Raw genomic sequence first — 64,073 nt, 5'->3', positions numbered from 1 at the left:
GGGGCTTGATCCAAAAACCCTGGGATCATGACCTGAGCTGAAGGCAGAGGTTTAACTGAGCCACCCAGGTGCCCCTCATTTGTTTTTTATTTTTTTATTTTTTAATTTTTTTAATTTTTTATTTTAATAAACATTTAATGTATTTTTATCCCCAGGGGTACAAGTCTGTGAATCGCCAGGTTTACACATTTCACAGCACTCATCATAGCACATACCCTCCACAATGTCCATTTCCCCACCACCCTCTCCTGTCCCCCCTGCCCCCAGCAACCCTCAGTCTGTTTTTTGAGATTGAGTCTTTTATGCTTTGTCTCCCTCCCAATCCCATCTTTTCATTTTTTCTTTTCCTACCTCCCCCCAACCCCCCCGCCTTGCATCTCCACTTCCTCATATCAAAGAGATCATATGATAGTTGTCTTTCTCCGATTGACTTATTTCGCTAAGCATGACACCCTCTAGTTCCATCCACATCATCGCAAATGGCAAGATTTCATGTCTTTTGATGGCTGCATAGTATTCCATTGTGTATATATACCACATCTTCTTTATCCATTCATCTGTTGATGGACATCTAGGCTCTTTCCACAGTTTGGCTATTGTGGACATTGCTGCTATAAACATTCGGGTGCATGTGCCCCTTCGGAGCACCACGTTTGTATCTTTAGGATATATACCCAGTAGTGCAATTGCTGGGTCACAGGGTAGCCCTATTTTCAGTTTTTTGAGGAACCTCCACACTGTTTTCCAGAGTGGTTGCACCAGCTTGCATTCCCACCAGCAGTGTAGGAGGGTTCCCCTCTCTCCGCATCCTCGCCAGCATCTGTCATTTCTTGACTTGTCAATTTTAGCCATTCTGACTGGTGTGAGGTGGTATCTCATTGTGGTTTTGATTTGTATTTCCCTGATGCCGAGTGATGTGGAGCATTTTTTCATGTGTCTGTTGGCCATCTGGATGTCTTCTTTGCAGAAATGTCTGTTCATGTCCTCTGCCCATTTCTTGACTGGATTATTTGTTCTTTGGGTATTGAGTTTGATAAGCTCTTTATAGATTTTGGATACTAGCCCTTTATCTGATATGTCGTTTGCAAATATCTTCTCCCATTCTGTCAGTTGTCTTTTGGTTTTGTTAACTGTTTCCTTTGCTGTGCAGAAGCTTTTGATCTTGATGAAATCCCAATCGTTCATTTTTGCCCTTGCTTCTGTTGCCTTTGGCGATGTTCCTAGGAAGAAGTTGCTGCAGTTGAGGTCAAAGAGGTTGCTGCCTGCATTCTCCTCAAGGATTTTGATAGATTCCTTTCTCACATTGAGGTCCTTCATCCATTTTGAGTCTATTTTCATGTGTGGTGTAAGGAAATAGTCCAATTTCATTTTTCTGCATGTGGCTGTCCAATTTTCCCAGCACCATTTGTTGAAGAGGCTGTCTTTTTTCCATTGGATATTCTTTCCTGCTTTGTCAAAGATTAGTTGACCATAGAGTTGAGGGTCTATTTCTGGGCTCTCTATTCTGTTCCATTGATCTATGTGTCTGTTTTTGTGCCAGTACCATACTGTCTTGATGGTGACAGCTTTGTAATAGAGCTTGAAGTCTGGAATTGTGATGCCACCGACTTTGGCTTTCTTTTTCAATATTCCTTTGGCTATTTGAGGTCTTTTATGGTTCCATATGAATTTTAGGATTATTTGTTCTATTTCTTTAAAAAAAATGGATGGGATTTTGATAGGGATTGCATTAAATGTGTAGATTGCTTTAGGTAAAATAGACATTTTTACAATATTTGTTCTTCCAATCCATGAGCATGGAATATTTTTCCATTTCTTTGTGTCTTCCTCAATTTCTTTCATGAGGACTTTATAGTTTTCTAAGTATAGATTCTTTGCCTCTTCGGTTAGATTTATTCCTAGGTATCTTATGGTTTTGGGTGCAATTGTAAATGGGACTGACTTCTTAATTTCTCTTTCTTCTGTCTTGTTGTTAGTGTAAAGAAATCCCACTGATTTCTGTGCATTGACTTTATATCCTGACACTTTACAGAATTCCTGTATAAGTTCTAGAAGTTTTGGAGTGGAGCCTTTTGGGTTTTCCACATATAGTATCATATCATCTGCAAAGAGTGATAGTTTGACTTCTTTGCCAATTTGGATGCCTTAATTTCTTTTTGTTGTCTGATTGCTGAGGCTAGGACTTCTAGTACTATGTTGAACAGCAGTGGTGATAACGGACACCCCTGCTGTGTTCCTGACCTTAGCGGAAAAGCTTTCAGTTTTTCTCCATTGAGAATGATATTTACAGTGGGTTTTTCATAGATGGCTTTGATAATATTGAGGTATGTGCCTTTTATCCCTACGCTTTGAAGAGTTTTAATCAGGAAGGGATACTGCACTTTGTCAAATGCTTTTTCGGCATCTATTGAGAGTATCATATGGTTCTTACTCTTTCTTTTATTAACGTATTGTATCACATTGATGGATTTGCGGATGTTGAACCAACCTTGCAGCCCTGGAATAAATCCCACTTGGTCGTGGTGAATAATCCTTTTAATGTACTGTTGGATCCTATTGGCCAGTATTTTGGTGAGAATTTTCGCATCTGTGTTCATCAGGGATATTGGTCTGTAATTCTCTTTTATGGTGGGATCCTTGTCTGGTTTTGGGATCAAGGTGATGCTGGCCTCATAGAATGAGTTTGGAAGTTTTCCTTCCATTTCTATTTTTTGGAACAGTTTCAGGAGAATAGGAATTAATTCTTCTTTAAATGTTTTGTAGAATTCCCCTGGGAAGCCGTCTGGTCCTGGACTTTTGTTTGTTTAGAGATTTTTGATGACTGTTTCAATCTCCTTACTGGTCATGGGTCTGTTCAGGTTATCTATTTCTTCCTGGTTCAGTTGTGGTAGTTTATATGTCTCTAGAAATGTATCCATTTCTTCCAGATTGTCAAATTTGTTGGCGTAGAGTTGCTCGTAGTATGTTCTTATAATTGTTTGTATTTCTTTGGTGTTGGTTGTGATCTCTCCTCTTTCATTCATGATTTTATTTATTTGGGTCCTTTCTCTTTTCTTTTTGATAAGTCTTGCCAGGGGTTTGTCAATCTTATTAATTCTTTCAAAGAACCAGCTCCTAGTTTTGTTGATTTGTTCTATTGTTTTTTTTTTTAGTTTCTATTTCATTGATTTCTGCTCTGATCTTTATGATTTCTCTTCTCCTGCTGGGTTTAGGCTTTCTTTGTTGTTCTCTCTCCAGCTCCTTTAGGTGTAGGGTTAGGTTGTGTATTTGAGACCTTTCTTGTTTCTTGAGAAAGGCTTGCACCGCTATATATTTTCCTCTCAGGACTGCCTTTGTTGTGTCCCACAGATTTTGAACCGTTGTGTTTTCATTATCATTTGTTTCCATGATTTTTTTCAATTCTTCTTTAATTTCCTGGTTGACCCATTCATTTTTTAGAAGGATGCTGTTTAGTCTCCATGTATTTGCGTTCTTTCCAAATTTCCTCTTGTGATTGAGTTCTAGCTTCAGAGCATTGTGGTCTGAAAATATGCAGGGAATGATCTCAATCTTTTGGTACCAATTGAGACCTGATTTATGACCCAGGATGTGGTCTATTCTGGAGAATGTTCCATGTGCACTAGAGAAGAATGTATATTCTGGGGGCGCCTGGGTGGCTCAGTGGGTTAAAGCCTCTGTCTTCGGCTCGGGTCATGATCTCAGGGTCCTGAGATCGAGCCCCAAATCGGGCTCTCTGCTCAGCGGGGAGCCTGCTTCCCTTCCTCTCTCTCTGCCTGCCTCTCTGCCTACTTGTGATCTCCGTCTGTCCAATAAATAAAATATTAAAAAAAAAAGAATGTATATTCTGTTGCTTTGGGATAGAATGTTCTGAAGATATCTGTGATGGCCATCTGGTCCAGTGTGTCATTTAAGGCCTTTATTTCCTTGTTGATCTTTTGCTTAGATGATCTGTCCATTTCAGTTAGGGGAGTGTTAAAGTCCCCTGCTATTATTGTATTACTGTCGATGTATTTCTTTGATTTTGTTGTTAATTGGTTTATATAGTTGGCTGCTCCCATGTTAGGGGCATAGATATTTAAGATTGTTAGGTCTTCTTGTTGGACAGACCCTTTGAGTATGATATAGTGTCCTTCCTCATCTCTTATTATAGTCTTTGGCTTAAAATCTAATTAATCTGATATAAGGATTGCCACCCAGCTTTCTTCTGATGTCCATTAGCATGGTACATTGTTTTCCACCCCCTCACTTTAAATCTGGAGGTGTCTTCGGGTCTAAAATGAGTTTCTTGTAGGCAGCATATTGATGGATTTTGTTTTTTTATCCATTCTGATACCCTGTGTCTTTTGATTGGGGCATTTAGCCCATTAACATTCAGGGTAACTATTGAGAGATATGAATTTAGTGCCATTGTATTGCCTGTAAGGTGACTGTTACTGTATATTGTCTCTGTTTCTTTCTGATCTACAACTTTTAAGGTCTCTCTTTGCTTAGAGGACCCCTTTCAATATTTCCTGTAGAGCTGGTTTGGTGTTTGCCAATTCTTTCAGTTTTTGTTTGTCCTGGAAGCTCTTTATCTCTCCTTCTATTTTCAATGATAGCCTAGCCGGATATAGTATTCTTGGCTGCATGTTTTTCTCGTTTAGTGCTCTGAATATATCATGCCAGGTCTCTGTGGATAGGTCTGCTGCCAGTCTAATGTTTTTACCCTTGTATGTTACAGACTTCTTTTCCCGGGCTGCTTTCAGGATTTTCTCTTTGTCACTAAGACTTGTAAATTTCACTATCAGGTGACGAGGTGTGGACCTATTTTTATTGATTTTGAGGGGCATTCTTAGCATCTCCTGGATTTTGATGTTTGTTCCCTTTGCCATATTAGGGAACTTCTCTCCAATAATTGTCTCCAATATACCTTCCGCTCCCCTCTCTCTTTCTTCTTCTTCTGGAATCCCAATTATTCTAATGTTGTGTCGTCTTATGGTGTCGCTTATCTCTCGAATTCTCTCCTCATGGTCCAGTATTTGTTTGTCTCTCTTTTGCTCAGCTTCTTTATTCTCTGTCATTTGGTCTTCTATGTCACTAATTCTTTCTTCTGCCTCATTTATCCTAGCAGTGAGAGCTTCCATTTTTGATTGTACCTCATTAATAGCTTTTTTGATTTCAACTTGGTTAGATTTTAGTTCTTTTATTTCTCCAGAAAGGGCTTTTATCTCTCTGGAGAGGGTTTCTCTAATATCTTCTATGCCTTTTTTGAGCCCAGCTAGAACCTTGAGAATTGTCATTCTGAACTCTAGATCTGTCATGTTACCAATGTCCGTATTGATTAGGTCTCCAGCCTTCCGTATGGCCTCTTGTTCTTTTTTTTATGGTGAGTTTTTCTGCCTTGTCATTTTGTCCAGATAAGATTTGCTTTCTCCTGCTGTGGAATTCCACTGTTCTTGGTGAGGGAAGTTGGTTTTGGCTGGGTTTCTTGTTGATCTTCTGGGGGAGGGGCCTGTTGTGATTCTTAAGTGTCTTTGCCGCAGGCGGAATTGCACCGCCCTTGCCAGGGGCCGGGCTAAGGAATCCGCTCGGGTTTGCTTTCGGGAGCTTTTGTTTCCTGAGCGCTTTCCGTAGAGTTCCGGAGGACTGGAATGAAGATGGTGGCCTCCCAATCTCTCAGCCCAGAGGAGCCGAGAGCTTGGGGTTCCGCTCCTCAGTGCACCCTCAGAGTAAAGCGCCCAACCGCCCCACCTCCCTGGCCTGCAGTCGCGCCGGTAGGAAAGCAGTCAATTGCTGGAGCCTGGAGAAAAGCGCCCAGTAGCTTCCATCTCCGTGGCCTCCGGCCGCGCTCTGAGCCCACCCAGCCTGCGACCGGCACAAGGTAACCCCGGGCTTAGAGCTCACTCCTTGGCTTTGTCGCTGTAGCCGGCTTCCCCGCTCTAATACCTGTGAGCTCTGCGGCACTCAGACACCCCCAGTCCTTCTGTGACCCCGCGGGACCTGGGGTTATGCTGACCCCGCCTGGGTTTCCCCCCGGTTTAGCCTCTGGAGCGATGTCTCCCAGTGGAGCCGACTTTTAATTAAAAGTCCCGATTTTGTGCTCCGTTGCTCCGCCGCTTGCCGGGAGCCAGTCCCTCCCCCCGGGGTCTATCTTCCCATCGCTTTGGATTCACTTCTCTGCAGGTCCTACCTTTGAGAAAGTGATCGATTTTCTGTTTCTAGAATTGTTGCTCTTCTCTTCGATTTCCCGTTGGATTTGTAGGTGTTCACAATGGTTAGATAAGCTGTCTAGCTGATCTGCTACCCGATGTCGTCTCAGCCTGCTACTTCTCCGCCATCTTGACTCCCTCATTTGTTTTTTAGAATGCACATTTAAGTGAAATCATAGGGTATTTGTCTTTCTCTGACTTATTTCACTTAGCATAATACCTTCTAGTTCCATCCATGTTGTTGTAAATGGCAAGATCTCATCTTTTGTTATGGTTGCATAATGTTCTATCGTGTGTGTGTGTGTGTTTGTGTGTGTGTGTGTGTGTACATACATGCCATATCTTCTTTATCCATTCATCTATTAGTGGACACTTGGGTCCCTTCCATATCTTGGTCTGTAAATAATGTTGAAATAATCCTAGGGTCTATATAGCTTTTCAAATTAGTGTTGTGTTCTTTGCGTGAATACTTCATAATGGACTTGCTGGATCATATGGTATTTCTATTTTTAATTTCTTGAGGAGCCTCCATACTATTTTCCATGGTAACTACACCAACTTACGTTCTCACCAACAGTGCACAAGGGTTCCTTTTTCTCCTCGTCCTTGCCACCACTTACAGTTTCTTATGTTTTTTATTTTATCCATTCTGACAAATGTGAAGTGATACCTCCTTGTGGTTTTCATTTGGATCTCCCTGATAATCACTGATGTTGGGCAATTTTTTTCATGTGCCTGTTAGCCATCTATATATCTTCTCTAGAAAAATGTCTTTTCAGGTCCTTTGCGCATTTTTAATTGAATTATTTGGGGGGTTTTTTGATGCTGAATTGTATAAGTTCTTGATATTTGGGGGGTTATTAATCCTTTATCAGATATGTAATTTGCAAATATCTTCTCTCATTCAGTAGGTTACCCTTTCATGTTGTTGATAATTTCCTTTGCTGAACTTGCACATGAATATTTACTCACAATAGCCCCAGAATGGAAATAACCTAAATGCCTATTAACAGATGAACGAATGAACCAGATATAGTATATCCATACAGTCTATTACTACTTAGCAATAAAGAGGAACAAGCTACTGATACGTGCGACATGAATGAACCTCATTAGGCTGAATGAAAGAAGTCAGACATAAGGGTACATGGTGTATGATTCCATTTACGTAAAATTCTAGAGAATGCAAACTATTGCAGTGACAAAAAGCATTTCAGTCATTGCTTGTGGATTGTGGAAGGGTACGAGGGATCTTTTGGTGGTGAAGGATATGTTATGTTTTGACTGTGGTATTAGTTTCATGGGTATATGCAAATGCCAACATTCGTCACCTTGTACACTTTAAATGGACGGAACTTCTGTGTAAATCATTTCTCACAGGTGCTGGGAAAATCTTTTGTAAGCTCTTGAGGCTTGAAGAAAATACATAATGGGCAACAGATAAGTTTTATGCAGCTATGATACAAAAAAAGGTTTAAAACAAATCTTAAAACATTCTGGAAAGCCCTTTAATTTCTGGGCAGCAGATATGAATTTGTAGGGAAAATTTTTATCTTCTGGTTTCAGGTAAACCCCATAAAAAGGACTGCCTTGGGGAAGGAGCAGGGTCCTAGGCTGGTTGAGCCTTGCTCAGCTCTCTTTCTCCAGCTTTTTGTGGATTCCTGAGAGAAGCTGGCTTGGTGGCCAGCAGTCTCCTGTACTGCTAAAAGCAATACTTTTTAGCATGTCAGGCATCTTAAGACCAGCTTTCCTTCCCTCTGCCTAAAGTGGCATGTGTCCATGTGGGGAGATTCCATTCTACTTTTTTTGAAACTAGAAAGTTGTAGGCCACATTCTTCTTTAATAGGCCACCTAGAACAACCTATTTTAGCTGCTCTACTAATAGAATCGCAGGATGTGAGATGCGTGAAGAACCTCAGAGATTGTCCTGGCCGACTTCCTGGAGGAGGACATTAGGCCCAGAGAAGGTAAGTGATGGCTACAAGCTAACACAGCTAGAGCAGGGCTAACAGTCACTGTCTTCCAAGTTCTCTTGGCTTTGTATTATGCCGGCTCATGACTCGCTGAGAAAGTGCAGCTCAAGATCTCTGGCAGTCAAAAGTGAGGTCCTAAACCCAAGCACGAAGCTTGCTGCACTGTTTTAAAAAATGAAATCTGTAAAATGGTTGGATTGTGGCTGAAAGAAAGGCGGCGGAATGTTGGTTCTGACCTAATGTGAGGAAATGTAAGGCTCAGACCTCAGTTTGGGAATGAATGAGAGGCATTTATGATTATTGCAGAACTTGGCAGCAATGACAAAAGCCTGTTCCATGGTGGAAATGACCGTGTTAAATTTCCATTCTTATTTGCATTTATAAAAGTAAAGTAAAATTGTTACTTGGGTAGGAACATTGTGACTAGGAAATGTGTCTTGGTCATTATTGCCCTTTTATTCTTCATATATTTTCCCTTGATGGCTATTTAAATAGCAGATATTTTATACAGAGAGAACATTCATCACAACAGTAGATTTTTTTTTTTTGGAAGGTAGTTAGATTTATTTTAATTAATTTTTAGATTCTTTTTAGTTAACATATAAAGTATTATTTGTTTCAGGGGTACAGGTCTGTGATTCATCAGCCTTATATAACACCCAGTGCTCATTACAACACATGCCCTCCCCAGTGCGCTTCACCCAGTCACCCCATCCACCCCACACCCTCCCCTCCAGCAGCCCTGTTTGTTTCCTAAGATTAAGAGACTTTAATGGTTTGTCCCTCTCTGGTTTCATCTTGTTTCATTTTTTCCTCTAAAGATCCTCGAAGCTGAATCAGATTCTTCCACTGAAGCAGTCTGGGTGGGAGGGAGTCGATTAGACCTTTCTGGAAGCTCCACGAGAGTCCGGCACGGCTCTAGTTGGATACTCCAATTTGGCAGGCCCAGGCCTGAGCGTCCCCAGCCTTCTCCTCTCGCATCCTACCCACCAGTGCCTGGGCAGCAGTGGGGAACGGGCGGCTGAGAGTCCCAGTGCAATCCCAGCAGTGCCCTTGCCTTTTGGGTCTCTTGCTGTGCTGGTGACATGTTTTGTTCTTCACACAGATTCCCCAGAGTAGAAGTGGCAGAATGGCTAGGATGGAAACTGCAGGAAGAAGACTTCAGGTCATTAGAGAGAATGCCCCTAAGCAGAAGCTGCGGCACCGGCATTCCCTGCCTCCCTGAGGGGACTGCAGATGACCACACTGTACACTTCCCAGGGGTGTCAATGGCCATGAGGCCTGCCCTGCCCAACTGTATTATTTGCTGGGCCACCCTGTCTTGCTGGGTAATCGTGCTGTGTTGTGACTGCAGCAAAAACCTGGTGTGTCTCAGATGTGGTGGGCAGTGTGGATGAGCCACACCGGGCTCCAACACCTCCCTGAGCACTGCCCCGGCAGAGACTTGATCTTCTTCGCAAACTGTTTCCACCCCTCACATTGCAGATACCTGCATGTCCACACGGGCCTATCACCAGCATGAGTAAACCCTGCTGGATGACAAAATGACTTGTTGAGCAGGTGGATAATGAAAGTAACTGACCTTAAATGTGGACTATGCACATCAGTGTACTAGTGACGCAAGAAATCACTGAAAACACTGTGGGAGAAGAAGGAAACATCTTCTAGAAAACCCAGTAATGACCAGAATAGATCTATTGCGTTTTTCGCATGCATTAGGTAACTATGCAGAATCGAGGTGAGTCCTTGAAGGAATATTCTCTGCCTCACTTCCTCTAATCCTTTGATTTGAAATCATTCCCATCATTGAGGTCAAAGGTATTTGGGGCACCTGAACTGGATAATTTATTTTCTCCTCCATTTTCTCTTTACTTATTAGTTAGAAAGGTAAGCTTTTGCTTACCTAAGAACCAGGGGTAGGACTGCTTCTTCAAGTCACTTTTATTTTTTATTTACTATTTTTTAACCTTTTTTTTTTCCTCAAGTAGTCTCCACACCCAGCATAAGGCCCAACACAGGGCTTGAACTCAGGACCCTGAGATCACAACTTGAGCTGTGATCGAGAGATACTTAACCAACTGAGCCACCAGGGAGCCCCATTTTTTCACTTTTTAAAATTAGCATACCAGCATGCTCTAGTGTAGCTGTACCTTTGTCTTTTTCTTTTACTCTCTCTTTCTGACAGGGGGAGGGGCAGAGGGGGAGAGAGAGAGAGAGTCTCAAGCATGCTCCACACCGGGGCTCAAACTCACAACCCTGAGATCATGACATGAGTCAAAACCAAGAGTCAGAGGCCCAACTGACTGAGCCTCCCAGGCACCCCCAGTGTCTCTTACCTTTAAAGACGTTCACCTTGAATCCTCAGAGCTATTGATTTCTTCTTTTCCACTGAGAAACTGAAAAAATTGTGTACTCATGAATTAGCTCCACTTCCTAACTTTCCGTTTGCCCTTCAGAATTCTCCACTCCAGCTTCAGCCCCACCGGCTCCACCAGAATTGCTCTCTCCACGCTCACCAGTACCCTCCACGTCACCCATGCCAGGAGCATTTCGGAGTCCTCATCTCAGTTGGCACACTCCTCAGGGGACCATCTGAGAATCCTTCTCTTGTACATGAAAGAAAACCCAGCTCAAATTGTAGTAAACGAAGGAGTAAGTTTCTTGTATTGTTTTTTAAATAATTTGCTCCTCTCCACTTCTTTCTTCTCCCAGCATCAATCAGATATTAGATTAGCCGAATTAATCCTCTAATTATATTTTCTATTGTTCGTCTCCTTAGCCGTTTCTTTGACTCAAAGAGTTCCTAGCCTCTATCCTGTAAACTTTGTAATTGGATTTGTAATGTCAGCTGTCATGCTTTTTGTTTCTAAGCGTCATTCGCTGCTCTCAATATTCTTTTTTATTGTGATACATTCTTGTTTTATAGATGCAGTACTTCACTTTCTTTTTTTCCATTAGAAGTAAATTTTTCTCCTAATCTCATCTGTTTTCTAAGAATTACCTTCTTTAGTTTTTTTGTTTTTGTTTTTTGTTTTTCATTGTGTAGAGACTTCATTGTGATTCTAAGCAGCCTGTTCACATCTTATAGTGAAACCCTGGGGACTCTGGGGTGATGGACGATGGATGGAAAGAGGCTGGCTGGATGGTCGCTTTGGGGTGCATTGATTGGGTTGGGAGGCCAGCTTTGTCATTTGGTAACTCTCCACTCTTCCCCACATGTGGATATCAGCGTGGCATAGTCTTTTCTCTATGGCCATTTAGTTTCTCCAGAGAGGGATCTTTCAGAGTCCTCTGAGAGGTGTAGATGCCAGCCCAGGCCCATCTCAGAATCAGGCAGAAGAAAGCAGCCCGGGGCCTCGGGGCTGTGAAGACAGATTCTAACTTAACCCTACAGTGTTCACCATTCCCCTTGGCCTCCTCTTATACCTGCTCGTAGAGTCCGTATCTTCCCTGGCTTGTTTATTCCAGAGAATGAACGCCTTGTGTCTTGGAGTGGGAAAGGGCGGGCCAGGGAGTAGGGGGATCTGTTGTTTCTGTTGTGAGACTTCTCACCACTCTTCTCGGCACCCTTATACCTCATCCCCTCCTTGCAGGGAACACAGTACCTCCAGATGCCAGGCCCCTCAGCACTTGGCACACTTGTCAGTACTCACTGCAGACTCGCAGGTCAGCTCCCTCCACTGTTAAATTATTACTTCCTGTGCATCTTGCAGACACTGACATTTCTTGTCCATAACTTTCCTCCTCTTTTGCTCTTTATTCCTTTACCGCCATGTTGGGGATTTAGGAGGGAGTAGCAATAAAAGCACATTTCAATCCATCATATTTAACTGAAAGTTCTTTGTTGGAGTTCTTTATAGTTTTGGATATTTTGATTCTTTAGGATTGCATTTCTGCAGAATGTCAGAAAATAGAAATCCTGTTTAACACTTGTGCCCAATTCTTTCTATAAAAAAGTAAACATGAAGGTAAGGTATTTTTCATTGTTAATATAAATGTTGCCTATTGCATATTCATTTTGATATGTGAATGAAATTATGTTCTAATTATTAATGAAGGAAATACATATGATCATCACTGCCTTTCAGGTTGTCCAGGAGCAATCTATTCTAATCTCTGATGTTCTTGCTTCTAAATTACTCAAATCTTTGTGGTTCTTTCTGAGAAATTTTGGCATCATCTTTCGGAAGAATAATAATAGCTCACATTTACATATGTGCCAGGCACTCTTCTATTTCATCCATGTAACAACTGTATAAGTAGACATTGTCTCCATTTTACAGATGAACAAATTGAAGCACAGAGAAGTAATTTGTCCAAATTCACACAGCTCTATCAGATGTCTCAAGTCCTTGCTGTTAAACACTATGCCATGCTATGCTGCAACATCTTTTTATTTAATGAACATTTTAAAACTCTTCCCATCTACTTCCTCAAAGGAAACTCACAATATTAAAACACCAAGGAGAGTTTCACACATACACAGACACAAAGACATACAGACACACAGAGCAAATTAAAAGGAGCAGAGAACGGTGTAGACCAGAAGTTTGAGATGAGTTGTTTTTTCCACTGGAGCACTAAATTTGCTCTGATTTCCTGGCAACTAATGAAAAAAAGTGAAATGTTAGATTATATGGTTCTCATTGTTTTGTAGAGCAAGCATGCAAATTATTTTGCAGAGAAAAGTTTTTGGCAACTGAATTCTAAAAGCAATTTCTAGAATTCTAATAAAAGAACTCTACATTAGCGGTTTTATTTTTTAAAGATTTTATTTATTTATTTGAGAGAGAGAGAGAGTACAAGTGGGAGGCAGAGGCAAAGGGACTTGGAGAGGGACAAGCGGACTCCCTGCTGAACAGAGAGCCCCACGTCAGGCTTGATCCCAGGACCCTGAGATCATGACCTGAGCATAAGGCAGAGGCTTAACCCACTGAGCCACCCAGGCGTCCCCCATATTAGCATTTTTTAAAAAACTTTATTGTGAAATTTAACACTCAGAAAAATACATAGATATAAGCCCCACCTAACCACACCCTCGTCAGGAAATAGAAGCTTCACAGCCTCAGAGAACGCAAACATGACCATTAACATCATTTTTATGGCAATCATCACTTGGGTTATCATTATTACTTTTTTTTAGTTTTATTACCTAAATACCCTGAACACTATAGTTTAGTTTTGCCCATTTTTTAACTTAATATGACTGGAATCATGTATTATTCTTTTTGTCTTTTGTGGCTCACCTTTGTCCGTGAGATTTATGCAAACTTATCTGCATAGTTGTATTCGTTTTTCTTGTTCTCCGGCACTTCCCTGTATGCCAGTACCACATTTTAGGAATATACCACAGTTTGTCCGTTCATCTGTAGAGGGACATTTGGGTTATTCTGGTTGTTGGCTCTGACAGAGAATGTTACTCTAAGTATCCATGTGTAGGTCTCCTGACTGAATAGTGCATATTCTAGCCAAGTGTCACAGGGTGAGCACAGATCCAACTTTTGTATATGATGCCTGGCAAGCTTCCAAGATAGTTGTACAACTGGTATACCACCACTAGTACTGTCTGAAAGTTTTTTTCTAAATTCTTGAGAACATGGGAAACTGTCAGTCTTTCAAATGGTAACCATTCTTGAGCCTGCATTGGTATCTTACTTTGGTGTAGTGTTCTCCTTATTGCTATTGAGGTAGACCATCTTTTGTGTGCAGGATCACCATTTGAATCTCTTCTATGAATTAACTGCCCACTCAAGGCTCACGCCCAGTTTTCTACTGCATGCTTTTTCTTGACTTCTCAGTTTTTAAGCAATGATAGCTTTCATAAATTTAATTTTTACCTGTTTGATACTAGTATAGAGAAATTCTGTTGATACTAAAATACTGGATATTATCAAGCAATTCTCACTAAAGCTCTCTTCATTCAATAGATATTTTTGGATTTTCTACATACATAACCGTAATACCTGCCAAACAATGTCATTTTTTCTTTCTTTCCATCCTTCACCTTTTCTTTTTCCTGCCTAACTGCAGTGTTAGTACCTCTGATACAGTGGCGAAAGGAAGTGGTGACAGAGGGAATCCTTGTCTCCACAGTCTCCAGAGGCAGCTCCATTGTCTTGTAGACCTCTTTGTTTGCCACTAGGAGAGAGAAATATTGGAGGAATTTTTATGAACTTTTCACCGTGTCAGGCTGAAAGTGACGCTTGTTACTGCTTCTTTCATTTCATTGGTCAGAATTGGCTACGGAGCTCTTCTAACTGCAAGAGTAGTTGCAAATACAGGGGGAAGCGCTGCATTATCTGATTAGCATGACTCTGAGGGTGGATAAGGTGGGAGCTACTCAAGGAAGGGGGAGAAGTCCTCATGAGGAGATAATACCCCAGTGCAAACCTGAAGTGTGCTGTATTCGTTTCCTAGAACTGCTGTAACAAAGCACCACTGACAAGGGGGCTTCACCAAAAGAAACTTATTGTCTCACAGTCTCTGGATGCTAGAAGTCCAAAATCAAGGTGTCCGCAGGATTGGTTCCTTCTGAGGACATTGAAGCATCTGTCCAGGCCTTTCTCCTCGCCTTGCCGATGGCCATCTTTACTGTATGTCTCTCCACATTATCTTCCCTCTATGCACATTCGTATCTAAATTATCCCACTTATAAAGATACTAGTCATAGTGGATTAGGGCCCACTCTAAGGACCTTACTTTAACTTGACTATTGCTGTAAAGACCCTATCTCCACATTCTGAGGGTTAGGACTTCAACATTAAGAACTCTGAGGACACAGATAAGTTGGTCATACTAAAAAAGAAAGGGAAAACAATTCTAGGAAGGGGACAGTTCACATAGGTCCTAAAATATTATACATGTGGCTAGAGCTCAGTAAGCCATGGGCTGGTAGGAAGAGTCAAATCACATCCAGCTTTGTAGGCAGACCATAAGATGACTTGAGATTTCATTCTAAGTGCAATGGAAAGCAATTGTAGGGTTCTGTACAGGAGAGAGATGTGATCTCACCACTTTGTGGGTGGGGAGTAAGTTGAAAAGAAACAAGAGTGTCATGGAAGGATCAGTTAGGAGGCCAGTGCAGGTGAGAGCTGAAGATTGTCTGCTAAAGAGATAAGGGTAGTAAGGGACAGAGAAAGCAAGGGAAGGATCCAGATACAAAGTGGAGCTAGGCTTCATAGGACTTGTTGGAGAACTGGATGTGGACGGTGAGGGTGAGAAAGGCAGCAAGGAGAACCTGGAGGTTCCTAATTGTAGAACAGGATGATTGTGGAAGACGGGCAAATCTGGGTTTCGATGGGCTGGGTCCAGGGCACCATTTTGGACATGTTATGTTTGAGATATGCATGGGGCATCCAAATGAAGAGACCATCAGACAGTTGAATACATACAGATCTAGAGTTCTGAATAGAGGTACAGGCCAGGAAAAAACCCAACTGGGAATCATCATAACACATCATTTAAAATCCATGGAAGAGTGAGACTAACCAGGAAAAGAGTTATGAAGAAAGTCTAGAAATTTTTAGAAATAGGTACTTATTTCTACATCCATGAAAGCCTAAAAGTATGAAGTCATCATAGCTTGTAGCTAATGTAGTGAAGGCATCGCTGGAGTTGGTGAGGTACTGTGTCTAGGTGTTGCCTTCTGATGATTCAACATAATGTCATACCAGAGCTTAGAGAACATCACAGAAACTTATAGTTGACGTTAGAAAACTTTTCAGCAAGTGCTGGGTCCCAGTAAACTTCTGGTTGCACTTTATGATGATCCTTGGAAGTTCTGACAGAAGGGGCAATAGAGTTAACAGTTTCAAAAACTGGGCAATTGACCTGTATACTTGCCAGGTAGGCCACCCTATTTCTGAAAAGAGGTAGGTCACAAATTGGCCTACATGGAAGACCAAATAATTTTAAGCAGATCTGAACGACTAGAACACTTGCAATTTTACTTCAAAATCCCACAGGTTTTGGTCTTTAAGCATGAAAAAGATGATTCTGGCCTACAACATGTTTAGGATGTTGTTGCCAACTGGACTACTTTCACCATGGAAACATAGTATGGCTTTTTGAGAATGTAATTTTGTATAAGATTATTTAACAATATGCCCAAGATGGCCACAGGTGGTAAGTTTCTTCTTGTTGCCTTACTCTTCTCCCAAGTCACTTAATGGTGCTTATTTATTCTTCTGGCTTCAGTGTACCACATACACAAAATTTAAAAAATTTAGAGTTAAGTTTTATTACTCTAAGTCTTTCCTAAGAAGTTTTAGGAGTAACTATATGATTGATTCCTGCCAGACTCCATCCTTTCCATTAAAAAGGATTACAAAAACATAAGGTTTCTTAGTTTGCCAGTCTTTCATCATTGATTACATACACAAAATGTCTGTTGACGGAAGGTGTTCCAGCACCCTTGGGGATAACTAACTGTTTCTGGTAGTAAACTATTCCAACAGAAATTGGCCAGTGGGCTTAATTGCTGCTAAGGCTTTTCTTCAAAATCCATATTCATAGACTTGCAATGACTTGATTAAAGCATTTATTTATATATTTACTTATTATTTTTTATTAAAGCATTATTTAGTATTACTCTTATATAAAGGGCCTCCAGATCAGGGAGAATTGGCCCATCACTGGGAATGTTGTTGCTCTAGAAGCATCTAAATAGAAATAAGTTGCTGATGGGGTGCCTGGATGGCTCAGTCAGTTGAACGTCTGACTCTTGATTTCAGCTCAGGTCATGATCTCGGGGTCCTGGGATCAAGCCCTGCATCGAGCTCTGTGCTCAGTGGGAAGTCGGCTTGAGGATTCTTTCTCCCTCTGCTCCTCCCCCAACTTGTGCAGCTTGGAGACATCACTGGAAGTGAAACAGGTAACTGTAGGCATATTGTGTGGGTATAGATGTTCCTATGACTCCTCTTGCAAAAACTGCGTAGTAGGGAACAAATTTCCTCCACCAACACTGCCTGTTAGCCCTGTGACTAACCATAATTACAGTCTGTAACTGACTTTATTTGAATTTACATCTTGCTGTCTTGGATACTTTGTTTTTATACTTCTTGAAATTTTTTACTGAGTTTCTCTACCACATCTCAACACAGGAGACTCGGGTCTAGTTATAGCCTAGACTGAGCTCTTTTCAAGACAGTCTAATATTAAAGTTGAGCACTTGGACCTTACAGGGTTAAGAGTGAAGTTGAAGTTGCTGTGGGGAATGATGGAGGGGTTAAGCCAAAGCTGCAAACATAGCAGATGTCCCCGTGGACAATTTAATACCTAAACGCTTTATTTTTTTCTGTGCCTCAAATGATGAGTAACATTTATAGAATCGTGAAGGTCCATCAGATTCTATAAATCCTCTTATATCTTAACTTTCTTATTCCCCTACTTGCAGTGTTCTAAGGATGTTGACACACAGGGAGGGTCGTGTTTGCCCATATGCTTTCCAAATTAACACTCAGTGGATGAAATTTAGATGGTGTTGACAGAAGAGAAGCATTTTAGGCAGATACCTGTGCTGGTGGAAAGGCGTGAGATGAGCATGTAAAATGGAGATACCAGAGCTAAAGGCTTAGGACGGAGACCAGAGTCTGCTCAAAGAAAGCCTTGTGCATCGGTGCATGGTGTCTCTAGCCAGTGTGGAGGCAGGAAGTCTAGCAGCATACTGACTGTACTGGAAGCCTGGCCACTGGAATTAGGGACAGGGATGAACATGAGATCAGAAAGATGCTTAATGGCCTGGCTCTATGGAGCCATTCTCAGCAACAGCCAAGAGTGGATGGAGGGAGCAAAGGAGGGAAAGAAGTAGGAGGGAGCTGTGATTAGAGGATAGAACTCAGGGAGAACGAATGGGTCATCACCCTGTTAGACATTAAGAAGTTGACAGACTGCCAACTTCAGAGAAATAAGAGAGCACACAATTGGTTAGCAAGAGGATCTTGTGAATGGGCATGATTATTAGTGGAGAGAGATCTGGAGAAAATGCTAACAGTAAGGAACAAAGTTTCTGATGAGCAACCAAGTTGTAGGGTCTCTGCAGAAAGGGTACGAATGTAGTAACTTGGCAGAGGGACAGAGTGTTTCGGAAAGAAGATCAAACTTCACTATCAATAGCTGTCAGAATGTGATGGAATGTTGGTATTTCTGCACGAAAGAATTCTAAACCTCTCCCAAACAGCTCCCTGTAGCAAAGAATTCAGGATGAATCCATCCTGGATGAGGTTTTCATCCAGTTTATGGAATTCAGCAAGGTCAGCATGAACGACAGTTGGAAAGGACTGAGGAATTCTATCAGGCCTAGATATCCAAGACATATTTTTTTTTTTTTTTTTACCTTAGTAAAGATGGCTAGTCCAACAGAGATTATCCAGGGAGGCTATCCTAAGCCAACCACACCCGACTCCATAAGGGATGCACCAGGTACTAGGATTCTTCTCAAGTACTGTGTTGAGAGATGTATTAATGGACCTAAGTTTAATTCAGAGAAGATACTGTGCCAGTTTGGCTAGATCTCCTCTTATTAAATCCATTCTCTAAATTCTCGTAGAAAAACTATCCAGTAATCAAAGCCTCTGGCTAGTTTCAGATTTGCAGAGGGAATACACGGAATTAATTTCTCCCTTGGGAGAACTGTCTCACTTCTTAATACAGAATCCTGGAACTGGCAAAGAATCAAATCCCACTGTGTTCAGCCCATCATTTTATAAATTATGGCTTGGGGAAGGAAGGAAGAAAGAAATCATTTAATACCAGGCTGTGAACTCTCTTACGTAAGAACTAGATAGCCCCAGTAATAAAAAGTCAGAAACAAAAATTCTGTTCTCTCAGGGAGCAAAAGTGACTTGAACTGCACAGGGAGAGATGGAACTGGTGGTGCCCTTTCTTGGGGACTGAGCAGCACCTGGGATCTGCCCTTAAACGTGTGCCTCTTGCATGTTGGGAGCTGTATCAAGTCAGCACTGGATAAGGGTATCGCTGCGTTCTGGTTAAGCTAGTCCCATGCTTAAGTGTAGAGCCAATAATCTCAAATTTAAATAGTCACAGATGGCTTGCTAAAATGAAAGGCATTTAAAGACCTTCCAAATTTTCAAAGTCAACATTGCCAAACTATGTGGATAGCTACACAGACAACATGTATAAGGCTTTTATTAGCATAAATTCGGCAACCGTTAAACTACTTCATTATAAATAGCAGTCAGGAAGAGGCCGAAGTACAGGGGTAGAGAGTCTCTGAAGCCTGTTCATCATGTTAGAGCAAATTCACAACTTGCTGTGCTCCTCTTTGAAATGAAGTGACAATACCTACCACGAGTGCTATTTTAAACAAACAAAATGAAGTTAACTCAATAAATATCTTTTATTAAAGAAAAAAAGGAATATTGTTAAGCACCAAAACTGCATGTTGTTACATTGCATGTACAAGAAGAGAAGGTGATTGCAGTACTTGCTGTACAAGTACTTAACCTCTGAAGTCATGAGTGTAAAAAACATGAAAATACAAAGCAATACAATAATTACAACGCAGAAAAGTTGCACTAAAGAGCAAAAGGCAACAGTCAAAACAATTATTGGAGATTTCAGAGTATTGCTATAAATGCCTGCTTAGTTTTTTCTTTGTACTTTTAATACTTTAGAATATTAATGGAGCATATTTAAGTATTGTAAATTTGCAAGAGTTGGCATTTACAATACACTGTGCACACTTCCGTTTAATGTACAGTGGTAAAGCCATCTTTAAAAGCCAAGCACAATGTGCTAGTGTTTTGCTTCTACCATTATAATATTGCACAAAGCTAGTAAATGGTGAATTGGTTTGCCATTGTAGTTTTCATTTAACCAGAAAGGCTAAAAAACATGTCAGTTTCAGTAGCCCTAATGGGCTTTAATCATGCAAAATTATCTGTAGCCTTCGATTTTTCACAAACTATATATTGTGGTTTCACACTTGGCAAGACATACAGTACGAGAAACTCAATGAGACAGTGGGGATTCTGTCCAAGTCAAAGAAGTCAGAAGTCACTGTCTGGGTGGTATTGTCTATCCCTCTGGGTTCATAATTGAAGAAAAAATGCCATCTTGTGATCATGAAGACTTCTTAAAACCAATATAATTAGTACTGGGAAAAGCTAGAATAACTTGTTACACTCTTGGATAGTTAACCATAGAACATGCAAGTTTAAAAAAAAAAAACAACCCAAAACTTCCCTTGTTAAAATTCACCTCTATAACCAACACCCATATCTTTGTGTATACATCTAAAAATCACTTCCCACCGTCTTTCCTCTCCACCCTTAATTCCCCCAAATTGAGCCACCCTTAGTTATAACTGACTTTTAAAAAAACTAACAAAAAACTTTCCCTTAACTCTCAAAACAAATGACTGCTTTGAGTTTCAATATGAAAGAGCCTTGATGAAATATTTATTATATGTCAACCTCCGAGGTATTTTCTGTACATGCACCTTACAGTGGCATAATAAAAGTGGGGAAGGGGAGAACACTTATAAATTTGAATTCAATCAATTAAACCCCTCAAATACCAAGCTGTACATTTATGCTTGTGGGCAAAACAGAACATTTTAGAATGAACATATCTTCCAAATAACCCAATGGGCAAACACACCACATGTGCACGTGCACACGCACATACAGGACCCCTATTTCTTCTCACCCTTAAAAAAAAAAAACACCCTCTGTTTACATACATGATAGCTTAGGCAGCAATATAAACTCATTTTGTAGGACAAACTTTTAAATTAGACTATTTATAGAATAAAAAACACCATTGCTTCAATTTACAAAGCAATTAGGCAGAGATCCCTCTCTATGTGCTTTAACTAAGGAGCACTTTGCAGCAAAGTTCAGAAGTAACTACTGAATTGTTCAGCAGCACTAACTAAACGCAACATGCTTCAACAGTAAGGTGCTTCTACTCTCTTACCTCTTCCATCTGGAATACAACTTGCCGGTCAGTCCTCTAACACTAAGCACAGCTTTTCTCATATGCTAAGCTAGAAACGTGAAATAAAATCTGCTTAAAATGCACATTTAACTTTATATTATCATTTAAATTAGTGCAAGAATTAGGTAAAACTTGTTAAGGTTTCTGCTCTTATTATCAAACGGCTGCAGGTTAACAATGCATCTGCCACAGTTTTTAAATGTTTTTACAGCTGTTCAAAATGTTTTCTTACAAATAACCTGGAAATAATGTCATGCAATCTGAACTCCCTGATAAGGCCTTTAAGGAACCCCTTACTATAGAACTTGACAGATTGGTATTATTATGTGCATACTAATTAAATTACAAAGGTTATTAAAAAAAACAGAAAACAAAAAAACCGACCACCCCAAAACCTTGTATTTAGTGGAATAAAAAACTTTCCTTAGGCTAGGACTAAACTGACTTAGGCATTGACTTAAATTTATACACAAATTCAATGAATGCAATTAAAAAATGGAATCTTAAGGAATGTATAAAATTAACTTTTGTTAATTGTACACTGGTCCCATTCCAAATAGAGGATGCTGCCCGTTCATTTTTGTTCCACTGATAGTTTTAATTCTTAGTGCCTGCTATGGCCTAAGTATGCCTCAGAATTTAACACATTTTATGGCAAAGTGGTCATGCCATATGTTACCAAAAACTGCTGTACAGTTCAGCTTTGTAGAAACAAGGATTTTTGCCCCCTTTTTACAGAGTAAAGCAAAGTGCTGAAAATTCCCTGTGGTTTCACACAATGAGGAAAATCCCACATTCCCACTGCGTTAACTACTACACCTGATCAACATCATTTATAATTGCATCTAAATTTGTTAAAATGAACAACTAGGGAATGATTGTTCTTAGGCCGCTCATAAACTCAAAACCTCTAAGACATACATCAGGTAAGGAAGGTAACTGCTCATCTTTTAAAAATCTTCTTTAGCCAGGTGTTTCGTCACAAAGCTACATCATAGTACCACCCAGATCTGAGATTAGGAATACCTTTCCTCTAAGTACCACACTAGTTATATACACAGCACTGTGACTGTAAGTGGGAGAACAATTTAAAAATGGCATTCAAGTGAGCAGTAACCTTAACCTTAAAATATCCTCAAGTTACCTATTTGTTTCCCTATTTAAAATATATTATTGTCGAGGACTAGATTGGTAAACGGACTTCTAAAGGGATTTGGCAGAAGCAAGCAGCTGTTTGTGGATTCTTTTGACAGAAAGGACACATTGAGATAAAACTCTCAAATATTTTAAACCATATAAATAGTATGTGGGCAAGTTTGGAACTTAAAACATGTGGTCATCCATAAATACCATCCTAATTAAATATATTAAAATTTAATATTAAGGGCAAAGACACTCCTTTTTTAAGGGCAGGGTGGTGGTGGGAATTTATGCTTATAAAATTGCTGGGTTCCAAAACTGCTTTAAAATTAACATGAGGAAAAAAAATTAACTTGAGGATTCAACTGGTAATCTCATCTTGGACAAGTGGAATGTAGGTATTTGAAATTTAAACACTGTGAGAACTCCCAAGGTGGATGATCTGCAGTAACTTGTAATTCTGTGGAAGCAGGAATCTGAATCTTAAGGATGGAAAATAGGTGTGGTAGAGAAAGTTTATTTAGCAGAGGATAAGCAGAGCTGGTTGTTAACGAGGCTTTGCTTTAACCTACTTATCATCTTCAAGAGAGATAATCTTCATGAAGTGCCACAGTGGATGTACGCAGAGTTTCAGATGCACCACTAAAGGATTCACAAGTGTCTGTACCCCCTCCAGAGTACTGGAGACTTACTAGAATATGGTTCTGGAAGACAAATCACAGTACCCATTTATAAGTGAGCCTGTCTTCTGATGGAATCCCAGCTCTAACACTAACTGGGGAGCAAATTCCTAACAGATAAAAGTTCTAGTGCTTTTGCTGTTAAAATGTTAAGTTCTCCTGTATTTTTCTAAATATCAATGAATGAAAAAACTTATTTATAAGCATCCAAAGGCTTAAAATTGATACATGATTTTTTTAAGGTTTGTAAATTTGTTTAAACATTTTTTTTCACCAAATTATATTAATCAAACTAATCATTCTTTTGGTTGAAAAGCACTCTTCAATGTTTTACTGAAGGAAATGAAGAAAATTCCTCATCCACCTCTCCCACTGTGGGATAAAGATTGAGTCTTTATATCATATATATATTTTAATCTTCCAAGATAAGATACAGGAATAACACAAGAAGGAAACTAATGTATTGTGAAAAAAACTGTGCAAAAGTTCCTACTCTCGTCAATAAACAGAAATTTTTCTCCATAATTATTTTAAAGGAAATATATCTTAAAGTGACAAAGGTGTAAGCATTTTTTTCTCTCTTCTGAAAAACCAATTCATATACATTGGAGGGCTTTTACTCTGGGACTGCTTTCTGGGTCTAGGACAGAGAAATGCCTCAGAAGAAATAAAGTTCTTTTTGGTACATCAGTCCTTACTTAACTCCCTTCATATAAAGGCCAAAATCTGTCTGATGCAGAATTACACTCTACAGAATACTGTAGACTGGGTCCAACATATCTACCTTCATTCAAGCCCACAACACTCCTGCTGAGAATTCATAATGGCTCCATTCATATAAATGCGTCCATCAGGACTCCTTATAGCAAAATCAGCACCTAAAACTACATACATATGTTTTAAAAGGTCTACTGACAATAACAAAGGTCCTCTCCCCAAGTTCCACTCAAAACATGTGAAGATAGTGAAATGCCAGCCAAGGAGGCTTTTCTGCCTGTCTACTTTCTGCATATCTGTAGAGTGCACTTCACTGTGGAGCATAAAAAGAAAAACTTAAATGGTGCATGTTAAACAGACGAGATCTGCATCCCTATTACTGAATCCTCATTTCTGATTCTCAATAGGAAAGTCACGTTGAATTACACTCATCAAGCAATCGTTCAAACAAAAGGACTAAAAATAATCTGAATTATCAAGTTACAAAGTATTGCTTTTCATAAACAAAGCTGCACATGAAATTCAAACTATTATAAATTCACAATTATGAAGAGCTATTTAAAAGCATGGAAATTTTTACTTCAAAACCTTACAAAGTGAGTATGTGGTCTTTTAAAAATATGCATGTTTAATGTATCATGTTGTGGTAAACACATTAAGTGTATCTCCATGGTTATGTATCTTTTCAGATGTTGAACATCTTTATGAAAATTCCTTTGGAGATGAGTAATGTGGAAATTTTCAATGCATTTCCATCTGATTCTTTCCAATTCCTGTCCTATAGCTATCATGATAAACTTCTTTTTCAGAGTGTCGCACTATTTATACAAGCTGATATAGAAGAAGCTCTGTGTTTTCAAGCAGAGGACTATTCAGTGCACTTAAAGATGGATTTCAAAGCAGTCCCGATACAGCTCACAGTAGATCTCTGTCAACCCAGTGTTTTTCCAACTCAGAGCGACCCCTAGCTTGACTGGCCACTACAAGGATGAACATGGGTGGACAGGAGGGGAAGGTGCTTAAAAAACCAGGCATCTCTGGAAGGCCTTTTCTTCATTGCATCAGGAGCGCTGCACATCTAAAACTCATGTTACCCACCAAATACTGGACTGACTGGAAAAGCGGTAACTTGCCAATTGTGCTTCCATTTTTTTCATACCACTGAGCCAACACACTTTGCATCTTGTGGAATCCAGTTGGGGAAATCACACATTAAACTTTTGTTTTCCAAAAACAAATCTTTGATCTTCAACTGTAGGTGCTTTTTTTCTTTCTGTTGAGTCACCTGTTCACAAATTAAAAAAATAGTGTATTAAAAAATACTGACTTATTAAAGACAGTGTGGTCTTTTAAAAATATGCCATGTTAAATGTAACATGTTGTTGTAAACACATATGTGTTCCTGCACAACTTTTGCCGTACCTGACACTGATTTTTCTTACATTTGTAAGAGACATGTCATTTGTAAAAGCAATAAAAATGAAAACAAAATAATTAGAATACAACTTTGAACACTTCAAAGGTCATTAGATTCACTTTTTAAAAAAAAAATTTTTTTTTAAAGATTTTATTTATTTGACAGACAGAGACCACAAGTAGACAGAGAGGCAGCAGAGAGAGGAAGGGAAGCAGGCTCCCCGCTGAGCAGAGAGCCCGATGCGGGGCTCGATCCCAGGACCCCGGGATCATGACCTGAGCCGAAGGCAGAGGCTTTAACCTACTGAGCCACCCAGGTGCCCCTAGATTCACTTTTATTCCTTTTACTCTAACACTTTGTCAGAACTATACAATAAAAAGGACCAAATACAGTCTAAAATATCAGCCTCATAAACTTCCAGTATATTAAGCATTAAATGATACTTTAAAAATTCACTAGAAATTGAGTTTTTGTTATAATGACATTTGGAGGACAGGTTTAGTACCGATCTTTAAAGAGATGTTTTCAGTATAGTTGTGCTCGAGATCTATGGCTTACACATAGCACAGAAGCACTTACATGAAAAAGTTCCTTGTTAGATAAAAAGGAACACGCACATAAATCAAGTCCTAGCTTATTTTATTAGAGTTCTGCATTATCTAACACTATAGCTACATGTGGTTGTGGAGCATTTGAAATGTGGCACTATGAGAAAATGAATTTTTAATTTAAATTAAAATCTGAAGCTGTATAAAATATGTCTCCATTAAATATCATTTTACTGTTCTGCTAGGACATTTCAACTTTAACCACTGAATACTTAGCATCCAAACTGAGGTGTGCTACTAGTATCAAGTGTAAAATACAAACTGGATTTTGAAGACTCGTTAAAAAAAAGTAAACTACATCATTAATTTTTTATATTGATAGCATGTTGAAATATACTATTTTTGGATCCATCATATAAAATAAAGAATTACTGAAATCAATTTCATATGTTTCCTTTTACCTTTTCAATGTGACTATGAGAACTGTTTACATTGTATCTGTGGATTGTATTGTAGTTCTATCAGACAGTGTTACAGTTACTTCTTAAAGGAGGAACCTGCAGAAAACTAATTAGAAACTCAATATAAAGCCTATATAATTGTATTTCCTTATATAGAAATTTCCTTCAAGGACACTATTACCTACAGCTATTGCTGAGATGAATTTTATTTTATTTTTTTGAAAGATTTTATTTATTTGAGAGAGAGTGAGAATACGCACAAGCAGAGTAGAGGGGCAGAGGGAAAGGGAGAAGCAGGCTCCCCACCAAGCCCTGGGAGCCTGACTCAGGGCTCAATCCCCAGACCCCAACCTGAGATCATGACCTGGGCCAAAGGCAGAGGCTTCACTAACTGAGCCACCTGGGCGCCCTACTGAGAAGAGTTTTAAAGCAAGCTGTACAAGGCAGAACCGGAGATACTCATTTTTTATTTCAAGAAGTTTTGAGAAATTTTTTTCCCTGAAGAGCCAATTAATGATTTAAAAACTTCAAGAAACGGATTTTTAACAGGAAATACAAATTATAGACTTTTAGCCATCTGTAGACGAGCATCTAAAAGTTTAGTCTTTCTAAACAATTTGCCAAGACTCCATACAAGGCAGTGAAAATAGCTCCTTTATCACTGCCTGCTCAAATTGGTGGGGATTACAACTAGAATATGTTTTGCTTCTGGTATAGGATACATTGTTTTTTCCTAAGTAATTTTGCAGATATCTGAGCTCATGTGTTTTCTGAGAGTATGTCACTGTTTCTCTCAACATTATAATACATAAACCAGCCATAAGTAATAATCAGCCAAAAAAAAATATTTTGGGCAATTTTCAAAATGGTATTCATTGTGGATATATTCTTAACATCGACTCTAAGGGTAAATTAGCAGCCAAAAGCTAAAAATAACCACCCAAGCACTTGAACATATGAAATGCTGCTGCCATATCTACATGCTGGGCAGGATCTGGTGGGAAGGGCAAAAACAAATGGAGATGAGGGGCTGGTCTGAGCAACTGCTGATGGGCCATGTACCCCACCTGGGCTATTGTGGACAGCAGCTGTAATCAAAAGACGAAAACACTCATTTCTTAAAGGCCCAACTGTGCGGTTAACTAATCAGTGCCTATGATGGTAGTTTTAGGCATAGGAGCAGCTCACTGAGAAGCTCCAAGCAAGAGACAAGGGGATAGGCAGCTAACAAGCACTGTGAAGTGGTAGAAAATCTACAAATACCCAGTTAGACACCCTGAATTCCTAGACATAGTCACACATTGAGTAGATGTGTGACTTCTACAAAGCAGTGTACACAGGTCTAAACACAAATGGTCTGAAATTAATGTGGGATCCAAAAACGCTGGGTCCTACACAGTGATACTTAGGGCCTCTATAAATAGAGGATAGAGGGATACTAACAGCCCAATACCCAAGGCAGGATAGTGGTGCTACTACTGAATGCTGGCTGCAGCACACTAAAAAAAGGTAATATACAACCACTTATTGAGGGGAATGCGATTTTTCATGACCTTTTTTGTTAAACCTACTGATCAGTGCAGACACTGATGGGGAGAGGTAGGGATGGGAGCATAGCAGAAGAACAACTACATTTTCCTGATGGAACCATGTCCAGAAGGAGCAGGTAAAATTGCTTTTGGTAGTATTTTATTTGACATATCCCAAACAGTATCTTTCAATATGTTAGTAATATAAAGAAATTAATGACATAATTTACCTTTTTTTGTATTAAGTCTTCAAAATCCAGATGTATGCCTACATGTACATCAGATCTATTCAGTCAGAGTCCATGGGAGTGACAGCCAAGAATCTGCATTTTTAATAAGCTCCCAGGTAGTTCTTATGATCAGGCATATTTCAGAATCACTTCGATAACAAGTTAAGTTTATTATTCCTTCACCTACTTCCTTTCCAGGGCTATGAATCACTGCCCCCATGGTGAATGTTGTAAAGCCCACAGAAACACAGTCAGTCAAGAGAGCATAAGATACTTAAAAGAATATATGTGCATATTTGCATTACAGTTTGCAGAAGTTACATTTCAGTTAGGACTACTGTTAGGTTCTATCTTTACTGACTCTATATTTAGCATAATTTGTGCCACAGAACTATATAATTAGCTTACTAAAATGTGTTCAAGTAAAAACTCTATTACTTTAGGAGAACCCCAAATGTGTTACCAGTACCCACAGGGGTACTCAATAAGACATGCATACATTTATTAGGTATTTACTGTATTAGCTGCAATTTTATCTGCATCATGCAGTAACTATGATAGGTCTTAAAATGATAAATCTTCATTTTATAAGCTTAGAAAGCTAAATAATCAGACAGTGCAATAATTTTTTAAACTGATCTTAGAAAATTCCTTTGTAGGCAGCTAAGAAGACATCAAAATTCAATATACATAAGTTTGTACCTGAAATACTTTGGTCAGAAAAGGCCTTTTATGTGTATGTATTCATTCATTCATTTTAAAGATGTTTTTTATTTATTTGTCAGAGAAAGAGAGAAAGCACAGGCTGGAGAGCGGCAGGCACAGGGAGAAGCAGGCTCCCCGCTGAGCAGGGAGCCTGATGCAGGGCTCAATGCCAGGACCCTGGGATAATGACCTGAGGCGAAGGCAGATGCATAACCAACTGAGTCACCCAGGCATCCTGCCTTCTCTGTTTTTAAAATAAGTAAGACTGTCACTTTACTGGAATAAGACTGTCCTCTTTATTTGGGCTATAGCTATACTGTAGAAATCTTATTTTTTTAAAGATTTTATTTATTTATTTGAGAGAGAGTGTGAATGAACAAGAGAAAACAAGCAAGGTAAAGAACAGAGGGAGAAGCAGGCTTCCCACTGAGCAGAGGACCCACCCCCCCCACCGCCACCCCGCCAAAAATGTCCTGGGATCATGAACTGGGCCAGAGGCAGACACTTAACAGAGTAAGCCACCCAGGCACTCCTATTGTAGAAATTTTTAACGAGGATATAAACACAGCATTTATGTAACAGCATCTTTGAAAAGTATTTTACTGTAAGTTCCTAGAAACTACACAAAACCTAAAGTTCATAAATCTATGGTCCATGCTATAACTGAGCTGTATAATAATAAACCTCATGAATAAAATAGAACAGACCTCACCATTTAATATAAAAGCTGTATTACTGAATGCTACAAAAAGAAAATAAGACCATTTACCTGTTAGTTTTCCCAATCTGTGCAAGGCAAAGCTTCCTCTTCATCCTCTGACTCAGGGGACGCTTCTTTGATTCTTCTAAGAGCTTCATGGATGCTCCGTGTTAGAGGGTCTGTGTCAGGCAGAAGTGTGAAGGATTCTCTCAGCACTTCCTTCTGTACCTTCTTCAATTTTACCCCTTTCCTGATTTGTGCCAAGATATTATTACTATCATCTTCATCAGGAAAAGGAGGCAGAGTTCGCTGTTCAACCTTTTTCAGATGAAAACTACCACGCTTCAAGGAAGCTAGCACCTCATCCATGGGTGAGCTCACTTTACAAATGAAAGAGAATAATTACAGTTAGGATCATAATTACAGTCCAACTAGCAACCTCTAGACTTTAGGACTGTGCTAGCCAAGGACACTGAAAACAACACAGACCATGAAGTGTGAACTGAAGGTTTCCCAGAAACAGATGGGATCCCAATTATGCTTGTTTAAACAAACAAAGCCACAACACCCAGACTCCAATTCCAAGTTATTATCTCTATTATTTCCCATGTAAGAGAAGCAAGCAGATTGGGAGCTGGAAGGTGGTCTTTGGGAATATAATGGGTGAGACTCCCAAAGGATTTCCATAATGCAACAGCTCAATCTAAATTCAGACAGCAATTGAGTTACAAATGTAATTTTAAAGAACTAAGTTTTGATTCACTATGGTGATTTTTAAATTTTTTTCAAGAGATTTTTATATTATTATTATTAAATAAACTCTATCCCCCATGTGGGGCTTGAACTCATGCCCCTAAGGATCAAGAGTTGCATGCTTTACTGACTGAGCCAACCAGGTACCCTGACTACAGTGACTTCTGTTTTTTCCATCAAGCTGTTTTACATATAAAATTCTACTCCAGCTATGGTAAAAATATTTTAATGTATGATCTCTCAGATTAAAGTTTAATATACAAATTATTTTATATAATGTCCTCCCAATGAAAACCATGGACCAGGATTAAAACAGTTTTATTAAGGCATATATGGCATGCAATAAATTATGTATGCTATTCCCCATCCTTCCTTGCTTTTTTATACAAAGAGTATACCAAGGCCCTCAATAAATATGTGACCAAATGTTACATGGTCCTGCCAACGTCATCCTAGTGAGACAGTCCTGCCCAGCTAGCTTACATTTTCTGGTGTGAATACCTTACTCGTTATTTCCTAGGTTTAAAATCAGATTTTCTTTTTAACACAGAAGGAGCCACTTACTATATATTACCAGATAGACCAAGTATCACTTCAAAATACATAGGTTTTAGAACATCCCTAAGAGCTCAAGAAGGTACACATTTCTGTGTCTGTACACATTTGCTGATGCGGACTGGGAGAATTTGTGCCAAGCTGTGACTGTGCAAACCTCTTTACTATCGAATAATGTCCAAAAATAAAATGTTTTAAGCTCTGTAGGGTGCTATGAAATATAAGGTCCTTTGATTATGTCTTAACTTATTCAACACACGAATATGAACATGTCTGTTTAACTTACCTCTTCTCCTCTGTAAACCTTCAGCAGTCTTTTTCAGCTTCTTCCTGGCACTGACCAGCTGGCTGCTGTCAAAGAGATGTGCTGAGGGTGCACTCGCAGACTTCGGGATCCTCTTCTCATTCCCCTCTGTTCTAGGCAGACCTTTCTCCAGTATCTCTAGGGAGCTGTCCTTAGCAACAGGCAGAGGGGGTGGTGGGGGGGGAGGGGGAGGTGGGGGTGGGGGAGGTGGTGTTGGGGGAAGGGGTGGGGGGAGTGGAGCTGTGGTAACAGAACCTGGTTCGAGGTCAATATTATTCAAAACTGGAAGAGATACAGTGGGTGGCAGTTCAGAGGTAACACCACTGAGAGGTAATGAAGTGGCTTCAAGTTGTGCTAATGAAGTATCTTCAAGTTGTGAGAGGCTTTGGGCTTCTGTTTTCTGTGATGACCCAAGCTTCCCTCTTCCTTCCTCCACCTTTTCACTTTTCTCTTCTGGCTGGAGCACTCCTGGCAGAGGGTCACACTGGTCCTCACAGGGCACAGGACTGGCTGTGCTTCTTCTTCTGGCATGAGCCAGTCGCAATCTGGTTGATTTAAGTATGACTTGGCCAGGGTACCTCTAAAAAATCAGAAGTTATTATAACTGGTCAAATTACAGTAAAACAATTTATGAACAAATGGCTATTTTCTCCTTCTGATGCAAGATGTTATTTTGAAGCTTTTGTGATTTTTCAGGGAAAGTGCTTTTAAAAAGTTAAACAGAAGACTAGAATACCAAAGCATAATACCTTTCGACAATTATCACTGAGCTCTATTTGCTTATCAACTCCTTTATCGAGGCCCTATCCCCTCTTACCCACTTAAGAAGCCAACCGTTCAGAATTATTAGAGGATTTAAAGATTTTTAATGACTGAAATTAGTAATTTAAATGGCAAAATAGCAAGATAAAAATACAAAACATAAATTATATTGGTATATAGAAAGCTATGAAACTATTAGCTTCTTAAATGTATTTTCACAAGCTTACAGTTCAAAACATTAATTTTTCATTTTTTTAAATGTTTCCTGGTATTAAGAAAACTCTCAAAACAGTATGTACATTTTTATGATGGAAGAAGAGGGAATACAATTTTAAGTACTAACATACAGAACTCTTATTCTATCTTTTACTGTAGCAAAACCTAGCATTAATGGATTTGGTGAACAACATTTACTTAACACAAGGTTTATCCTTGTCAGCACAAATAGGAAGTTAGACTCCTGAGCACTTACATAACTAGAACCATTCAGCTTCAACACAGCTCCAAGGAAATGTTTGGCCGCTGTGCTACTGGCATCCAGGGTCCTGGGTTAGCCTGGCAAGAGAACTGCCAAACCATTTCTCATGTAAGCTGATCCACTCTCTAATTCTGCCAGGGTCATTTCCATAGATTGTTACCATAGGCTACTGTATGTGCTATTAATAACAAGTTGATGCCTGAAATGGATAGTCAGTTGTGAACTAATTAATTTTATAAAACAACAAAAATCCGGGTTTGCCAAAGGCTGTGATGATCCTTTTATACTACTGAAATGATAGGCCAACACCACGAGGTTATTAATGCTGTACACAAATGGAAGAAAGGTATGGGGTGCTTGGGTGGCACAGTCACTTACATGACTGACTCTTGGTTTCAGTTCAGGTCATGATCTCAGGGTTGTGAAATCGAGCCCTGTGTCAGACTCCACGCTCACTGCCTAAGACTCTCTCTCCTTCTCCTTCTGCCCCTGCCCCCACTCATTCTCCCTCTCAAATGATAAATCTTTAACACCTACACAAATGAATGGGAGAAAGGTAGTCCTGTAATCACACATTAATTTTAAAAAATTATTTTAATATTTTGTTATTTTGTTTATTTGAGAGGAGAGAGGGGGTGGAGAATCTCGAGTACACTCTGCCAAGCGCAGAGATGGACGTGGGGCTTGATCTCTCAATCCTGAAATCATGACCTGAGAGAAAATCAAGAGTCAGACACTTAACCAACCTAGCCACCCAGGTACCCCTATAGTAACTGTCTTTTTTTGGTTTTATTCAAATTCAAGCTTGTTAACAAAGAGTGTATTATCATTTTTAGGGTAGAATTGTGATTCATCAGTTGCATATAATAGTGCTCATAACAACAAGTGTCCTCCTTATTGTCCATCACCCCATTAACCCATCCCCCAATAATTATATTTTCTAAATTATAAAGGAAAAACTAAGTTTTTCTCATAATCTTCCAATAGGAGTGTATATGTAGCTGTTTAAAAAAAATGAAAAACAATAAACTGATCATACTTTTATTACCTGTTTAAAAGTTCGAAGTCTATCCAGTGTTCTCTGTCTCTCCTGGCTAACCCAAGCACTTTTTCTTTCTTCTTCATCATGTAATTTTTCTCTCTTCTGATAAAAAATTAACAGTAATTTCATTATGACGTGTCCTGTTCATTTTTGTTATTAACTGGGGGGAGGGGGGAATACCTCTCAATAAGTAAAATGGGTAACTCAAAGAATGATTCATTAAACAAAGTGTTTCATGGAATGAAACTACCAATTTTTAACAGAAATCATAGTTTTAAAATTCACAGTGATATGCTGACAAAACAATACCATTTCTTTTTTTGCATTTACCCACAATTAAAGATGTTTACTCTGAAAAGTAAAACCAAAATCTTCTCTAGACCAAAAAATGTTCCATTTTGAGTTTCTGGCTTAGACAATTTAAGTATAAAATACTTATAGCTGCTCTATTCTGCAAAATCAAATAGTTACCTTAAAAATAAAAATAAATAAAATCAGCAACCACCTGGCCAATAATTTAGATACCAATATAACCAGCAGTTAGGAAAAAAAAGTATTTCTTGAATTATACATGAATCATTTGGTTTAATATCACACCTTGAAGTTGGGAGTTATCTGCAGAGAAATTTAGAAGTTTCCCTATGTTAATGCTAACTGGTAGTAACTGTGGAAAACAGTTTGTATGTTTGGTATATGGAGACTCCTCAAAAAATTAAAAACAGAATTACCTTATGATCCAGTAATTTCACTACTAGGTGTTTACTTAAAGAATATGGAAACACTAATTGGGAAATATATATGCATCCCTGTGTTTATTGCAGCATTATTTACCATAGCCAAATTATGGAAGCAGCCCAAGTGCCCATCTATGGAGAAATGAATAAAGCCGCTTTGGCATATATAAAACAGAATATTGCTCAGCCATAAAAATAATGAAAACTTGCCATGTGCAACAACATGGATGGACCTAGGGAGTATAATGCTAAGTTAAATAAGCCAGAGAAAGACAAATACCATATGATTTCACTCACATGTGGAAATTAAGAAACAAATGAGCAAAGGAAAAAAGAGAGACAAACCAAGGAACAGATTCATAACTATAGCGAACAAACAGATTGTTGCCAGAGGGGATGTGGGTGGGAGGAATGGGTAAAAGAAGTGATGGGAATCAACAGTACACTTATCATGATATGCACTGAGTAATGTAAAGAATTGTTAAACGATTACATTGTACACCTGAAACAAACAGAATACTGTTGTTAATGATACTGAAATTAAAAAAAAAATTCCTTATTTTGCTGAATCACCTAAAGGTTATCTAATTAAATCTCATTTCACAGAACAAGTATTAAATGAAAAGGCATTTTAAGCTTTGCAAATAGGCTATGACTTTATTTCCTGCTTTGTTTTAAAAACCTGGAAATACCTCCTACAAGATCAGTTAATTCCATGTGAAGAGGACAGTGGTCTCCAGTGTGTCACTAACTTGTCTCTCTTCATTTGTCCTTTTCAAAGTCAATCTTCCATTATTCCCTTACTCTATTACTTCTTTTCCTTTCCACCAGCTTTTCCCTGGACCATTTCTACAGTTACTGCTTCATTTGTCTTGGATGATTACACTGAAATCCAAAGGGTAACTTGAATCTTCAGGCTGAAAGTGAAAGGGTTTCAGGAAACCCTGACCTACAATCATCACCTGGTAAAGTTACTAGACTTCCAAAACCAACAAGAACTCATAATACTTATGAGTATCTGAACAGAAAAATCAAGTCTCATGGAGGATGGGTGGAAGGAGGGGAGACCTCAGGCCTCACACTGCAACATTCAAAGCTACAAGAAAGTGTAACAGTGTCTACACAATTTTAATAGAGAGAAAATATGACAGTATGACCTAGACAAATTGTCTCTTAGGAAATGGACAAGCACCCAAAAAACATGCCAGAACACAGAATATATGGTAACTATGAAACCTTCCTGAAATGGCAACTCAATGAAATCTAACTCTAAGATGAAACAAAATAACCTCAGGAAGAGGAGTTGTGATCATCTATTTTAGCGGTTTTTTCTTCATAATTTTTTTCTGTATTGCTTTAATCTTTCATAAAATCACATGTCTTTTTATAAACACAGTAAGGTTTTTAAAAATGTATAAGAATGGTTGAGAAGCATTTTTGCAAGCCACTAATTTTAAAATTGCTTATAATAAGAATTTTTAAAGTAGCAGTAAAGAAAAGGAGTTTAGAATATGCTTTTTAAAATCAAAATCTAGGGGCGCCTGGATGGCTCAGTGGGTTAGGGCCTCTGACTTTGGCTCAGGTCATGATCCCAGGGTCCTGGGATCAAGCCTTACATAGGGCTCGCTGCTCAGCAGGGAGCCTGCTTCCCCCACCCCCCTGCCTGCCTCTCTAACTACTTGTGATCTCTGTCAAATAAATGAATAAAATCTTAAAAAAAAATCAAAATTTATACACATATCAAGATACTCAATTATTCAGGAAAAAACTCACCTTGCTTATAGATAAGACAAAATCAGAAAATATTAAGACAAGGAAACTTTTTAAGATCAGAAAATAAAGAAGGATAGCATGTTAAAATACCATCTAAGAGAGTAATATGTTAGGGGGAAAGCAGCTGAAGATAAAGAAATTCCATTCTTCCATCAGACACTTGTCAATTACCTGTCAGTCAGGCCCTATATTAAGCCCTAGAAAAGCAGCAGGGATGTGTAAGTGGTGGTGACAAAGAACAGGCATGTTAAATAGACCCAGAGGTTTAGTTGTCAAGTACCAAGGGAGAAACGGAACCTGCTGGAAGTAGAGGTGGTGAAAAAGAGGAAAACTCCCAGAAGAGAGCACAGGCAGCTCTTGGACAACAGCCTTAGCAACTTTTTTTTAGATAGGTCTCCTCACGCAAAGGAAACAAAAGCAAAAGTCAAATACTGGGACTATACCAATATAAAAAACTTTGGCACAGTGAAGGAAACCATTAACAGAACGAAAAGGCAACCTGCTGAATGGAAGATACCTGCAAATGATATGTCTGGTAAGGAGTTAAAATCCAAAACATATAAAGAACTTATACAACTCAATACCAAAGAAAATAATAATAATAATAATAATAATAATAATAATAATAATAATCTGTTCTTAAATAATAATAATAATCTGCTAAAAAATGGGATTTTTTCCCAAAGATATGCAAATGGCCAAAAGACTCATGAAAAAACACTCAACATCACTACTCATTGGGGAAATGCAAATCAAAACTATAATGACATATCACCTTACACCTGTCAGAACGGCTAGAACGAAAAAGACAAGAAATAACAAGTGTTGGCGAGGATACGGACAAAAGGAAGCCTTGTGCACTGTTGGTGGGAGGGTAAAGTGGTGCAGCCACTGTAGACAACAGTATGGAGGTTCCTCAAAGAAACTAAAAATATAAATATCCTGAGGCGCCTGGGTGACTCAGATGGTTAAGCATCAGCCTTCGGCTCAGGTTGTGATCTCCAGGTCCTGGGATTGAGCCCCATGTCGGGCTCCCTACTCAGCAGAAAGCCTGCTTCTCCCTCTCCCCCTGCCTGCTTCTCTGCCTGCTTGTGCTCTCTCTGTCTCTCTCTCATATAATGAATAAAAAATTTAAAACATATATCTATATATCTCCTACGATATAGTAATTCCACTTTTGGGTATTCATCCAAAGACTACGATAATAGTAATTTAAAAAGATATATGCACCCCCACGTTTGTTATAGCATTATTCACAATAGCCAAAATATGTAAGTGACCAAAGTGTCCATTGAAAGATGAGTAGATGGAGATGGATATGTACAATGGAATATTACTCAGCCATAAAAAGAATGATTATCTTGCCATCTGTAACAACATGGATGGACCTAGGGGATATTATGCTAAATGAAGTAAGTCAGACAAATACTGTACGACTTCACTTATATGTGGCATTTAAAAAACAAAATGAACGAGCAAACAAAAAAGGCAGAAACAGAGCCATCAGCAACAAAGAACAAACTTGTGGTTTCCAGATGGGAGGGAGGTGGGCAGATGGGAAAAGGGCGTGGAGGGCAATGGAAGGTACCGGCTTTCAGTTACGGAATGACTAACTAATGCGGATAAAAGGTACGGCACAGGGAATATAGTCAGTGGTACTGTGACAGTGCTGTGTGGTGACGGGGGTAACTGTACTTGTGGAAAGGATAGCATGATATATGGAACTGTCTTATCAGTATGTTGTACACCCAAAACTAACGTAACTACACTTCAATTTTAAAATATCCTCTGTTAGGAAAAAAAAAAACCCTATTATGAGCACCAAACTAGCTAAGAGACTACACCTTAACTGTTCAACACAACAAGGGACTGTAATTATGTGATGCCACAGAGATGTCAGCAATGGCAATCATACTGCAAAAGGAATGTTATCAACTCAATATGCTATATCTTAAATTTACATAATGTTACATCTCAATTTAAAAAAAAAAAACTGCCAAAAAATGGTTTTTAAAAAGACACTGTAACCAAAATAATCTTAAAACTTCTGATCAGTTTCCATAAACTACAGCTTAAATTATTCTGCATGTACTTTCTTGAAGTGAAACCCGTCAATTAAGAGAGTATGGCTAATAAAACAAGAATGCACTTTTTAATGGGAAAACTGACTTGTTTCCCCACCACCATTTCCTTCTCTTACTCAATATGTCTCTCAGCTTTAAAAAAGAGTAAGTAGCTTTACACTTTCTTTATTCTGTTTCAGAGAGTTTACTATCAAATATTAAAATAAACTTCCGGGGCACCTGGGTGGTTCAGTTGGTTAAGCGACTGCCTTCAGCTCAGGTCATGATCCTGAGTCCGGGGATGGAGTCCCTCATCAGGCTCCCAGCTCCATGGGTAGTCTGCTTCTCTCTCTGACTTTCTCCCCTCTTATGTTCTCTCTCACTCACTCTCCCCCAAATAAATAAATAAAATCTTTAAATAAAATAAACTTCCTTAGTCTTAAATATTTAATTTGCAAGGATTTCCAGAAGAAATTTTTGAGCCACTAACGTTAACATCTAGGAATGTGCATTTTAAACCACCCAAGGGGTTTAAATAAAGGTGGCTTAAAACCAACTTTGAAAAACAATGATTTATTTTAATGTAAGCCAACTTGCCATTTACTACAGTTATGCATGTTAAAGATAAGGAGATGGCTAGTGGGCTCATTCTCCCACACTTAGCATTCCACCCAAAGCTCATATTAGACAGAAATTATAAGGCAGATGACATCTATTTTGAGATCCCCTCAAGTACCAGTTTCCTCATTCTTACTCTTCTTTGCCCTAAGAAACTCCTGAAGGATTTAATACTCATTCTAAAAAAATAATTAGGGGCACCTGAGTGGCTCTGTCAACTGCGTCTGCCAGGAGCACTGGGCAGGAGCCACCACTGCTCTGTGGTGAACCTGCTTCTCCCATTCCCTCTGCCTGCTGCTCCCCTTGACTGTGCGGTCAAATAAACAAATATCTTAAAAAAAAAATTAGTTACTACATCTACCAAAGTAGTAGCATTTCACCAAAGCCAAAATCTTCATAAAATAAGTAAATACGTCTAAGCAAGGATCTCAACAGCAATCTGAGAGCACAGGTGCATATGCTGATAGAAGGAATTCTTTTTTTTAAAAACGATTTTATTCATTTATTTGACAGAGAGATAGCGAGAGAGGGAACACAAGCAGGGGGAGTGGGAGAGGGAGAAGCAGGATCCCCACTGAGCAGGGAGCCTGATGCAGATGCTAAAGGACTGTGCCATCCATGCAACCCTGATAAGAGGAATTTTATTTGCCTGTTCCGCTGGCCCATTATCTACCCTTTACAAGGCAGCTTCTGATCTATGAAAAGCACAGTGCAAAATAAAAATGCAAGAATTAATTTTGCTATTTCTAGTTTCATGGAGAATGATGAATCTTACAGTTTAGTTTGGCTACTTTTACATGTTTAAAATCAAGAGTGAGGGGCAACTTTAACATATGCCAAAATGAGCTTAAGGGATTAATGCAGACAAATTTAAGCCACCTGGCCTTTAGGGTGACAAAAATTACATGAGCATATATAGTGACATGGTCCTGTCAGCATTTCTACTATTTAATGAAATTTAAAATCAGTGGTTGAGTAATCTAAGACATGTACGTCTAAAAAGACTATGAGGATAATACAATGCAGACATGATGAGGTATAGCAATGCTGGGAGTAGATTTCTAATGCAATTTTTAAAAAAGTGACCTAATGAGCTCAGTAAATCATAAACAGAGAGTAAGTTCCTCAACTTCATAAGGAACATCTATCTACCCAAATCCTATAGCTAAACATGGTAGTTAATGGCTAAGAAACTAGAAGCTTTCTTATTAAGATCAGGAAAAGATAGAATGTCCCCTCTCACCATTCCTTCTCAATTTGCATCATACTGGAAGTTGTAACTAATGGAAAAAGAGGAATAAGTAAAATGTGTATAGATGGGGATATAAGAAATAAACCTGTCTTCATTTGCAGATGACAAGACTGTTCCTGTAGAAAACCTGAAAGAACCAACAGAAAAAGAAAACTGGAACTAATGAATGGATTATAGCTTGGCTGCAAGGTTGACATATAAAGTCAAATGCTTTCTAATGTACCAGCAATGAACACATCAAGTTTAATATTAAAAGCTATTTACATTACCACCCCAAAAAAGAAAGATTTAGGCACAAATCTAATAAAATATGTGTAAGATCTATATGAGGCCAACTGTAAAATTAATAGATTAAATAAAAAGGATCTAAGTAAATGGAGAGCTAATTCCCTGTTTATAGATAGGAAAACACAATATCAAGGTGCCCATTACTCCAAAATTTAATCTATAAACATGATACAATCCTAGTCAAAATCTCAGTTGCATACTTTGTGGTTACTGACTAGCTTTGGAGAGGCAAAAGACCTAGATAAAAATAATAGAACACAGAGTACAAAATAGACCCAAATATATTTAATCAACTGATCTTTAACAAAAGAGTCAAGACAATCCAAAGGAGAAATGACAGGTTTTTTTTTTCCTTAAAGAAATGGTGTCGGAACAACTAGACACTCACATTTAAAAAAAAGTTTAGCTACAGACCCTATACCCTTCACATACATTAACTCAACACAGATCACAAACTTAAATGTAAAATAAACTATAAAGCTCCCAAAATGTAACACAGGAGAAAATATAGATGACCTTGGGTTTGAAGAGGACTTTTTAGAAACAGCACCAAAAGTACAACTCATGAAAGAAAGAAGTGATAAGCTGGACTTCAGTAACATTGAAATTAAAAACATTCTGTTCTGCAAGAGATGCTGACAAGAGAATGAAAAGACAAGCCGCAAATTTGAAGATATTTGCAAAAACCCTGTCTGATAAAGGACTGTTCTCCAGAATAAAGAATTCTTAAAACTCTATAAAAAGAGGGGCGCCTGGGTGGCTCAGTGGGTTAAGGCCTCTGCCTTCGGCTCAGGTCATGATCCCAGGGTCCTGGGATCGAGCCCCGCATCGGGCTCTCTGCTCAGCGGGGAGCCTGTTTCCCTTCCTCTCTCTCTCTGCTTGCCTCTCTACTTGTGATCTCTGTCAAATAAATAAATAAAATCTTAAAAAAAAAAAAAACAAAAAAAACCCTCTATAAAAAGAAAACAAACAACCCAATTAAAAAACCAGCAAAAGACCTGTACATAACCTCAGCAAAGAAGGTATAAAGATGACAAGAAAGCATTATGAAAGGATGCTCATTATCATACACCACCAGAGAACTGCAAACTAAACACTCATCAGATACCACCACATTCCTAATTAGAATGGCTAAAATACCAATGCTGGTAGGAATGTGGAGCATTAGAAACTCTTATTCATTGCTTGTAGCAATGCAAAATGCTACAGTCACTCTGGTAAACAATTTCACAGTATCATACAAAATTAAGTCAGCTCTTACCTTATGATCCAGCAATCGTGCTCCTTGGTATTTACCCAAGATATGAAAACTTATGTGCACACAAAAACCTGTATGAACGTTTACAGCAACTTTATTCGTAAGTGCCAAAACTTGGGAGCAACCAACATGTCTCGTTAAGTAAATCAGTAAATAAATTGTGGTATATCCAGCACTTTTTAAAAAGAAATAAACTATCAAGCCATGAAAATGCATGGAGAAAAAGGAAGAAAGAAAATAACTGGAGGAATCTTAAATGCATATTACTAAATTATGTCAATCTGAAAAGGCTACATATTGTATGAGTCCAATTAGACATTCTAGAAAAGGTAAAACTGTGGAGACAGTAAAAAGACCAATGGTTGCCAGGGATGTAAGAGAGGTGGGGATGAATATATAGAACACAGGACATTCTCAGGGTGGTGAAAATGTTCTGTATGACATTACAATGGTAGATTCATGCCACTATATATTTGTCAAAACCAACAGAACACACAGCACCAAGAATGAACTTACACTATGTACTTTGGGTGATAACGATGTATCAGTGTTGATTCACTGAATGTAACAAAGGTACAACACTCTTTGGCTGGTAGGAGAAGCTGTGCATGTATGGAAGTATATGGGAACTGTCTACATCGTGTACTTAATTTGTCTAAAACTGTTCTAAGTAATAATATATGTATGTATATGCATACATATTAAACTACATACATTCCTACATACATATATATGGAATTAATGCTAACATCTAGTTACTCACATTTTCTTATTCTCTATAAATCTTATTCACTTTGAGACATGTAAAAATCAAAGTTTTCTTCTAAGTCTCCACAAGTTCAAACTTACTAGTTGTACTGTGTGATGGGTTCTATATTCATCTTCACTCCGAAGGCGCTGTTGGAACTTTTCATTGTGTTTTGCAATACAAATTTCCTATAAATACATAAAATATGTTTTAGTATAAGTGAAACCTGAAAGACTTGGAACACCACACCAGAGTTTATTTTATGGGGCTTAATTTTCAATCTTAACATGCACCTACATAGCAAAGCACCAAGTAGGCCCATGTCTTTTCTCATCTGGAGTACTGAAGCAGCAGAAATCAAATCAGTAGGAACTGAAAAAACTACTAACTTCTCTAAACTACTAACTTCTCTAAGTCTTATTATACTCTTTAAACTAGTCTGAGTTTACAGACTCTTGGCTGAAAGTACATACAACTCTTGGCTAAAAGTCTGTATTCTAAACTCTGATGGGTTAAAGAACATGATTTTGCCTGGAGTGCTTAAATAGTATTATGAAGTCTGTATCTTATGGTCAGAGACTGAGTGAAAAGACCTTAAAGATAAAAAGTCAGAATGACAAAGAAAATATAGGAATGCTTATTCTAATCACATGAAAATAAAAATGTAAGCGTAAACTAGGAAATACGTGCCTCTTTACAAAATAACGCACTACCATCTGGTAACATTTAATGATACCATACTATGTCTTCATTTTCCCTTAGTATTCCTAGAGAAGTCCTCCAGGTAAAAAGATGGCCATTGGTTTCCAACACTCTCAAAACTATACCAAAAGATCACTCTTCTAACCAGATAAAGTGATACAATGAATGGCCTTTTAAGCCAGTAAACTACATTGTAAAGCAACTGTACTGTCTTTTCCACTAACACTGGGTTGACTCTACTGCCTAACAAGCACAGAACCTGAAATTAAATTCTTCAGGGCAGTCTCCAGAGGAATAACAAAGGTAGTATTATATAAGTGACATGCTACAGTGATACAATGGCTCAGGCTTCGAAATCACACAGACCTGACAGAATCCTACCTTTGTACCATAACTAGCTGCTTTTCCCTGGGTGATTTATTTAACTACCAGGAGCCTTAGTTCCCTTGATTACAAAATGAGAATATAGGTCCCAAGTCCCTTATTTTTCAGATTTAGAAAGGTGGTATGTTGTATACACACTATCCAGTAACTCCAGCAGGATCTGAAATAGTACCTTATAAGGAATACTAACATTGCGCAGTGAAATATATGAACAGTCAAAGTTAAGTGGAACTACGAGATGGACAACTTCCTCTCAGCTCAGCTCTGAGTTTGTCACCAAGTATGAGAATGCTTTTGATTTCTGGAGCTTTCTTGACTTAGGCAAAAGATTATTCTCTCATTTGACTAGGCATATCATTAAAGAAGATAAAAAAGCATAAAAAATAATGTTGTTTCTATTATTCTTCTTAAAAAGCACCATCACAAAGCATAGACTTCAAGTCCTCATGACCTAGTCAGACACCCAGTCTTTGTTTTTTCAAGAGGAGAGGCAGGACATGATTTACATACAGTCAGAACTACCCTTGGGTATGGAATTCTACTGAGGATATTGGATAAACTGAGCACCCTGTGACTGTGGGCATGCTGACACAGAGAAAAGGATTACAACAATGTTACATGGAGAGGTGTGTTTTTATCTTTTGTATCATACAGTTGAGCTCATTATCTTTCTTTTAGGATGTAGTGTTTCTAGTTTCCTCTCTTTCCAGCTTTCTCTTGTCATTACTTCTTCCCCCTGCAGACCTACCACCCTGGCAGGCTTGGAGGGATGGGGATAAGGATGGGAGGGACAAGACCATCAAGAGTTCCTGACTCCATGTGATGTGATGGGTTGCAGCAGAGATGAGGCTGCAGGTTCTTGGGGGTTAACCTTCCCTACCTCAGATTTAGATTAATATATATAATTCCTTCAAGACTGAGGTCAGAACCAAGATTTCACTATAGAACAGCACTGGCCTCCTTAAATAATGAGCCAGGAATTGCATTACATGGGATCCTACAGTCATGCCATTCAGCAGAGTCACGTTCAGGGTGCCGCAGGTAAACAGGACATCATCACTGGCTGTTCTAATGTGATTAACAGGGCTGCTCTCGGAAAACGACACAATGTTAATATAATGGCCTGAGTGTTGCGAAGAGGTAACTCTTAGTTTTAAAACATGCAACTATTAGTGACAAACCAGGTTAGAATTATCAGATATGGGTCAAGGATTAAGTAATACCTAAAAGCAAGATGAACAATTAAGGCTGTCTATTCAATAAATACCTATTATATACCTTTTTATTTCTGAGGTAGGCTTTCTTGGCTGAAACCCGCCCGCGTCTTGCTTCCAGCTGGCGTGCTTTCTGCTGAAGTTTCTGTAGCTCTTCTCTCTGTAAGTGCATAGACGCTGCCATCTCTTCCTTCTCCAGCATCGCCTCCATGCTTTCGTAAGTGTCATAGTAAACCACTTCATCTCTCTTTTCTATAACAAAACAGCAACAAGGGGTAGTGGCTAAGAGCCTAGGCTATGGAGCCAGAGAGAACAATGTTCTAATCCACTTACTGGCTCTGTAACCTCAGGCAATCTTTTTTTGTTGTTGTTGTTCATTAAGACTCAGTTTGATCCTAGTACATCTTTTTTTTTTTTTTTTTAGTAAGCTCTATACCCAGCACAGGGCTTGAAGTCATGACCTCTTCAGCTTCTTTGTAGAATAGTGATTATTGGAAACATTAGCTTCTAAGGTGTGTGTGTGTGTGCGTGTGTGTGTGTGTGTGCAGTGTGCAGGAAGTGCTTAGCAGTGTCTGACATGCAGTTAGGTGCTCAATAAATGTTAAGTCATCCCCCAAACTCAAAATTTTTCTGGTTAAAACAACCTAACAAAAGTGAGCATTATGCATAGTAATAACGTAACTGCATTGCTAAGTATAGTTAATGACTTGAGTTAAGAAGCTCCTTTAAAAGGTTTTAAGATTTTTTTAGTCTCAACAGTTTCAAGGACCATAGCTGACATATATATATATACATATATATGGTTTTTTTCCCCTCTATGTATTCAATTTTTTTTTATTTATGTGGTTGAATGCATACCATACCCGATATAAGTCTTTTGATGCTTTCTAATTGGGCTGTCAATAATAACTCTTCACACTTCAGGATTTCAAACTGTACTTCATACAACTGAAGCTGCAGATCATAATAATCAGCTTCTAACTGATCCAATCGTGCTATGGCTTCTGTACCACCCTGCAAACTCTGCATCTGTGTGAAAATAAAATAAAAATATTTCTAGCTGGTGGGGACAAGAAAAAAAAAATCAAGCTATGATTAGAAATGAATACTAATAATACGGCATAAATCCATGAATCAACTGTTCCAAGAAAAAAACTTGAAGACAAGAACTAAGATTTTTTAAAAGATAGATAGTTATTAATCAAAACATAATACAGTTTTGGAAATAACTAGGCAAATATGGTAAATTAATTTGTATTACAGCTCATGTTTAGAATCTATTATTCTAATTATTATAATATAAATATTAAAAGTGTCCTTTCCTTTCAAAAGTGGATGTGCTAGGATATTCAGTTTTCTCTTCCAAATACGAATGAGATTATGTATGAATGAATAAGATTAAGCATACTGGCATAGTTAAAACCACAGGATAAAAGTCTGGTTTCCCTACACTGGAACTATGTTGTGCTCCATGGTCACAACCTGGCTAGGCTCTGGAATCTGGTGAGTGGGGAGCAAGGTGAGTGGGTGTTAGGAAAACAATATGACAGAACTGATTTTCTAGAAATCCCTGCAATCTACTAATAATGGTAACTATTAATATCTTTAAGTAAATGCACTCAGGATCCTGTATCCAACCTAAGGTGGGACTCAGATTTCTAAGCATGTCTTATGAAGTGGTGGTTGGTCTTGCATGAGGTTTGCTTGGTTGGTTGATTGGGTTTTGGTCCTGAAAAGACAGGGAGGAAGAGACTTTGCCAGGCATTAAAAGGAAATTACTATCAGCAAAGTATGCTTCAGATACTAGTCCCTAATCCCATTATTTCCATGGATTCCTACTTGGCTCTATGGAGAAAGTTGGCAGTAAGAAGAATTGACAGAATGGCTTTTCAGGATTCTGTGAAGTACAAGCACATGAGAGAGTAAAGCATTCCTCCCAGAACATTTCTTCTAAGAATATAGTTCTACCACTTTGGCAGTTGAAAGGTTCATGCTTAGAAACTCCAGGATACCACTGGCACAGGTACCAGTGTGCCTTGGGTGAACTAGCAGCATTGGTGAGGAGGCCCTGGCCTCAACTGGAACCCCAGTAAGTGACCACCAAAGGGGTAGAGGAGGAACAGAGAAAAATGAGAGAAATGTTTTGTGACCTCATGTGAGGGGTCATCTGGGGCTTCCAGAATACTGAGGATATACTTGGCTGGTACTCTCAGGACAGCTGTGGCAGCAAAGATATTCTTATTGTTGCAAAATAATCCTTTCAGTCTGGTGAGGTTGGTGAAACATGTTAGCACATAGAGTACAGTTTTTTTTTTTTTTTAAAGATTTTATTTATTTATTTGACAGAAATCACAAGTAGGCAGAGAGGCAGGCAGAGAGGGGAGGAAGCAGGCTCCCTGCTGAGCAGAGAGCCCGATGCGGGGCTTGATCCCAGGACCCTGGGATCATGACCTGAACCGAAGGCAGAGGCTTTAACCCACTGAGCCATTCAGGCGCCCCCATAGAGTACATTTTAAACAAGAGTCCAGCCTTTCATGGGGCACCTGGGTGGTTCAGTTGGTTAAGCCCGCTGCCTTCAGTCCTGGGATCAAGCACTGCACTGGGCTCCTTGCTTAGCGGGGAGCCTGCTTTAATCCTCTCCTCCCCACTCATGCTCTATCTCGCAAATAAATCAATAAAATCTTAAAAAAAAAAAAAAAAAAGAGTCCAGTCTTTCCTTTACATTCTAGATACCCAACACAGTCTTACTGAAGAACAGAGTATTTTTTTAAGCACATAATTTAAAGTTCCTTTTAAACTGCAAAGCAACATGGGGTGCCTGGGGGGCCTGGGGTCCTAAGAGTGAGCCCCAAGTCAGGCTCCCCGCTCAGCAGGGAATCTGCTTCTCTCTCTCCCCCAAAGTCGTGAGCATGCATATGCGCTCTTTCTCTCTCAAATAAACAAAATCTTTTTTAAAACCCCTGCAAAGCAACAGTTGGGCTATGATCTAAATGTCCAATGGTATACATTTTAAAATATTCTGGTTAATTAAATACAATGTTATTTAATAAATGTTATAAAAATATTATAAATATTTAATGAATTTATAAGCCAGAAATCCTATTGCATTAGGAAGTATTTTATGATTGATGAACAATAAATATAGAACAAACCACAAAAGGGTTTCATTATAGTGGCTTATAGAGAAAGCTGACAAAATGAAATCCTGCTATTTTTGTCCTAAGTCATAAAATAGGAATCTACATGTGATTTCTTTCCTCAGACTCCCAGTCTCACTTTAAATTATAAACATCCCTTTGCATACTGTCTTGGGTCTCTTACCCAGCTGTGGAGACTATAATTCCAGAATCCATAATCCTCTGTTATCAGCACCAAACTTTCTGTGAGCACAGCATACAAACAAGTGAAATATGTAATGTTAGAAGCTTTATTCCCTAGGGAATTATAATTAGTTAAGATAAAACCTCAGTATGAATTGGTCTAAAAACCTTCTCGTGAGATCAGTTCCAGGGACAACGTTTGGACAGAAACCTGGGCTGTTAGTTCCACCTTCACTATCTTTAGCTCTCTCTTGCTGGAAAGAACCATTTATGTGCCATGTTTGTAACACTGTGCTAAGGCTTCCCCTTGCACACTCTTAAGTCTGACTCTCTTGTCTAATACTTTGGGTAAGGAAAAAAGTTGGGAGCCCCCTGCTGACATACCTTTACATTGTCGGCCAGTATCAAATACCAAACTGACAAAGGAACGGGTGTTTCCTTACCAGAAGTGACCTCACCCCCAACTTTCTGGTTTATTGAGTTCCATTCAAAACAAGGGAGTCCAGAGGTGGATCTGCTATGGTGAGAGGTTCAAAAAGGACAAAACCTCATCAAAGGCAGAAGTGTAAACTAAGGATCTGCTGAATCCCAACCTCTGAGAAAACAAATAATAGGGCAGCAGTGGGCATCAGGGCAAGTAAAAGGCTTTTAAGGACTTCAGGAGAGAGAACTTTTACGGGATAAGATAAGGAGAAAGGGATAAGATACAAATCAGGGAAACCTGGAAGAGCAAAACTATCCTCTGAGGTTTACTTAAATTTTAACAGTGATGCAAAATCCTCAGTGAAAGACATGCAGAGATGTGGGAAGGCTATGCTGCACCAAATCTCGTCCCTATATTATCTGTAATTTCCAGACTGATTTTTCTCCTGGTACCTACTTCAGGTGACCGCCACAGAACTAAAGGAACAGGAATCCAGAGTGAAAGGAGTACTATTTCTGGACAATGGAGCAAGTAGGTGCCACAGTTGGGGTACCTTTTTTTATGCCTGAGGACACTGCTTCCCTGGCAAAAAGGAAGCCTAGAAAGTAGGTTAAGCGCTCAAAGGAGACAATTGAATGCCAATGAAAACTTTGTTACCTCGAAATTTTACTCAGCTCAACGTTTACCTTCTAACAAAACAAACTTTTTTTTAGAAAAAGACCTATTTATGATTTGAGAGTGCACCTGTGCATGCGAGAGGGCAAGAGCACATGCACCAGGGGAGTTGCTGAGGGGAAGAGAGAGAGAGAGAATCCCAGGCTGACTCCCCATTGAGTGTGACACTGACGGCTTGGTCCCAAAAACCCAAGATCACAACCCAAGCCAAAAACAAAAGTTAGATGCTCAACTGACTCAGTTACCCAGGTGCCCCCTGAATAAACAAAACTTCTGATATCAAGATATCAAGATCCCAAAACAAACTGCCTTCCCACTGTGACCCAAGTAATACTAGCAATATTGGAGAGCCTGACCCAATTCCTACAAGAAAGGCCTTTCCACTAGACAAAAGTAGGGAGCAGCATTCTAATAAGTATGGAAAAGGAAACAAAGCACAATGTTTTACAGTAAATCTGGCAAGAAAACTTAAGTACCAATGAATATCCATACATCCACATAAGTACATCATATATAACTGAGCCCACTGATCATTCCCACCAGGCACATTAACAATAATGGTTTTCTTGTGTACCTATTTTGACTATAGAAAATCATGAAACCAGACATAAAGCAATTTATACAAACTAATGCCTCTGTGCTGCCTTTCACCTTGCTGTGCTAGAAAAACCTCATGACATGTGAGGGGCTATGAAAATAAAGCTTTCAGTGTATCTGTGGGCGGAGTCATTCATTCAAGAAATACTCACTGGGCCCCTGGCGCTGTCTGAGTTACAGAGTATGGCAGTTAGCAATAAATGAAGTGAAGGGTCAAAGAGTTGTCATGAAAACCATACATAGCACAATAGAAATAACATTAAAGACAAGCTCAGCAAGCTCTCAATCAAGCCTAGTTCTTTTATTATGTGGCAAAGACAGTTCAGTTCATAAGAAATGGTATCAGACGAACTTGAGTATACAGTTTCCACCAATAACAGCTACACAAATATGGAGAATACATACAAACAGAAGGAATAATCTGGAATTCCACATTTCAGATCTTAAAAAACTGAAACTAGCCATAATTTCTTTAATGTCAAAACCTAATCTCACAATCCATTTGTAGGAAGATACGATCTGACCTGATGTGAATCTCTATTTATTCCATTTAATACGAGAATGTTTCATAATTGGAATACTAACACTTGTCTGAAAGTTATATAACCTATCTTAACTGTCTAAAATCTGAAAAAGCTAGAATTCTAAAACAGATCTGGGGGCACCTGCATGGTTCAGTTGGTTAAACATCTGCCTTTGGCTCAGGTCATGATCCTAGGGTCCTGCCAACATTCAGAAAGCCTACTTCTCCCTAACCCCTGCCCCACTCATGCTCTACCACTATGTCTCTCGCAAATACATAAAAATCTTTTAAATAAATAAATAAATAAAATAGATTTGGTCTCAGGGGTTTCAGATAGTGGCTTATGGGCTTGGAGTATAAAGGGTTATGCTTGAAAATTAAATGAGATAATACATAAAGCACTAAATATAGGCCTAAAACATTTAAAACTTTCTATTTACTTTTTTGTAACCAATATCAAAATATATTTAGGTGGCTAAAACAGAATTTGACAAGTAATATAAATTAAAACTTTTAGAGTGGATCCTAGCTTTTTGTACTTAGGAGACTCTGAAATTTCTAGCATGCAGATATGAAACAGATTTTAAACATTTTTTTATTAATATATAGGTTCTTATTTATTTCAGGGATATAGGTCTGTGATTCACCAGTCTTACACAATTCATAGCACTCACCACAGCACATACCCTCCCCAATGTCCATCACCCAGTTACCCCATCCCTCCCACCCCCTCTCCCCTCCAGCAACCTTCAGTTTGTTTCCTGAGATTAACAGTCTCTTATGGTTTGTCTCCCTCTCTGGTTTCGTTTTGTTCCATTTTCCCCTCCCTTCCCCTATGATCCTCTGTCTTGTTTCTCAAATTCCTCGTATCAGTGAGATCACAGGATAATTGTCTCTGATTGACTTATTTCACTTACCATAACACCCTCTAGTAGAACAGACTTTATTAATAAACTAAAAATAAAAGAGCAGCCTGTCTGCCTGGACAAGCATCCCAGCTGCCCTCTGTTCAGACTGTGTCTACCACATCAAAGCTCCTTACTGTTGAAACTTTTTGGCAAGGCCCATTTGAGATGTAACTAACTGTCTTATGCATGGGAATTAAATTTTCCCATCTTTGTTCCCTTCCTTGATACTTGCATAACAATGTCTAGTATTTATTGTGTTCTTACTCTGCATGCCAGGCATTATGCTAAATGCTTTATATACATTAACCAATGAAAACATAACTTTCCTAAAAGGTATACACTAATCATATTTTATAGAGAGGTTATCTAATTTACCCAAGGTTATATAAGTTAATGTTTGCAGAATCAGGATCTACATTATTCTTTCTAATATAGTAGCCATAAGCTGCACATGGCTATTTTTTATAGATTAAATTAGAATTCTGTTCCTCCTGTCACATAAATCACATTAAGAGCTCAACAGATACCTGGTTAGTAGGTATACTACAAGAAAGTGCAAATATAAAACATTTCCATTGTTGTAGGAACTTCTATTGAATAGCACCATCTAGAGCCTAAGCTTATGTCCCCTAGGGTATACTATAAATGTTCAATATATACTTGATGACTTATGTAAAACTGACATCGGGCAATATAACCTTAATCATACTTTAACTATATGCTTTCAGGAGAAAGACAGAAGGGACACCTGGGTGGCTCAGTCAGTTAAGTGTCTGCCTTTGGCTCAGATCATGATTCCAGGGTCCTGGGATGGAGTGCAGCATCAGACTCCTTGCTCAGTGGGAAGCCTCCTTCTCCTCTTGGCCTCTGCCTGCCTCCCACACTGCTTGTGCTCTCTTTCTCAGACAAATAAATGCAAAAAAAAAAAAAAAAAAAAAGGAGAAAGACAAAAGTATGGATTGTAAGGAAGTAGCCTCAAGATTGTTATATATTCAGCTCAATATTCTAGCTATTTATGTATGTTCATAAAGACGACCTCAAGGAATGAAAGTTTTTTAAAAAGGTGAGGAGTGACTGGGCGAATCGACTGGTTAAATGTCTGACTCTTTTTTTTTTTTTTTTAAAGATTTTATTTATTTATTTGACAAACAGAGATCACAAGTAGGCAGAGAGGCAGGCAGAGAGAGAGGAGAAAGCAGGCTCTCCACGGAGCAGAGAGCCAGATGCGGGGCTCAACCCCAGGACCCTGGGATCATGACCTGAGCCGAAGGCAGAGACCTTAACCCACTGAGCCACCCAGGCGCCCCTAAATGTCTGACTCTTGATCTCAGTTCACAGGTCGTGAGTTCAAGCCTGAAGTTGGGCTACACGCTAGGTATGGAGAGTACTTTAAAAAAAAGGGGGGGGGGATGGGTAATGGTTAAAATTCTCTATCAAGACAAGAAAGCACACTGATATATTTTTAGAACCTTCAAGAAGGACTGTCATCCAAAGAGTTACCTGGTTAATTCCCGGTTAACCAGAGAACATGGTTAATCAGAAGGTAAGAGCAAACATTAAATGAGACATGACTATATTTTCTGATTTGTTTCATTCTAGCATCTTAATTTGTTACCTCCTATTTCAATTAATAACCACAAACAAAATCCTCTTACTCCATTAATAATCCTTATTTTATTATTTTTATTTTTATTTTTTTAAAAGATTTTATTTATTTGACAGACAGAGATCACAAGTAGGCAGAGAGACAGGCGGGGGGGGGGGGGCAGGCTCCCGCTGAGCAGAGAGCCCGAAGCGGGACTCGATCCTAGGACCCTGAGATCATGACCTGAGCCGGAGACAGAGGCTTTAACCCACTGAGCCACCCAGGTGCCCCAATAATCCTTATTTTAATAACACTTCTAACATATATGCTACTCTAACCATGTGTGATTTTACATATTCTCATCTTGTTCAATGTTTTAAAATATATCTGACATAATCTGTAAATAATACAGATCTGAAAGTCCAACTGTACTTGCAGAACCAGACTCTGCTATTATTTTTGAATATGGATTGGAGGGAGGGAGTATACTATTCAAAGAACGGAGTGAAGGAGCTATAACTAGTTAAGCTTACCCTGGGTTCTTTCAAAGGTATTGCATCAAAAAGACACTGATATTTTCAGGAGTTTGATGGGAAAATTTCAACACCAGTGGCAATCTGGGATCAGTGGTTCAAGTATAAATGATGTGGGAACCTACAAAATTTGTGTGCAGAGCTGTGTGTACATGCATATTTATCTTAGTACAGGGCTCCTACCTTTCAAATTCTTAATGGGGCAGGAGTCTGTGACCTAAAAGGGGTAAAAGACCCAGGAACATTTAAGAAGGAAACATATTAAAAGGAATGATACATACTCTTAAAGAAATTTAAATAAATTTTTTTTTAAAGCTTTATTTACTTGAGAAAGAGAGTGCATGCGTTCGTGTGTGTGTGTGTGTGTGTGTGTGTGTGTGTGTGTGTGTAGTTTGGGAGGGCCAGAAGGAAAGGGAGAAAGAATCTTAAGCAGGCTGACTCTGCACTGAGTTTGGAGCCCCATGGAGGGCTCAATCTCACGACCCTGAAAACCATGACCTGAGATGAAACGAAGAGTCAGACATTTAACCGACTGTGCCACCCAAGTGCCCCACAGAAGTTAAAAAATTTAAAGGACAAAGAGAATTTTGCTTAGGTAGGTGAAATCTGGCAGAGTTCATCTGAAAGTTGTGTTTCAAGTTCTCACTACACTTGTGGCAAATATTACTAAATATTTAAAATTTTTAAGTATTTTATATTATCACATCAGAAAGTTTTCTATTAAAAAAAAAAAAACAAAACCCAAGACATAACATACTGACATTTTTTTAAAGAACAAAGTTTTCCCATAATTTAAATCACAGAGTAGTACTGTATTATAAAGCCTTCACTGGGAAATCATTTGTTTGGGATGGGCTTAATAATGCATATTTGCTCTGTTTCTCATGAGTAATGTGGTCATCTTAAATTAATGCTAATAAAACTGGTATAGTACATCACAGATATACATAAAACACAATACATACATTATATACACTCAAACATTAACCTGGTAAGAATGACTGACAGGTTTACCAAACCTTTGAAGAATTCAAACACAGTCCACAGCGTTAAGAAGCAGACTATTAAGGTAATGAGGTGGCCCCAGGTAAAATGACCCCACAGATTATCATCCCAGACTCTTAGGGCCCATTTTAGCCCAGCCCTTCTTCTACCACCCTAGACCAACTCCAGTAAGAACAATGTTCTTACATTAGCAAATAATCAGAAATCTTACCCTCAAGCAGTTCTTTTAGGTACCCTGTAACTCAGTGTCCGCTGGCTAGAACAACAAAGCTAGTACATGCGAGGAAGACAAAAGTGCTACTCTATTCCACAGGCAATAAAATGCTAGGATTTAAAAACAAAAACCTAACAAGAATGCTAGGATTTTAAGTTCTAAAAGTTCTGGAACTTGAAATTCAGATAGCTAGTCATATAAGGGAGAAAGCTAATGAGGAACACAAGTGGGAACACAAGTGGGACTGAAATCCTTGCCAAGAGATGCCGAATATAGTGTGAAAAAGTTCTAGGACATGACAAGTTACAATTTTACCTTTAACACTAGTAGCAAATGAAACCTAAGGGTAAAATCACAATTTAAATCATTAACAAAAGACTTCTTTCTAGAACTAATTATAGCCATAATTATAAGTTACCTCATACTGTTTTTTAAACAAGAGTTGATAAGCATATGCACTTTTAAAATGTCAATAAGGACTAAAAAAATCTTCACACAGTGAAAAAGAGGCAATTTGTTTTCCCCTACAGACTGCAATACATTACTCTCAGATATAGCCAGTGTTCTAAAAACCAATATGGTCAATCCACAGAACGGCAGCAAATAATTTCAAAGCACATATCCCACACAAGAGTTCTATCTAGTATTTATAAAGAACTCTTTCAACTTAGTAATAATAATTAAAAAAAAACACCCAATTTTAAAATGGGTAAAAGATCTGAGTATACATTTCTCCAAAGAAGTGGCCAGTAAGCACAAGGAAAGATACTCAATACCATGAAGGAACTGCAAATCAAAAACCCCAATGAGATAACCACTTCAAACTCACCAGCATGCTATAATTTAAAAGAGACAAATTTTAAGTACTAATGATGAGATGAACGATGTGGAGAAATTTTAAGTGCTGTACATGGCTGGTGGGAATGTAAATGTACAGCTGCTCAGGAAAACAGTCTGGTAGTTCCTCAAAAAGTTAAACAGCAATTTGGCTCTTATATATATACCAAGATAAATGAAAACCCTGGGCACGAATGTTTACACGAGCATTGTTCATAATACCTCCCAAAGTAGAAAGAGCCCAAATGTTCATTAACTGACGGAGGATGCACAAAATGTGATATTAATCACAGAATACAGTATCATTCTACAAAAAAACTAACCTAAACATTCATACATGCTACAGCAGGGATGAACTGTGAAAGCACTGTGCTGAGTATAAATGTTAAAAAAAAAAAACCCACATATTTTATGATTCCATTTATATGAAATATCCAGGATAGCACATTTATAGAAAGATTAATGGTCAGGTTGGAAAGTTTAGAGAGAAGATGGGTAATCACTGTTAATGGGGTCAGGTTTATTTCCAGGGTGATGAAAATGTTCTAAAGTTGCTTGTGGCGACACGCATAATTCTGTTAGTATACTGAACAGCACTGAATCTATATACTTTAAATGAGTGAACGGTATGATATTTTAATTGAAGCATAGTTTAGTGAATTTTTTTAATTGTACAGTGAAATTTTTTTTTTTAACTTAAGTATAGTTGGCAATGTTACATTAATTTCAGGTGTACACAAGTCATGTCTTAATGCGGTTTTAAAAAACCATTCCGGTCTACAAAGTACAATACGGGCTACATTCCAAGACCCCCAGTGGATGCCTAACACCACAGACAGTACTGAAACCTATATATACTGTTTCTCCTATACATACACACCTACCATGAAGTATAATTTACAAATGAGCACAGTATGTGATTAATAGCAATAAAATAAAACAATTACAGCAGTATATTGTAATAAAAGTTATGTGAATGTGGTCTCTCTCTCAAAATATCTTCTTGTACTGTGCTCACTCTTCACCATTCAACTGTGAGGCAAATGGAGGCATTGTGATGCAGCATTGGCTACTACTGATCTTCTGGCAATGTATCAGAAGGAGGATCATTTACTTCAGGACTATGGTTGACTGTGGAAAGCAAAACCGTGGATTAAAGGGAAGTGTACAATAAATCTAATCAATCAAATTATTTTATTCCAATCTTTCTGAGGTATAACTGCTTTTTAAAAATAACACAAAGTCAGATGCCTCACCAGTTCATTCTCCTTTGTCCAATAAAAAGCCACACTTCGTGCCTCCTCTAACCAGCCGTTTCAAGATGACTGCAGTACTATTTGAACAAAGGCACAACTCATGCATGTACCCTCAGGAGCCCGGGCATGTGCAGTCTGGATCTGACCATCACCAACTTGCCTTTACTCAGTTCTTAACTACCCAGGAATGCTGTGCAAACCTGAGTAGGTTTTAAAGGAGCAATTTCAGATTTCCAAAACATAAATATAGATTAAACTTTCCCCAACTCCCTACTGCCTTCAATTTAAACCTCTTCTGTTAGTGAGTGAAGGGTCTACATTCCTGGTATTTACAGTCATTTTTGAGAAATGCCTTGCTTTCTACTATCAGCAATGAAACAATTAGAAAAGCATGTGAGGAAACTGACTAGATTTAAGAATGACTCTCCAGTCAATTCTCTATGAACTGGTCAGGGTCATTATTTCATAAAAATAAATGTGGTTGTGCTGCTCCTTGATGAAAACATTATAGTGACTCCATACTGCTTTTAGGGTGAAATTCAAACTCCTTGGTAGGAGACAGAAGGACAGCCCCAAATTTTCCTTAATTTTTCAACTTATCTCTCATTACTCCTGGTCCAGATAACAAAGCTGACTCTTCCTCCCTGCCCCCTAGGACTCCTCGAACATACAGTTCTCTTCACCTAGGACCCTCTGGTCACAGCTGAGTGCTCCTGCATTGGTCCACTTTGTATATAATGATACCTGCTTATCTCACAGCTTATTTCCACACTGTACATGTCTTGCCCCACCATACTCAAAGAACTCTAAACATTATAGCTACTTCTTATTTAGGCTTTAAAAAGTGTTGGGGGAAGATGGGGAGACAAAGGGTATTAATCATGTCTTTATCCCCATCACCCATTAAAACTGTTGGCCAAAAACCCCCCCCAAATAAAAAACACTCCACTTAATAAATGTTTGTTGCATAAATAACTGAGGAGGGACATTTGAGTTGGGGAGAATTCCAAAAGGCAAAAAGATACAAATGAAAGGAAAGAGTTGAAGTTTTGAGCCTGGAGTATTTTGAAGAACTGTGGCTTTAACAGAAAGGAAGATTTAAGAAGATCTAGTAAGAGGAAATGAAATGGTTTGGTTTTAGAAATACTTCACACATACTGTATCAGCCAAAGAAAATGACTTCATATTTTTTCAAAACTGCCTTAATAAAATAAGGCAATAAATTGCCTTATAATACAATAAGTTATCAATTATCTCAAATGAAAATAATGGGAAATAATTCAAAATTTATATAATGATTAAAATATTTTTCATCTCTGAAAAAAAAAAACATTTTTTTTTTTTTGATAGAGAGAGAAAGGGGAGATGAGAAGCAGGCTTCCTGCCAGGCAGGGAGCCCAATGCAGGACTCGATCCCAGGACCCTGGGAATATGACCCAAGCCAAAGGCAGATGCCCAACCGACTGAGCCACCCAGGCACCCTGAAATATTTTTTAATTCTTTGTACAAAAGGCACAAACTGAATAGTCATGCCTAAACCATAAAGTCTTACTATATACTATATACAATCTAAAACACCCTCTTAGGTTCATCCTTAACACCAGCTTTTTTTTTATATATATTTTTATTTATTTATTTGACAGAGAGAGAGATCACAAGTAGGCAGAGAGGCAGGCAGAGAGAGAGGAGGAAGCAGGCTCCCTGCTGAGCAGAGAGCCCGATGCGGGGCTCGATCCCAGGACCCTGGGATCATGACCTGAGCCGAAGGCAGAGGCTTTAACCCACTGAACCACCCAGGCGCCCCCTTAACACCAGCTTTAATCTTCAGTCACTTTTAAAACTACAGTTGACCCTTGAACAAGATGGAGATTTGTTGCTTCCCATACTTAGAAAACTATCAGCAAAAGACCAATGTAGATATTTGAGTACTCTTTCATAAAAAGCAATCTGTTCTGGCCCAATTTAATAATAAAACATAAAATGTTTAATAGCATTTAAAAATAATGGCCTGGGAGGTAATGAAAACTAGTATACATCTAATGGTTTTAATATTTTCACCAAGAGCTGGGCATCAATGGCATATTCTGTGTTGCACTGGACAGTATGAGTAAGAATACTAAAGACACTGATGAACAGGATGACCATGAAAAAAAGTAATTAGGTTTTTTTTTAAGATTTTATTTATTTGAGAGAGAGAGAGAGGGAGGGAGAGAGAGAGAGAGTGTGTGTGTGACACACAAGTGAGGGGAGGGAGAGGGAGAATCCCATGCAGACTTTATGCTGAACTCAATGTGGGGCTCGATCCCACAACCACGAGACCACCAGTCAAAATCAAGAGCCCGATGCTCAACTCACTGAGCTATTCAGACACCTCAAAAGTGGTTAATTTTTAAAAAATCATTTTAGATACATTTTAAATATGTTTATCAGCAATCTCCTCAAGGACTTCTAAAACTATTCTCTTCTGCAGGGGTATTCATGAAGAGGTTTTAATGAGTGTAGTCAAGAAAACTGGACCTCTGCTGCAGACCTCTACTGTTTTTTGTTCCAGCAGGAATAAAATGGGAAGCTCCAAAAGGTAATGGTTTGAATATAATATAATCAATTCTAACAAAATTCTACTGCCTTAAAATTTTTCTATATTTCTCTGGGCACTGAAATTTTCTTAATAAAGCACTGAACCTTACAGTACAAAAAAATTTAAAAACAACAAGAAAATTCTAATGTCAACCTCCTTTTTGTTTTAATAGTGCACTGCAGCCTACAACCACACTGTGATGCTGTGAGAGTACCTCATAGTCTAACTCCTCTATTAGGAGGAGAACTCCTGTTATCATCTCATGGAGACAATGCAAAATTAACAACTGCCTGCAGTGTCAGAAAAACACCACTCTTGTACAAAGATAAAAAACAAATCACAAATCTTTTTAAATTTTATGTGTATTTTTTATTTTTTATTTTTTTACCTCTTCTTTTAGTGCATGTTTCCTCTGTTCCAAACAGATCTCCTTTGCTCTCATCATCTGCAGAGTCTCCTTAGAAACTGCGTATTGGAGTTTTTCCATACGTTCTGCAGCTGCTGCCCATGATGCTTTACCAAATTTCTTCTGATCTGCTCGCATTCGATCGTACACAGCTATTAATAATAATTTTTAGAGACATTAAGACACAAGACAACTTGATATTAAAAATTTCAAAGTTTTAAATCTCACTGACCACACACATAAAGATATAAATCCTACTCCCTTGAGTTACCTGTTAGCAGTTCTAAAATATAACTCAATGTATCTTAGATTCTATTATCTTCAATAAGAATCCTAAGTAATTGGGGTGCCTGGGTGGCTCAGTGGGTTAAGCCTCTGCCTTCGGCTCAGGTCATGATCTCAGGGTACTGGGATGGAGCCCTGCATCGGGCTCTCTGCTCAGCAGAGAGCCTGCTTCCTCCTCTCTCTCTGCCTGCCTCTCTGCCTACTTGTGATCTGCCAAATAAATAAATAAAATCTTAAAAAAACAAAAGAATCCTAAATAATCACCCTCAGAAATAACTTGTGAAGATAAGGAACTGAGTTGTCAGATTTTAAAACTTCCCTTTTTATTTATTTATTTTTTGAAGATGTTATTTATTTGACAGAGCACAAGCAGGTGGAGCAGCAAGCAGAGGGAGAGGGAGTAGACTTCCCAACAAGCAGAACCCAACGCGGGGCTTGATCCTAGGATTTGGGGATCATGACCTGAGGCAAAGGTGGATGCTTAACTGACTGAGTCACTCAGACACCCCAGATTTTAAGAACTTTAAAAATGTTCTTCCACATGTTTAGTTTTATTAAATTTCAAAGATTTTTTTAAACTTTTTTAGGTTTTATTCATTCGTCAGAGAGAGAGAGAGAGAGAGAGAGAGAGAGCACACGCGAGAGCACACGTACATGTGAAAACAAGCAGAGGAATGGCAGGCAGAGGGAGAACACGCTCGCCTGCCTGATGCGGGGCTCCATCCCAGGACTCTGGGATCATGACTGGAGCTGAAGGCAGATGCTTAACCAAATGAGCCACCCAGGCGTCCCTCAAAGGTTTTATACATACTTCATAAAGGTTTATATTTTTTCCTGGGTACATTAACTAAAATGAGAATCTTAACTACTCAAGATTATTTAAAATTATTTAAATTCACATGTTGATCTTATTCTGAGTTCCTCCAAAAATACTATAATGAACTGAGGAAGGAAAAAATAAATCCTAGGTGTTAACATGGAGCTTATTCTGAGGTTAGAGTTGGAGCAGTACAACCAAACACCCAACTTCCTCTCCCACAGCCCCCAAAAAGGAAAAGAAAAAAGTAACTTTTTATTTGCCACAACAGAGCCCTATCTCAAGAGATACTTTTTGACAATCAAAGAGCTAGTATCTTCTCCAGTTAAAGACTTATCACTGATAGTACAGTCATGGCTTATCCTGGGTCCTATACAATTAAACCAACCATTCTTATGCCTAACCACTTTAACAGATCGGAGACACATTTATTACAAAAGAGGTAGCAGTCTGTTTAGCACTGAACTAGTCTGGCTCTTTAAGTTACTACACATTCACTAGTAGTATCTTTTATATGTAAGTGGTAATCCTGTACTGCTACTAAGTCCTAACCATCTTTTCCAAGGAAGTATATCTCATTAAATCTCTGTCTCTGAGTTTTATGAAATCTTAATTTTTTTTATAATAATACATGTACATACATAAAAATTAAAACTGTATAGGCAGGCGTTTAAAGAAAAAGAGCAGTTTCTCAGGCTCAGCTCTCCCTAACCCCTTAATCTCAATGCCCAGATGTAAACAACTTTTAATTATTTCTGGTGGTTACTTCCATATAGAAATAGGTTTCATAAACCAGTATTTTTCCCTAAAAATTGACTGTTTCTCAATTTAGTCTTTAAAAACTACCTGTTGAGTTCCTACTATAAAAGATGAGGAACTGTGCTTAGATTCTCCTCTCAATATAGTTAAATTGGTTCTTTTGGTTTCAGTTTTTCTGTGGCTTTCAAGTGCTAACATAAAAGGGATTTTTCCAATGCATAGTCTTGCTCTGAATCTCAATTTTAGACTTTCTAACAAAATCTACTCATTGGCTGAATATCAAATGATTTTGTCATTTTAAATTTCTACCTATCTTTTAAAACTGTATTATACTATTTTTGCAACCATAAGATCAATAGAGTAGTATAATGTAGGAAAACAAAAATCAGATGATTTGGAGTGAAATAATAGAGTTAAATTCCTAAATTCACTTGTAACTGACATGTAACTTTTGGCAAGAAACTTCATTGTTCTGGGGCTCAATTCCCCTGCTTACGATAAAAGGAAATATAGTATCTAGTCCAAAAGTTTTTGTGGAAAGTACATGAGATAATGACAGTTATTCAAACATTTCTTTCACTTCACATGACACCATCACTCCCTTGTTCTCCACTTCAGTGTCAGGAGCAGCCTCCTGTCCTAATTCAGTCTCATGTTGTTACCACAGGAGCTAATCGAGATACTTTGTCCTCTAATACCTTGGCTAGAACATATTCTTACATTTCACTGTTACTCTCTTCACTTGAAATTATTTTCCCCAAAAGCTCAGAAATATTAAGAGTAACAGAGAAAACTGTGAATGTAAAATGTTTGGAATACTCCTAGAACACTATTGGGATATCTCTAAAACAGATTCTTCTCTCCCTCTGCTGGCAGTCATAAAGATTTTTGCTATGTGGACCTTTCACATTTTCAGAGAAACAACTCTCTAATAATAGTGTATGATGATCTGTACATGTAAAAAAGCTCTGAAGGCAATGCAGTTCTGGTATTCACAAAATAAGTTATGTTTATTTTTAAAAAGTTTAACATGATAACATGTATACCTGTCAGAAATGAGCACATTTAAGATAGTTTTAAAAGCTAAGGATTAGGGGCGCCTGGGTGGCTCAGTTGTTAAGCCCCTGCCTTCAGCTCAGGTCACTATCCCAGGGTCCTGGGATCGAGCCCCACATTGGGCTCCCTACTCAGTGGGGAGTCTGCTTCTCCCTCTCCCACTCCCTCTGCTTCTGTTCCCTTTCTTTGTCTTTCTCTGCCAAATAAACATATAAAATCTTTAAAAAAAAAAAAAGGCTAAGCAATAATAGGGGCACCTGGGTGGCACAGTTAAGTGTCTGACTTGATTTCAGCTCAGGTCGTGATCTCAGGGTCATGAGATTGGGCCCCACCTCCAGCTCTGTGCTCAGCACAAGGTCTGCTGAATATTCTCTTTCCTTTTCCCTTTGCCCTTCCTACTCACACACTCATTCCCTCCCTCTCTCTCTCTCTCAATCTCCCTCTAAAATAAATAAATCAATCTTTAAAATAAAAGCTAACAATAATACATGAAATTAGGTGGACATCTGCCTCTGCAAATGAAAGAAAGTAAGATAAAAGGGCATGTTTTACTCTTCCTCTAAAATGAGAAATTATCAATCAGAGAAAGACAACTATCATATGATCTCTTTGATATGAGGAAGTGGAGATGCAAGGCGGGGGTGGGGGGCGTTGGGGGGAGATAGGAAAAGAAAAAATGAAAAGATGGGATTGGGAGGGAGACAAACCATAAAAGACTCAATCTCAAAAAACAGACTGAGGGTTGCTGGGGGGAGGGGGGACGGGAGAGGGTGGTGGGGAAATGGACATTGGGGAGGGTATGTACTATGATGAGTGCTGTGAAATGTGTAAACCTGGAGATTCACAGACCTGTACCCCTGGGGATAAAAATACATTATATGTTTATTAAAATAAAAAAAAATTAAAAAAAATAAAATAAAATGAGAAATTAGAAAGTTACCTTCTGATTGGAAATATAAAGGACAGCTATTACTATCAGCAGCATAAAGCCACAGAGAGTTCATTCTGTTTCCCTGACATGGGAAGAAGGAAACACACTCAGAAAAGGAAAATAAAGGAAAATTAAATGGCCAAGCAAATATATCTCTGTTTGGGTTCAAAAGCTTCCTGCCAGGATAAAGTCAACAGAATTGAGAAATAAAGAAGTCTACAGTGACTCTAATGAAGAATGTGGAACCCTATAATGATGCCTGTCATATACAAAAATGTTTTGCTTAAAATTGGAGAAGTATAAAATAAGAGAAATCATCAAAATTGCATAGAGCCAGAAATACAAATCATATATAAAAAATACATATGGAATCACTGCAATTCTGTAATAAGCCATATATAGGAAAAAAAACCTGACAGAAACACAAAGTGGTTGCACAGGCAGAAGGATTACAAATGTATGTAGGGTTTTCCCCCACTAATATTCTAAATTTTCTATAATGCTTACATATTCTAAAATTTATTTATTTGAAAAGAGCTTAAGGAAAGGGGCAGAGAGAGAGGGAATTTTATTTTTTTCTTTTCACTTTTTAAAAATTAACACATAATTTATTATTTGTTTCAGGGGTATAGGTCTGTGATTCATCAGTCTTACACAATTCACAGCACTCACCATTTAGCACATACCTTCCCCAATCACCCAGCCACCCCATCCCTCCCACCCCCTCCACTCCAGGAACCCTCAGTTTATTTCCTGAGATTAAGAGTCTCTTCTGGTTTGTCTCCCTCTCTGGTTTCATCTTGTTTCATTTTTCCCTCCCTTCCCCTATGATCCTCTGTCTTGTTTCTCAAATTCCTCGTATCAGTGAGATGATGTGGTAATTATCTTTCTCTGAATGACCTATTTCACTTAGCGTAATACCCTCTAGTTTCATCCAGGTCATTGCAAATGGCAAGATTTCAATTTTTTGATGGCTGCATAATATTCCACTTTATATATATACTACCTCTTCTTTATCCATTCATCTGCTGATGGACATCTAGGCTCTTTCCGTAGTTTGGCTATTGTGGACACTGCTGCTTTAAAGACTGGGGTGCACATGCCCTTCAGATCACTATATTTGTATTGTTAGGGTAAATACCCAGTAGTGCAATTGCTGGGTCGTAGGTAGCTGTTTTCAATTTTCTG

General features: G+C 38.6%; 1 protein-coding gene across 1 annotated transcript; it reads right to left on the bottom strand.

The window, feature by feature from the left end:
- Positions 1-24,218: 24,218 nt before the first annotated feature.
- On the bottom strand, positions 24,219-60,250 carry LOC308337996 (junction-mediating and -regulatory protein). The gene is made up of 8 exons (XM_080831549.1): positions 59,020-60,250; positions 45,040-45,205; positions 44,241-44,428; positions 41,978-42,064; positions 33,149-33,244; positions 30,843-31,440; positions 29,318-29,628; positions 24,219-24,943 (listed from the first exon to the last, which is right to left on the bottom strand). Exons 1-7 carry the CDS (start codon positions 59,173-59,175, stop codon positions 29,321-29,323), a joined length of 1,599 nt encoding a protein of 532 aa, XP_080687675.1. The 5' UTR covers positions 59,176-60,250; the 3' UTR covers positions 24,219-24,943; positions 29,318-29,320.
- Between the last annotated feature and the right edge of the window lie 3,823 nt (positions 60,251-64,073).

Source organism: Martes martes (genome assembly GCF_963455335.1).
Source record: "Martes martes genome assembly, contig: scaffold_291, whole genome shotgun sequence".
Classification (NCBI taxonomy): Eukaryota; Metazoa; Chordata; class Mammalia; order Carnivora; family Mustelidae; genus Martes; species Martes martes.
This window is presented reverse-complemented; position numbering and strand designations above follow the sequence as displayed.

Excerpts from the sequence above, each read along its gene's own strand:
- LOC308337996 (XM_080831549.1), bottom strand. The coding sequence starts at position 59,175 with ATGCGAGCAGATCAGAAGAAATTTGGTAAAGCATCATGGGCAGCAGCT. Across the intron at positions 45,206-59,019 it reads AACATGCACTAAAAGAAGAG|ATGCAGAGTTTGCAGGGTGG; the intron begins GTAAAAAAATAA and ends ATTTTCACACAG. Across the intron at positions 33,245-41,977 it reads CCCATCACACAGTACAACTA|AAGAGAGAAAAATTACATGA; the intron begins GTAAGTTTGAAC and ends ATTTTTTATCAG.